Source organism: Rana temporaria, chromosome 2, assembly GCF_905171775.1.
Source record: "Rana temporaria chromosome 2, aRanTem1.1, whole genome shotgun sequence".
NCBI classification, from domain to species: domain Eukaryota; kingdom Metazoa; phylum Chordata; class Amphibia; order Anura; family Ranidae; genus Rana; species Rana temporaria.
The window spans coordinates 303,927,267-303,999,355 of NC_053490.1; the positions used below are offsets into that span (position 1 = coordinate 303,927,267).

General features: G+C 43.5%; 1 protein-coding gene across 1 annotated transcript; it reads right to left on the minus strand.

Moving 5' to 3' along the window:
• Positions 1-20,480: 20,480 nt before the first annotated feature.
• PSMB2 (proteasome 20S subunit beta 2) lies at positions 20,481-51,925 on the minus strand. The gene is made up of 6 exons (XM_040337313.1): positions 51,716-51,925; positions 45,016-45,138; positions 40,450-40,520; positions 29,481-29,643; positions 22,365-22,414; positions 20,481-20,688 (listed from the first exon to the last, which is right to left on the minus strand). The coding sequence occupies exons 1-6, from the start codon at positions 51,804-51,806 to the stop codon at positions 20,587-20,589; spliced, it is 600 nt and encodes a 199-aa protein (XP_040193247.1). The 5' UTR covers positions 51,807-51,925; the 3' UTR covers positions 20,481-20,586.
• Positions 51,926-72,089: the final 20,164 nt, after the last annotated feature.

Here is a 72,089-nt window from a genome sequence, read left to right on the forward strand (position 1 = left end):
TCTGATTGGGAAAATGGTAACTGTCGGTGAGGGGAGTAAGGTAAAACACAGCAGAGAAGCTCTTAAAAAAAAAAAAAAAAAAAAGATTTATCCTTTAAAAAAAAAACATTTAGCTGGAATTGGGCTTTAATTTTTAAAACAAAGTGGTGTTTTATGGTATTTTTTATTTTTTTGGGTCAATTATGGTGTTTTACTAATTTTAAAGATATGTGTTTATTCATTGTAAATTAAACTTGATTTCTGCAGAGAAAAACAAAAAAAACAATGCCATCAAATTGAAACATATCCGCTTAAGGACCGCCGCACGACTAAATACGTCGGCAGAATGGCACGGCTAGGCATATGGACGTACACGTACGTCGCCTTTAAGAAGCCCAGCTGTGGGTCGCGTGCGCACTGTGGGTCTTGTGGGACCTGGTCCTGTGCTCCGTGACCGCTCCCGCGGACCCAATCGCCGCCGGTGTCCTGCGATCGGGTCACAGAGCTTGGCTGAGGTGAGTGTAAACAAACCTCTCCCCGTGCTTCCTAGTGAGCCTGTCACTGATCGTCTGTTCCCTGTCCTAGGGAACGATGATTAGTGACATCACACGCCCAACCACGCCCCCCCTACAGTAAGAAACACACATTAGGGAACATTTAACCCCTTTAGCGCCCCCTACAGGTCAACCCCTTACCTGCCAGTGTCATTTTCACAGTAGTCAGTGCATTTTTATAGCACTATTTGATGTAAAAATGCCAATAGTCCAAAAATAGTGTCAAAAGTGTCTGATGTGTCCGCCCTAATGTCGCAGTCACGATAAAAATAGCTGATCGCCGCCATTACTAGTAAACATTATTAATAAAATGCCATAAAACTAGCCCCTATTTTGTAGACGCTATAACCTTTGCGCAAACCAATCAATAAAAGCTTATTGTGATTTTTGTTTTACCAAAAATAGGTAGAAGAATACGTATCGGCCTTAAACAGAGGAAAAAATTGTTTTTTTTATATATTTTTGGGGGATATTTATTATAGCAAAAAGTAAAAAATATTGTTTTTTGTCAAAATTGTCGCTCTATTTTTGTTTATAGCGCAAAAAATAAAAACCGCAGAGGTGATCAAATACCACCAAAAGAAAGCTCTATTTGTGGGAAAAAGGATGTTTTGTTTGGGAGCCACGTCGCACGACCGCGCAATTGTCAGTTAAAGCGACACAGTGCCGAATCGCAAAAAGTGGTCAGGTCCTTTAACTGCATAATGGTCCGGGGCTTAAGTGGTTAAATTGTAGGTATTTAAGCAATTTAGTTTCGTAGATTTGTTGTTACCACAAGTTTTCTCATACCTATTTCCAAAAAGGGGGGTCAATCCTAAATATTGTAAGCTGGTGCAATTATGGGTTTTAATCTATATATATAAAACTCAAGTGTGTGTATGTATGTATGTATGTATGTTCCAGCATCACGTCCAAACGGCTAAAGATATTAACATGAAACTTGGCACACATGTTACTTATATGTCAGCAACAAACATAGGATAGGTGGTTTAACCCTTACCCACCCCCATTTGCCATGGTCGGGGTTTTCCTTTAAAGTCCCATTCAACTCTATGGGAAATACATGTTACTTCATAACTTCCAAACGGCTGTACATATTTCGATAACACTTGGTCACATGTTACTTATATGTCCACTTAAACTATAGGATAGTTAATTTATCCCTTAACTACCCCCATTTGTGAGGGTCGGGGTTTTTGTTTAAAGTCCCATGCAAATCAATGGGAAATGTATGTTCCCACATAACTTCTGTACGCCTGGAGATATTTCAATAATACCTGGTACACATATTACTTATATGGCAAATAAAAATATATGACAGTTAAATTAACCCTTACCTACACCCTTATATAAAAGATGGGTATATTTATATTACTATGATTTTCCTCCCAAAAAGGTTAAGATAGGAAGACCGGGCAACGCCGGATATTCAGCTAGTGAGAAATAAAAAAAGAATAAAAAAAGAACTAAATAAACTGTTGCAAGTGATGACATAAAAAAATGTGTCTTGTATCTTAGTGCAGACATCTAGGATAAGCTATGAGCCAATCACACTAGCTGGTAATACAATTTCTTGGGAGATCTGTAAACCAACCGTGCTCAAAACAGCCTCTCAACTGCCAACTTTCAACTTTTTTTAAACACGAACAACCCATGTAGGAATTAAAATAATATTAAAAATAAGCAAAATTGTGGGTTTAATTTTTTATTTACACAATATTGCTAGGCGACACACCGGAATTTAGACTGCTGAAAATTACCAGCCGAAAACGCATGATTTTACCACGCTTATGGTGTGTTTTTCATACTGTAGGTCTTTTTCTTAAGTTATTCTTGCGCTTTTTTAAACACGCAAGTGCTTCAAAAACTGCTCAGTGTGAAAGCAGCCTATTGGTTGAAAAGGTGCCGATAATGGCTGACAATTTCATAATATTAAATAAAAAGTCGAATATAATACAATTATATACCAAAAAAAAAAAAATATATATATATATATATATATTTTTTTTTTGTATATAATTGTATTATATATTATAATATATATATATATATATATATATATATATATATATATATATATATATATATATATATATATATATATATATATATATATATATATATATATATTTTTTTTTTTTTTAAATCCATCAATTTCAATTTTGGTCAAGTGCATCCTGATTTTCCTGTTTTGGCACCTGAACTTTCATTTTGGTGCCCCACTAGTGCTAGGTCAGGGACACATAGGGAAGTAACAATAACATTTTGCACATCAGTGTCACCCCTATACAAAAACAGCTGCGAATCTAAGGCTCTGACTCCACTACTGCGAGTTGTTGTGCGACTTGACACATGTGAAGTCGCATGACAAGTCAAAATCCATGTATTTCAATGGTCCTCGTTCTAATTTGTGCGACTCCAAAAAAGTTTTTGCGGTACTTTGTTCTGACTTCGGTGCGACTTGTTCTTAAATGGTTCTCACATTGCATTAAAAAAAAAAAATCGCATTGCAAACTTCAAAGTCACACTGTAAATCGCACAACTTTGGGGTTGCACAAGAGCCTAGCCTAAAAGAAAATGGGAAATCAATTTAAAACACTTGTCCAGCAATCAATAATAATAATAAAAATAAAAATAAAAGATGGGATCCAATTAACAAGGAATCTGAATTAAGATATAGAAAACAAAAATGTGACAATGGCTAGAAGTATTTAAGTCATTAAACAGCGCCAGCCCTGATCCCTAGAACATTTACCTAAAAAATAAAAAAACAAGATAACGTTAAGCTCAACATTGTTCAAAACGCACAAAGAAAAAAAGATGGAGGTTACAAAATAATCGATTGAATATTTATAGATTTTTCTCACTCTGTTAAAGCAATGAGCTTTATGTGGTGCCCACCAGACAGAGTGTGACCCCGGTTCCTCTCAGTCACTGGGGGAAGGGACTTTGAAGAACCTTCCCTGCCCCAGGCATAACATATGTTGCCTTTGCACCCTCACCCCTCCGCCCTTTCTTACTGCCAGGGCGTGAGGATAGGAGGGGTGAGGGAAGTGGGTAATTATTTTATGTTTATTAATCACCTGCTGTGAATGGAAGTCAATGATTCAACCAGATCATCACTACTTAAAAGTGTTTCTTCTCGAAGCTGAGAGCAAACGACTGCTTGTCATATCACAAAAGTTTGATGGGATTGTAGCACAAGTGACCCAGCCTGTAAGGCTACGATCAGGCAGTGACCAAATAAATGGCAAGAACGTCTAAGAATGCATTTGTGTACACAAAATAAAACATAAGGGTCCATTCACGATTCAATGTGTAAAAATGCATGCGGACACATTTTGCCATGCTCGATGCATGCTAAAAAACACAAAAAACTATACAAATGCACATTTTTAAAAACACAATGTGAAAGGATCCATAGACTTTAAGAAGGTAAGTAGAGGGTTGAAATCCTATTACACTGCAAAGCTGAAACTTATTGAACTTAAGGAATGAATAACATTTTTTCAAAAGGTGAGCAGGGATCAGATTTGTGCGTTAATATAGCCCATATGAGGGGCTTCACATCAGAGACCCGATCTAAAACAGCACAAGATGTAAGGACTGGTGGATGTGTGGGCTATTAAAGGCTACACATAATGTTACAAAGAGGCAGACAGTCTTAGCTTTTTTATTAGAAAAAACGCAGGTTATTTAATGGTCATCAAATGTTATCAGCACACACATGTATACATAATAGCATACTACACTTGTACTTAAGAAGCAGACCCTTAAAAGTGCAACAAGTTTTTTTTTTTGCTTTTATTTATATTTTTTTTGCATTTTTTTCTTATATTTTTGCTCTTTTTATATTTTTTGCTCATATTTTTGCTCTTTTTTTTTATATTTTTTGCTTATATTTTTGCTCTTTTTTAATATATTTTTTTTGCATTTTTTGCTCTTTTTTTATATATATTTTGCCGTTTTATTTGGCTTTTATTTATTTTTTTGCATTTTTTGCTTATATGTTTGCTCTTTTTTTTTAATATTTTAACATTATTTGCTCTTTTTTTATATTTGTTTGCTTATATTTTTGCTCTTTTTTTATTTTTATTTTTTAATATTTTTTTGCTTTTTTATTATTATTTATTTTTTTTTGTTTTATTTTTGCCCTTTTTTTTTGCAGTAGTTCTCAGCACAGAGCTTTTGATACAGAAACCCACTTAAAGTGACGCTAAACAATATCCTTATTTTTTTTAAATAATCCACACACAACTACTACTTAATTGACCTATTTTTTGTAAAATTGTTTCTTACTGTGCTTTTCTGCTTCCTTGTAACATCCTCTGTAAAAACCTGAACCTCTTGCCGTGTACACACGACCGTGTGTCATTGAAAAAAAATTAAAAAATTTCCACGTGATTCTTGTCAAGCCTGCCTTGCATACACACAACCGTAACAAAAAAAAATGCTCGAGCAAAGCGCGGTGACGTACAACACGTACGACGGCACTATAAAGGGGAAGTTCCATTCGAATGGCACCACCCTTTGGGCTGATTATGCAAATTTCCCTTCTCATTACTTGCTTCTGAGCATGCACGTTTTTTTCCCCGTCGGTAAAGCCTACACACGACCATTTTTCACAACGAGAAAAACGTCGAGAAAAAAAAGAGCATGTTCAAATTTTTTAATGGCAATTTTCTTGTCGAGAAAAATGCTCTGGAGCCTACATACGATCGTTTTTAACCACTTCAGCCCCGGACTATTTTGCTAATCAATGGCCTGGCCACTTTTTGCGATTTGGGACTGCGTCGCTTTAACTGACTATTGCGCATTCGTGCAACGTCGTTTCCAAACAAAATTGAAGTCCTTTTTTTCCCACAAATAGAGCTTTCTTTTGGTGGTATTTGATCACCTCTGCGGTTTTAATGTTTTGCGCTATAAACAAAAATAGAGCGAATTAATATTTTTTACTGTAATAAATATCCCCCAAAAATATATATAAAAAAAAATTCTCAGTTTAGGCCGATACGTATTCTTCTACATATTTTTCATTAAAAAAGGCGTTTATTGATTGGTTTGCGCAAAAATTATAGCGTCTACAAAATAGGGGATAGTTTTATGGCATTTTGATTAATATATATATTTTTTTACTAGTAATGGCGGCGATCAGCGATTTTTATCAGTACTGCGACATTATGGTGGACACTTCGGACACATTTTTAGGACCATTGGCATTTTTATAGCCATCAGTGCTATAAAAATGCATTGATTACTGTAAAAATGCCACTGGCAGGGAAGGGGTTAGCACTAGGGGGCGAGAAAGGGGTTAACACTAGGGGGCGAGGAAGGGATTAATTATGTTCCCTAGGTGTGTTCTAACTGAGGGGGGGTGGGACTGTCTAATGGAAATGACAGATCGCTGTTCATACATTGTATGACCAGACGAACAGTCATTTCTCCCCCTGACAGGACCGGGAGCTGTGTGTTTACACACACAGCTCCCGGTTCTCGCTCTGTAACGAGCGATCGCGGGTGCCCGGCAGTGATCACGCCCGCTGGGCACGCGTGTCGGCACCAGGGGCGAGCACGCGACCCTAATGGCTGGAATGCAAAATGACGTATAGCTACGTGATTTCACGCAGCCGAGCCGAGCTGCCAGCGGCGACTGGTCGGTTAGTGGTTAATGACCAATTAAAAAAATTGCATTTTTCTCGTCATGAAAAACGGTCGTGTGTACGCAGCATCTGCTTTTCCCCCACTTCTGTTTGTTTGGAATGAGCAGTTGTGGTCATGTGCGATACTCTATGCATGCTACAAGTCCCATAGTCCAGGGTGCTTGCAAGTTAACCCTTTTAAGCTAACTGCTTCCCAGCCCTTTAAGAGTTTAAAGGCTGGGAGGCGTAGGCAGGCATTCGGGTCATGTGCGTGCTGTGATTGGCTATCACAGCAGTCACATGATCAGAAAGCTACCAATCGCAATTTTACATTGGGAGCTTGCCAATCCCTGCTGGCTACCATGCTTGGAGTGTGTAGGGAGTGCGTTCTCAGCACAGTAAGTGGTTTACGCAGGGACGCATATAGACGGCCACTCAACATTAAGGCCCACACGCCGAGAAGAAGCATATACGCATACGGCCGGCATTAAAAGGGTAACTTTATTAACTGCATAGTTATCAGAACACAGTATTTTTTTCATTGTATTACAATCAAATACCCCCATTAGGATCTGTGATCAGCATTTCCAAACTGGAGCTGAATGTTACTTTAAAAGCTTCAACAAAGCTCGCTGAAAGCTCTGCACATGTTTTTCTAAAGTGTGCTGTTCACACTGCTCCTATACAAGACAAAAGTGGTTGTAAACCCTGTTACACCACTTGTACCTACAGGTAAAGCTTACCTGTAGGTACTGTATATATTACCATATATGCTTGCGCCGTCTTCACAGCGCATGCGCCAATGAAACGGCTGTCCGTGCCTTTTCTTCACTAGCAAGTGCCGTCACTGACGGCTCCGTGCACATGCGACATCACGCAACTGGCCAGCCACAGAGCCGGAGTCCGCAGCCCCAGAAGGAAGAGGGGAGAAGATGGATGCAGCCACCCGGGGACAACACAGGCTTCGTTTGCAGGTAAGGGTCACGTAAGGGTCACATAATGGGCTAGTATGTGATGCATTCTAGCCCATTATGCCTTTACTTTGCAGGTGAAAAAAGAGGAAGTAAAACCCATCAGGGTTTACTTCCTCTTGAAGGCAACGTGACACAGGCCTATCAGTGAAATTGTGTGGTTTGTGAAAACTCAAGCACTTAAATACTCCTAGTTGAAAGAAAATGCATCCTGTTAATGGCCAAGACCCCATATACACACATTAAAATGACAATGGTGAGGGTGGTTCGGGGCACAGGTTTGGAGGGCTGGTGCATAATCCCGATATCTGGACCCAAAATGCATTACTAGACTAGAGAACCTGGTAATGCAGCCTTGGAAAATAAATGGCCTTTGCCACTGTATAAATTCTTTCATTCACAGGTTTATCACTGAAAGGACTGTTATCTTGATTGTCGCTGAACTACTAAAATTAATTGAACATCTCCAAAACTCCAATTTAAAATGGTAATAACAAACATATTAGACACAGCACATATCCAAGTCTACATTCCTTCATCTGGTCATCATTGCAAGCTTATTCAGTGAGGCAGCACTATAATGTGCAAAGCGCAGTAACCCATACCAACCAAGCAGTGAATGTGACATTCACTAAAAAGCAGGTGCATCTTTCTGGTGAATGTGCATATGTACAAATGAATGATTCACCACCAGCACATTCTTGGAGGTCACATTTACAGCTATATAAATATGCCCCCGAGCATCAATGCATTGGAGTTGGATTAGTTAGGGCCCATTAAGTCATGTGTAAATGTGCACTATGCTAGGGCAACAAAATATGAACAAGTAGGAGGCCCATTTTAGAGCACATCAACACAGCAGTGCAGGGCATGGGATGCAAGTTCCAATTGTTGAGGAACCAAAATGATCAGTAAGAATTTAACAGAATCTCTGGACCTTAGACCATTCATCCAGGGCCTGGCAGATGGATTTGACAGCAATGACCGAATGCAGGGCAGGGCCTGCTAGGGAGAAAAGGGCTTTTAACCACAGGGTCTTTAAAAAATGGAATGTCCTCAACAGGAAAAAAGTCTTTTGAAAATGGCTGGATGCACAACAGCATCGGACCTCTTCTGAAGAAACTCCTCCTTAATTGAATATTGCTGGGCAAACTGCTTGGGAGGAGCGAACATCCACATTAGGCCAGTTACCATACAAAGTAGGTTTTAGTAGTAGAGTGCACTGGGAAAGTTCTGGTAGGAAGACAACTGAAATGGTATGTTTTTTTTTTAAAGAGTAACTCACTTTTTGTTGAGGGAAAAAAACTTTTTGGGTAATCAAATGTACATTGGAAGGATATTGTTGCAGATTGCTACCAGTTTTGGCTCTGAAGAAAAAGTTTTGTCCTATGAATACTGATTCTGAATGGGAGTGAATAATACATTTTACTCAGCTGATGCACTTCCAGGGTTTTGATGAGGAAAAATAGCATTATCTGCATTCTTTTAGAAGGGATCAATCTTAAGCTCTCATTCACACTGAACACGGCTTTGAAATCGTGCGAGTTCAGATAAACTGAAAGCCATATTTCAGTCCGATTTTGGGGGCGACTTGAAAGACATCTGTGCGGGTTCATGCACAGATGTCTATTGAAATCAGTCCCAGTCGCCAAAAGTAGTGCAGGAACGACTTTGCGCCGCTGCACCGTTTGGGACGCTCCTATTGCCGGTAATAGGCTCAGATTTGACATGCAATTTGACAAATTTGTCAAATTGCATCAATGTGAACTGGGGCTTAGTGAGTATCTCACAAAAAATTACATTTTGTTGCAGTAAATGCCTAAAACCGGACTTGCTTTTTAGTACAGAAGCAGGCAATTATATTTTTCCAGAATACCATACTGCATTCAAGTTTACAGTTTTAAAAAAAAGCAATTTCTTTTCCGTACATCACGGGACACAGAGCGGCATATTCATTACTATGTGGGTTATATGGAGTACCTTCAGGTGATGGACACTGGCAATCTCAAACAGGAAGTCCCCTCCCTATATAACCCCCTCCCATAGGAGGAGTCCCTCAGTTTTTTCGCCAGTGTCTTAGGTGTTGGTCACAAGAAGTTTGCCTCCAGGTCCTTGAGACTAGGCAGACTATACCGGATCTGTCCAAAGTGCCTCAGAGCCAAAGTGGACAGTACCCGGGCCCCAAGTCGTGGGGTTTCGCCTATAATGCCTCTTTTTAAGGGGCTGGATCCTGGGCCCAGAACTTTGAGCTTTCTAAAGTCCAAAAGGTACTGTTGCCAGGATGCTGTATAGGTCCAGGGCAGTGGTGTTCCAGCAGGACCCGGGTCCCTGAAGGTCTAGTACAGAACCCACGGAGATGGGGGAAGATTGGGCCTCTTGCTTTCTGCAATACCCTGCAGCGTGGAGCAGGTAAGAGGGGGGCCTGCGGAACTTGGTTCGTCGGCAGGTCTCTCAGGGGGAAGTCTAGTTGGGTTAGCCTGGGATGCTCTGCATTGGCAAACTTTACCACTATGTCTGCTAGACAGGATGGTCACCTCCCATTACTAGCATACTCCCCCACCCCCACGGACTGTGTTGCTGGTGGCTGTCCCGCATGGTTGTTGGGGGGTAGAGGCTTTTGCCTGGTTCTAGGACAAGTAGGGCAAGCCCACCCCCCGTTATCTCTCGGCTTAAGGCCAGGGACTTACCTGTATTTAGGTGCGTTTTCCCCTACAGCTCTGGTCCCCGGACGCCGCCGGCGTGCTGCTCCTCTCCTTCATGCTTCCCTCTGGGACGCGCGCGCGCGCGTGCGCGCGCATGATGTAGATGCGCGCGGAGGGGGCGGGGAGCGTCGTGATGTCGGCAGGGTGAGAGGGGCGTTCCCCCCTCGCTGTTATCTTGAGCAGCTCTGTCCTCCGGTCAGTGTAGGATTCGTCTGCTGACTGGAGGAGCTCAGAGCGGGACACAGAGCGGAGCAGGGTGACACCTAGTGGCGGTAAAAGAGACCTGTTTAGGTCTGGAGCTAAGCTCCTCACTGACTAAAGGGAGAAGATAGGAGATGTTCCCCTGATTTTCTCTATTAAGCCAAAGGGTTTTTTTTTTGACAGCAGTCTGGCATTCACACAGTACCTTTTAAAGTGCAAAAATTTTAATATTTGAAAAAAAAAAAAAAGCAAAAAAAAAAAAAAAAACAAGGACAAAACGAAAAAAAAAAAAAAAAAGTTTTTCTTTCAGGGAAAGGTCTGCACTACCTTCCCATTGGCTTATAAGGTTTTCTACCTTAAGCTACCTATATTTTTTTGTTCTCCTTGCTACAACAGTCAGTTGTTAGTAGCGGAGTCCCTCGGTATTGTATCATGGGCCCTAAAGGTTCGGGGACTAAAGGTGCTAAAAATGCAAAGAAACAGAAGGGTTCCCCCTCTAGCTCGGAGGATCTTAATCAAGTTCTGTCCTCTCCTAAAAAGCTAGAAGATGCCGCCTTTGAGGAGCCATTAGGTGTGGTGGGTGCTGTGGCTGGCCCCATTCTGCCCGACCCAGTGTTTGTCACGCAGGATATGTTATCTGTCTCCCTGCAAGGGTTAGAACAGAGGCTGACTACTTTTCTTACTAATTCTCTGGCAGCCAAAAAGCGGACTAGATCTCCGTCCCCTAAGTTGGTGTCCTCTGATGCTGAGATTCTCTCCCCAGAGGATTTAGAATCCCAGGAGGACCAAACGGAGCAGGGCCTAGAAGGTTCAGACATTGAGGAGTCCACTATTGAGGAACCCTTTTCGGTCTCTCAAGCTGAGAATCTGTGGGTACAGTCTTTAACAGACATGGTCCGCTCGGCTTTTAAGCTGCCCTCGCCAGGGCCTCAGATTCCTGCCGTGTCTTCTTTGGGCTCCTTAAAGGCACCATTAAGTAACGCAGTATTTCCGGTTCACCCATTGTTGGAAGACCTGATCTTTCAAGATTGGGCCCGGCCCGATAAAATTTTTGTTCCTCCTAAAAGGTTTTCTGTTTTGTACCCTATGGAGGAAAAATTTTCAAAGAAATGGGTGCTTCCCGCTGTGGATGCAGCGGTTTCCTGCGTAAACAAATCTTTAACTTGCCCAGTAGAAAACATACAGATGTTCAAGGATCCGGTTGATAAGCGGTTGGAAACCCTTTTGAAGGCATCCTTTTCTACTGCAGGGGCAGTGGTGCAACCGGCCGTGGCTGCAATTGGCGTTTGTCAGGCGTTAAAAGACCAGACTAAGCAGATGCTAAAAGAGCTCCCGGCTCAGCAGGCACAGGATCTGGCCGACCTTCCCAGGGCTCTATGTTTCGCGGTGGATGCCATAAAGGACTCCATCCAACAAGCTTCCCGTCTGTCGCTATTTTTGGTGCATATGCGAAGGCTCCTGTGGCTAAAGAATTGGTCGGCAGAGACTCCGTGTAAAAAACTGTTGGCGGGTTTTCCCTTCCACGGAGGGAGGCTCTTTGGGGAAGATCTGGATAAGTACATACAGACGATATCTAGTGGCAAGAGTACTCTTTTACCAGTCAAAAGGAGATTTAGGGGTCCAGCATTTAAGCGGCAGCAATCCCCAGCCCCAGGGCCCTCGGCCCCCAGGCAGTATCGACGGCCTCCCGCACGGTCAAACTTTGGTAATAAGTCGCAAGGGCAGGCCGCGGGTGGCAAGCGACCATGGGTCCGCAAGCCAGTTAAACCTGCTCCAAAGTCAGCGTTATGAAGGGGCGCCCCCACTCAATCGGGTGGGGGGCAGGCTTCGATTCTTTGCAAGAGTTTGGGAAGCCAAGATCCCCGACAAATGGGTTCTTTCCCTGGTGGCGACTGGTTACAAAATAGAATTTCGGGAGTTTCCCCCTCCGCATTTTCAGGAATCAAGAATTCCAAGCGATCCGGAAAAGAGGGCTGCCTTGCTAACAGCCTTGGATCGTCTTCTAAACCAAGGGGTAATCGTAGAGGTACCAGTTCAGGAGCACAAGCTAGGCTTTTACTCCAATCTGTTCATTGTGCCAAAGCCCAGCGGCGATGTAAGGCCCATCCTGGATCTAAAGATTCTAAACTCTTACCTGAGGATTCGGTCCTTTCGGATGGAATCCATACGGTCTGCTGCCGCAGCCTTGCAGCGAAACGATTTCTTGGCCTCAATAGACATAAGAGACGCGTATCTTCATGTTCCAATTTTTCAGGGTCATCAAAAATTCCTACGCTTTGCTATCGCAGGGCGCCACTATCAATTTGTGGCTCTTCCTTTCGGGTTGGCTACTGCCCCCCGTGTGTTTACGAAGGTCCTGGCCAATCTAAGGACCCAGGGAATCTTGATCCTGGCCTATTTGGACGACCTCCTGATCATAGATCACTCTGCTCCGGGCCTGTGTCGAGCGGTAGCCCTTTCAGTTCAGTACCTCGAGGTATTCGGTTGGGTTTTAAACCAAGAAAAGTCGGCTTTACAACCCACAAAACGATTGGAATACCTCGGCATGCTGCTAGACACGGAGCAGCAAAGAGTGTTTCTTCCTTTAGAGAAGTTCAAAGGGATCAAAGAATTGATCCAGTTGGTGTTAAGCAAAAGGCAGCCAACTATACGATTGTGCATGAAATTACTGGGAAAAATGGTGGCCACCTTCGAGGCAGTACCATACGCTCAGGCACACACTCGAATCCTGCAGGCAACCATCCTGTCTGCATGGAACAAAGATCCGCAACGCCTGGATCTTCCATTGATCCTTCCATCAAGGGTCCGGCAAAGCCTCTACTGGTGGCTAAAGCCTCAGAACCTCCTAAAGGGGAAGTCATTCAGTCCCATCATCTGGAAACTGGTAACCACAGATGCCAGCCTGAAGGGCTGGGGAGCAGTCCTGGATGGGCAAGTCCAGCAGGGAGTTTGGACAGAGTCGGAAAGAGGGCTGCCAATCAATGTCCTGGAGATCAGGGCGGCCCGTTTAGCCTTAAAGGCCTGGACGTCCAAACTTCTAGGGTTTCCAGTCAGAGTGCAGTCCGACAATGCCACAGCAGTGGCATATATAAATCACCAAGGGGGCACGAAGAGTCGAGCCGCCCAAAGGGAAGTGAGCTTAATTTTCCTATGGGCAGAGTCGCATGTACCATGCATCTCGGCAATCTTTATCCCAGGGGTGGACAATTTACAGGCGGACTTCTTAAGTCGCCAGCAGCTAGTTTCAGGGGAGTGGTCCCTCCATCCCCAAGTCTTTCAGGAGATCTGCCAGAAGTGGGGATCTCCGGATGTGGACATCATGGCATCAAGGTTCAACAGGAAACTGAGCAAGTTCATGTCCCGATCAAGGGACCCTCTGGCCTGTGGAACCGATGCGTTGGTTTGCCCTTGGCATCCGTTCAATCTGCTGTACGCCTTCCCCCCGTTACAGATGCTGCCCCGCCTGCTGCGCAGGATCAGGGTGGAGTACAAACCAGTCATTCTGATAGCCCCCGCATGGCCCCGGAGGTCGTGGTACTCACTGATCGTGAGAATGTCAGTGGGCGAACCATGGACCCTTCCACTTCGGCCAGACCTACTCTCTCAAGGCCCGATACTCCACCCTGCCTTACGGCATCTAAATTTGACGGCCTGGCGGCTGAATCCCTGATCCTCCGGGGTAGGGGCCTATCTAGCCAAGTTATTTCTACTCTGATTAAGGCTAGAAAACCAGTCTCCAGAGTAATTTATTACAGGGTCTGGAGGGCCTACGTAAGCTGGTGTGAGTCCCAGAGATGGCTTCCACGCAAATACACCATTGACAGGGTATTGCGTTTCCTCCAGATAGGAGTAGATAAAGGTTTGGCCTTAAGTACTATTAAAGGACAGATTTCTGCCTTATCTGTATGGTTTCAGAGGCCGTTAGCCACGCACTCTTTGGTTAAAACCTTTTTACAGGGGGTCTTACGCATTAATCCCCCCATCAAGTCTCCGGTTTGTCCGTGGGATTTGAACCTTGTGTTGTCAGCACTGCAAAAACAGCCATTTGAGCCTCTGGCAGAGGTTCCGTTAGTTTTACTGACTCGGAAGTTGGTATTTTTGGTCGCTATGGCTTCCGCTAGAAGAGTTTCAGAGCTGGCAGCCTTGTCTTGTAGAGAACCTTACCTCATTCTACATAAAGATAGGGTGGTTCTCCGTCCACATCCGTCTTTTCTGCCCAAGGTGGTGTCCAGTTTTCACTTGAACCAGGATTTGGTCCTACCATCCTTTTTTCCAAAACCCTCTTCTAGAAAGGAAGGGTTACTGCACACCTTGGATGTTGTCAGAGCCATGAAGGCCTATCTCAAAGCTACAGAAGAGGTTCGAGAAACAGATACATTGTTCATTCTGCCGGAAGGGCCTAAGAGAGGTCAGGCAGCAGCTAAAGCTACCATCTCTAGATGGATTAAGCAAGTAATCGGTCAGGCCTATGGCTTGAAAGGGTTGCCCCCTCCTTTATCAGTTAAGGCCCATTCTACTAGGGCCATGAGCGCCTCCTGGGCAGCACACCACCAGATCTCTATGGCTCAGGTTTGCAAGGCGGCAACCTGGTCGTCGGTCCACACGTTCACAAAATTTTACCAATTGGACGTGAGACGAAGGGCCGATGCAGCCTTTGGACAGGCAGTGCTGCAGGCTGCGATTTGAGATCCTCTAGACTCGGGGCACCCTTGATTGATTAATGAATTAATTAAATTAATCAGAATAATTATTTTTTGTTGGATTTAATTTGGATTTTTTATGATTTAAAGAATACTTTCTGAATTAAATCTCCTGGCTGAGATGTCTCCCTCCCCTCATTGGAAGCATTGCTTTCGGACATCCCACATAGTAATGAATATGCCGCTCTGTGTCCCGTGATGTACGGAAAAGAAAAGGGGATTTTTAATACAGCTTACCTGTAAAATCCTTTTCTTGGAGTACATCACGGGACACAGAGCTCCCACCCCTCTTATGGGGAACATTTTGGGTGGCATACTGCTTGCTACAAAACTGAGGGACTCCTCCTATGGGAGGGGGTTATATAGGGAGGGGACTTCCTGTTTGAGATTGCCAGTGTCCATCACCTGAAGGTACTCCATATAACCCACATAGTAATGAATATGCCGCTCTGTGTCCCGTGATGTACTCCAAGAAAAGGATTTTACAGGTAAGCTGTATTAAAAATCCCCTTTTTTTGGTAATATTAAATTACAATATAGTTTGTGTAGAAATTGTATGAATATATATATTATATGTTATGTTTTTTCCATAACAGTGGAGTTAGACTTTAAGCCTAGGCATGTCAGCAGACTGATGCCTTGTTTCCACTGAACGGAACGGTTCGGGTCAGTAGATTTGGAACGGACCGGTCTATTCTCGTGAGCGTTTCCACTGCAAATGGGACCGTCGGGACCATACAGGATTTAGAAAAAATGCCTAGCACGTCCACCAATCAATGCAATGTATTGCATCTCCGCCCTAATGGACCCGTTCCATTTTCTATGGCCCCACATCTGAAGCAGGACCCAGAATGGTCTGGTACGGTTCGGTTTTATGGCACACTTTCATAATGGAAACACCCAAAATAGCGTACCGAACCGCTCAGTGGAAACGAGGCGCAAGACTCCATAGGCAAAAAGGATAGGTTGTGGCCGTCCTCTTCAGTCAAATCATACAGAGGCAGATGCAACTATAGGCAAATCAGGGATACACTGAAGGAGAATAAGAAACATTTTTGCATCCCTTGTCCAGGTAGTTATTCCCTTGAGCCAGGGCACCGCAAGCTACCCCAGAGCTGTTGGTTGATAGGGAGCTGGGAGAGCCTGTAGAACTGTTCCCTCTGTACCTATAATCCAACATACTGTAAGAGTGTAGATCACACGAGGGATACTCACAATTGGCTTCAGGAGCAGGGGAAGTTATATGACCGTCTGGCCTAGTCACTGCAAGACAGCAGGGGGCCAGAGGCTTGTCTGTGCAGAGGAGTGTGTTAGAGGAGGTGCAGGCCTCATGTGGGGGAAAAAGGTTGTAAAATGCATGCTGAGTAGGAGGCACAGAGCATGCACAGTAAAAGTGACACAAAGAAGGAACCGCACATGCTCTGTAAGGCAGACAAGAGGTGGCAAATTAAAAAATTGGGTAGTGTCCGATTCCCACACACGCCCTTCGACACATGGCGATTTACAGCCAGAGCTCCAGGTATCAACCCCTGCAGTGGTGCAGCTGGGGACAGTAACGCAATAAGCACCCACCAGGCTTCAAAAAGGGCAAGGCCCTGTGACTTACCGCAGTAGCAGTCCAGAAGGTCCCTGTTGCCTCCAGAGCTGGAGAATACCAGAGCAGGACCCAAGGAACATGCCACATCCAGACATTCTTCAACCCATCGAAGATCATACTCACTAAGGAATCTTCATTTACAGGGTTTCACAAAAACATACCGCAGCCCTGGACCTGTAAAGTGCTCTGCAGCTGACTTACGCAGTACACTGGGTGTCTGGACCCTGTGCACCCCAGGCAGAGCCCAAAGATCACATTAAAGGTCAACCCCCCTCTGCATGATGTGGTGCGAGTACAACCTCTAAAGCAATGCCAAGGATTAGTCAGTCTGGAAAACTGCAAGATATTAAAGAGGAGTTCCACCCAAATTTGGAACTTCCTCTTAACCCACTCCTCTCCCCCTTACATGCCACATTTGGCATGTAATTTTTTTTGGGGGGGGGTGGGGGCTTCAGGAAGAGTGGGACTTCCTGTCCCACTTCCTCCTTCCTGTAGGCGACTAAGCTTAATCGCCTACAGGAAGGGGCTGCTGTAGGCGATCGCCTAGGACACGTCACAGGTCCTAGGCGATCTCCTGGCCAATTACACAGCGCAGCGCCGGGCCGCGCGCGCATGCGCAGTGGGTGCCCGGCCGTGAAGCCGAAAGCTGTCATGGCCGGGTGCCCACACTGAGAATGAAGACGCCGGCCGGGGAGGGGGGGGTTAGAGGAGCGGAGCCCCGGCCGGCGGAGCGCTGGAGCAGGTAAGTGTCTGTTTATTAAAAGCCAGCAGCTACACTTTTTGTAGCTGATGACTTTTAATAAAACATACAAATTGGCTGGAACTCCCCTTTAAGCCCACATTCACAGTGAGGCGATTTGGCATGTCAAATTGCATGCCAAATTGGCGGCTATTGCCGGCAATAGCACCATCGGAATTGGAGCGGCACCGATTTCCAAAAGTAGTTCCTGTACCACTTTGGGGGGCGATTTGTGTGGACATCTGGGCATGAACCCGCACAGATGTCTCTGAGATATCGCTCCTGAAGTCGGACTGACATGCGGGTATGAAATCATGCCAGTTCAGCTGAATTGCCATGATTTCTAACCCACAGTCAATGTGAATGTAGGCCAATTTTCTGGCTATGCAGTAAGCTTGTGCTTTCCATGTGGAAATACAAGGAAAGCAGAGGAAAATGCTAATGTTCGAAGACAAAAATACAATTATAGAATGTTAAATATATTGCAACGAAAAGGTAGGTAGTGAGATTTAAAAATACCCCTTCAGTGATCACACAAGAATATGTACAAATTCCTAATTTTAAACAATAAAATATTTAATCACATTGCTTGCATACTGATACCAGCAAAACATTATCCACTACAGACATGTATGGCCGTTTGTCGAAATGAGGAACTAGAGTCAATGTGTTTTTGCAGAAATGACCGCTTCTTCAGGAGCTCTTAAATGCACATGATCACAAAAGTAGATTTTTCTGGAAGATTTCAGGTTATATATTTTTCATGCATCTTGTAACTAGCCCCCAGAGTATACAAAGATGTACTGGTGGAATATACAGTGAGGTATAATCTTGCCAGCCCATGGGAGATGGTTCATTCCCAGAGTAGCACTCTTTATATAGAAAAGGCCCCAGAGTTTCCACATGGTGTGGTATTCTGAGTTGTACGAGTATTGCTCCTTAGGTCCTGAGGAAGCAGTCATTTCTGAAAAACGCGTCGACCCTAGATCCTCATTTCGACAAACAGCCATATATGTTTGTAGTGCATATTGTTTTGCTGGTATCAGAATGCAAGCCATTACAATTTGATACACGTTTTTAAATACTTTATTGCTTAAAATAAAAACGCAATGTAAATATTTTTTCTTACATAAGTGTATTTGCGTGATCACTGCAGGGGTATTTAAAATCCCACTACTTACCTTTTGCTGCAATGTATTTACTATAGAAAACTGCATACAAAGGGAAAATCGTAATAAACCCAGGCAGCGCTTAAATGGTTACATAGAGAAAATATAACACATAGACGCGAATAATAAAATTATATATATATATATATATATAGGATACTGTTCTTAACACCTATAATTAGTCTATTCAGTGAAAGTCCATCATAAGGAGTCCATGCATAACCATATAGTGATGAGAAATGCAGCAACCACAGATCCTTTAAATTCTTAGAGTGAAAAAAGTCCTGCTGATGTCAGAGAATAACACCGTCACACGTGCACCAAAACAGACGGGGGGGTGTGTGGATAGAACCCCCTCTTACCGAACAAACACCTGTATTACAGCATATAGATCAGTAATGGACAGCAATCTCCTCCAATCTTTCCACTCACTGCTTAGATCCAATCACTATAATCACTCTTTGATATTAACAAGGGAAAAGAAAAACAAACATAGTGTACTCCTGTTGACCCTCAGATGATGTCGAATGACGAAACTAGTCAGGGTGGAGCCCAACGACATGTGTAGTGACGCCAGTGAATAGGAACTACGGCAGGAATCCCTGAAGTGCTGGGCTCAGCGAGGGGTAGGAGACGCTGCTGTATCTGGTAACGCTGATGTGTGAATAATGCTGTGATATGTTCTATCTATGTGAGTGCACAATCAGGAAGCGATTTTATACATTACAATTTGTGGAAACAGGAGTACACTATGTTTTTTTTTTCCTTTTCCCTTGTTACTATCACAGAGTGATTATAATGATTGGAAAGATTGGAGGAGATCGCTATGAAGTCACGTGACGTGATGACACGCGTCAGGAACAGCCCACGTGACCGGAAGTGACGCGAGTCTGTCTGGATGCTATACCAGTTTTCCTGTTTTTATTCATTTTACATGTAAGCGCATATTTTACCATTATTAAATAAGACTTACATTGACGTACTTCACTATGGATATTAGTTTTATTTATTCCGGCTTGGTTTGCTGTCATCTCTAATCTGTCGGGGAGCCTCCATTTTCTTGAAGCCCATCACAGTGTACAGCAGATGTCCACACAGTAACCAGGCTGATCCTGAGAGCCAGAATTCAGCCATTTAAAGCAGTTATTTCCTTGTCTCAAGGTAAGCGCTCTGTGAGCCCATCACCAGGAAGATTTATTTGGATATTACATCTGTTTGAATGGCAAGATTCACATAATGGACTGTATATGATGCATCCAATTGAATATACCAGCAATTAGTCACCAGGATTCACTGCAGTCCATTGTTCATTATTGTTCACTATTGTTTATTATTCTCAGGCATCATCGTTTATTATTATTTTTAGGCATTATTAGATATAATTTTAAGCTTTTTTGTCACAGATCACTCACACTATTATCTTGGACCACATTTCAAGGCACATTCGCTTTATATTATCCTATAGATTTTATAGTGCAATTGTTTTTGCGCTCATCTACCTCTTTCTTCACCAATGCACAGTGATTTTTACTCACTTAGATTTGAGCGGTATTTTCATTTATTTACACTCCCACATCATTTTTATCTCGTCATTGTTTCATCTATTTTCACTTTGGCTAGCGCAGAAGATCCTCACATATAATACTATATGGTTATGCATGGACTCCTTATGATGGACTTTCACTGAATAGAATAATTATATGTGTTGTTAAGGACAGTATCATAATAAATATATATATATATATATATATATATATATATATATATATATATATATATATATATATATATATATATATATATATATATATATATATATATATATATATAAAATAATTATATATGTATATAATTCAAGTCTAGGTGTTATATTTTCTCTATAGAACCATTTAAGCGCTGCCTGGGTTTATTACGATTTTCCCTTTGTATGCAGTTTTTTATAAGTTCTCTTGTAGATCTTATGTAGGCAGTAGCTGTGGCCATTTAATTTGGTGTATAGAACAAGATCTGTGTTGATTGCACCTAGAGTGCTTGTAAGAGTATTTTTCAATTCATCCATACATATTTACTATAGAAAGACACCCTCCACTGGCACATTTTTTCTAGTCGATCTCCTCCTATATATACACCCAACACACACAGAAAATCTTTTTGATATAGAATGTTAAATTGGACTGGACACAAAATAGAATAAATGGGTCTTTAGAAAGCACAGAAGTCAGGCATATATTTCACATATTTCAAGCTCCACCATTCTGGGAGAATTTATTGAGCCTAATTTCCAAAAGCAGTAGAAATCAATGTAAAAAATAAAGACTGTCAGGTAGGGGGAAGATTATACACTTGATGCCGGAATGTTTTCCAGATCGTGGATTCCATCCTTATCGATGACCCGCACAGTGAATGAGGGAAGGCTCAAGATAAACCTCTTCTGAAGCTGAAATGAAACAGAGACAGAGACAGAGGTGTGTGAACAATTTTCTCCTTGTAAAAGGTGTCAGCATAAATTAATGCAAGGTAGGGAATAAAGCTTAGGAGGCTAAAAAGCTAGCTGCCTGTTGGTGTTCAATTATGCAGGTAAACATGCAAATATTTAGACTAGATTACAAAGTTGAATTCTTAAGGTGTAATGATGATACTGAAAACAAAGTAAAAAAAAAAAACAGCAACTGAAAGTCCAAAAATAAAATCTTTAAACTTCACACTGCAAACTTTAACAGGCATTTAAAACCACAGCAATTAACTGGTAGAGAAATACAATTTTATGTTCTATTTTGGAAACAGATCATGAAGACCAAGTAATGTGCAATCAAATTAATGCACCCTTCATTTTTTAGATAGCAAGGAATAAAATCTTGACAGATGCTGCAAAAAAAAAAAAAAATCTGGCCACAGGTCTTCTAACCCCTACTCTAAAGTCTGTACGCAGTCAAATCGAAGGCCAAGTTCATCTTTACATCAAAAATAATGCACATCTTTTTGCAGGTAAAGAAATTTGCATTTATTACTTTTTAAAATAGGAGCCTGGAAATAATTGCATCCATGATCAGCAGATTGCGAGTGGCATGCCAGGCTCCTGTACAAATGGCCTAAAGCTCAGTTGCCTGTACCTCTGTACGCATGGTCATTGAAGAGTTCTAGGCAGTGTAAATGAATTACATGTGTGCTGATCAGCGCACCCACATTCAAACTACAAGTACTTCTTCCGTGGTGGAGGACGGTACTTGTAGTTTATTCATTCACAGGAAACTGAATGAATGATGCAGCTGTGTCGGTAAAGCCCTGCACAGCTGCGCTACTTTTAAAAAGTGACAGCAGGTGCATGGAAAGGAACCCCCACCTTCTGTCACAGGGAGGGGAGATTGAGGGAAAAGGTGCATAAGCTGGGACATTGTACATGTTCCTACTTAAATTGTGTTGAATATGTAACATGTTCCAAAGGTGAACCTATCCTTTAACACAAATCATTCCACTGCGTGCATGTGAGCTGCTTTTCAGGAACCAATAAGCATGAAAGAACAGTTTCCTGACATACTGGTCCCTAAAATATCTGATAATTAGACAGAAATGCTTAAAGAGGAAGTAAACCCTTGAAGAAAAAAAAAAAAAAAAACACATCCTGCAAGACAAAGGCATCATCAGCTAGTATGCATAGCATACTAGCTGATTATGTATTACTTACCTCCGATCAAAGCCCCCGCAGCCATCCACGTCTCCCCCTCTGGCTGCCGACATGACCCGGAGTGACTTCCGGGTCTCGGAGCACTGTGATTGGCCGGAGCCGTGATGAAGTTGCTCCCGCGCATGTGTGCGATAACGGCACAGTACAACTGAAGCAACAGCACATAGTGCCATTGTTTCAGTTGGCTTAAGTGTGCATGTGCCGCATGACGTCGGCACATGCAAATACAGGGATATCTCCTAAACCATGCAGGTTTAGGAGATATAATTTTTAGCTACAGGTAAGTCTTAATATAGGCTTACCTGCAACATTAAGTTGTAAACGAGGGTTTACAACCACTTTAAAAGTGGTAAGAATGCTAATGAAATTAGAGAAATGTAAGGCCAGTACATGGATGGCTATCATATGTCAATAGATTTTCATGCTCTTACCTCTGTTACACATCTCTTAAGAAGTTCTACTGCCTCTTCTCGTGTGAGATCTGGAACACAAAATTAAATTCATCATAAAAAAAATGCAGAGGATATTAAAAAAATAAAACATATAGGCCTGGTAATGTAAGAAACTCAATGTCTCTCCTGTTTCACTTAGAGCTGCTAGCCACATTTTAGGCTACCATATACACCATTTAAGCCTTACATTTTCTTGTTGGCACTGCCAGTCTATTAAGAACTGGCAAGAGGCACCTGATTCAAAGAGTCTGGTCTTCTGGGAGATGCACAATTACCACATTGTTTTGGACTAACAGTGGGCTTAGAGAAGAGAACAAGGTTTTAAGATTCCAAAAGCAGTTGCTCCCAACACAGTAGACTGAGGTCAATTCCCTAATAGACAGTTCGAATAAAATTTGAAACGTATGTGGTCAGGCTGAATGTACCAAGTTAAATCGATCAATCAACTTGGGTACAACCAGCCTGCCAGATTCACTTGCAATTCTTGCTAGTGCCTGCTATAACCCCTAACAATCACTGTCTTCTCCTACGGGGATAGCTTCCCCCGCCGAGAGAAGACAATTGCTCGGCAGAAGAGATTCCTCTGTCAGCTCTGTCTGTATTGATGGGGAAAACCATGCAAATTTCTTCCTGCAACCCGTGGTTGCATGAAAGCAATTTGCACCATCTATGGACTGCCTTCGAATTATATACTGCATGAACTTTAAAGTTAAAATAATTCATGCAGTGCTTAACTCATGAACGTGTTCACAATTCATGTGCGCGTTAAATACCGCACAGGTTAAAAAAAAATATTTTGCTGTAGCGTGAAGTGAAACATTTAGCAGGGGTATGCCTACCCCTGCTAAATGTGACAGTTTAGCTCATTGCTCCTGAGCACCTGCCGGCGTCCAAACAACCATGACTCATCCCCGTTAGCAGGGATACCATAATGACAGCAGAATGTAAACAAAAGAGCCAACAGTAAAAAAAATAAAACAGTGTGCAGTTTCCCCACTTTATCCATTTTTCTTTGGGGGGGGGCCTTACAGCTTGAAATTCCCCCTAAAATCCATACCGGACTGGAACGTGCAATACAGCAGGCCAGGACGAGATTGGGGGGATTTAAAGTGTGCCCTGGCAAAGCATCTTATCCTCCATGTTGAGGAGGACAAGGGCCTCTTCCACACAACTATTTCCTGGTGGTTGTGAGGGTGCGAAATCAGAATCTCGGCCGCTCCCCATGTGAATGAGTATGAGGAAAGTTATTACTCTAGTCAATTAAAGCGGTGTTCCACCCGCAAATTTTTTTCTTTAAAAGTCAGCAGCTACAAACACTGTAGCTACTGACTTTTAATAAGGACACTTACCTGTGCAGGGAACACGCAATGTCAGCCCCCCAAGGCCGATCCGTCCATTGGATCAGGTGGTGGCGCTGCCATTCCAACTAAGGGAAACCGGCAGTGGAGCCTTTCGGCTTCACTGTCCGTTTTCTACTGCGCATGTCGCACGGCACTTCATGAATAACCAGCTTGTCTTCTGGGACAGACACAGGCGAGGGAGGAAGTGACTGAGGAGCTCCGCAGAGAAGGAAGTGGCAGATAAGGACGACTGCCTAGCAACAGGCGTTTGTTTTGGGGTGGACCTCCGTTTTAAATGCTTGAACCCCAAGTGCTTGACATGCCTAAATGCGTTTGCAAAAAATGTGTCTTTAGGTGTAGTTTGATGTTGCTTTCCTCCTGCCAGGAAAAGGGCTTTATTTAGATGTGCAGTTGGATCAGCAAAAATGCGTGGTTGAGACAGGTTTTTGCCACCCACCAACTGCCCCCTCCCCCCTTTTAGGCTGGGTTCACACTAGAACACGCAGCAGCTCACAGCAGCAGTCTGGTGCATCTCCAATCACCGTTTCAGGTCCGATTTCAGCCAAAATTTTGGGCTGAATTCTGACCTGAAACGGATCCAAAGATGCACAGGACTGCTGTGCAATTTGTACTGGAGCCGCTGTGGAGAGTCGGTCACGATCTCCTGCTGTGCGAATTGGATGGGGGAAATCACATCCAATTCACAATAGTGTAAACCCAGCCTTAAGCTAAATACTCTAGCAAACGCGAAAGCGGCGCAAATGCCATGCAATACACATGGTTGCAGTGCATTTGTCATAAAAAATGGTTCCTCACCTTGTCAGTAGCCTCTGAAGCGTGTTCCAAACAGATCAGGCTTCAGAGTAAAGGGTATTTAGACGCATGTCTAAATCTAACCAAAGGGGTTAAGTAGACCGTTATCATTAGAAAATCTAAATATCAAGGCTAGCCAGCATTAAGTATTTTTTGTCCTTTCCCCAAATACAGAACGTGAAATATATCCATTTATTCGGTCAAAGGATAAGCTAGGTTTGTAGGCGTCATATTTATAGCAGAGGTTAGCAAATGATTTTCCCAAAGGACCACATGAGAAACTGGGACCGATGTGCAAGGCCAAACTTAATTCTACTCAATAATTTTGGATCTGGGAAGGTCATGTCGAAAAATAGGTATAACTGCTCCTGAAATACGTCTTTTAGTCAGGCGGACTGGGGATGGTAGAAAAAAAAAACAGGCAGCTGAGCCGCAGTTTTACCGCTTCCTCCAACCTCTGTAAGAAATCTGCCTGTATACTGCCATCCTTAATGTTAGTGTGGAAGCCTGGATTTAGATGCTCTGGTGATACTGAACCAGTACTGATTTACAAATGACTTGCAGTCAATTTCAGCAATGAAAGGGTGCAGAAGACAAGCAATGATTGATTGACAGTACTGCTTAGAAAGGGACCTGAGGGACTATAGAAAGGAAGGTGTTGGTGATATCGAAGACCCACCAGGGGGTATTCTGTGATCTGCGCCCCAGCAAGGTGAGGGTGTTATCACACTAACTTATCAGCACTGGTATAACATGTTTGCAGGGCTGCATCTGAAAGCAGGCTCTCTGAACTGACACTATGCCACAGCCTCTCTGCCCCGAGTGATGAACCATTAAATAACTATAACCATTTCTAGGCTACTAATTATTGCTGCTGCTTTTAGGACTTCATTCTCTGCTCTAAAATAAAATGATGGAAACAATATTGTGCAGTGTTTGCAGATTATTCCCCCCCCCCCCCATGTCAAAAATAGACCCCATAATAAAAACTTGCTTATGGGGAAATATCTCACCCCAATTGAAAAAAACTAAACAAAATAAAAATCACATAAACATGTTGAATTAAACCACAAACACTTGTTTAATGCATTGTGCTTTTCCAGCCTCCAGGCCACTGAAACGCGGTAATACTAACTACACTACAGAAAGGGGACGTTTTGCTATTTCGATCCCTCAAAACATGATCAAACAGTGTTGTGTATGTATGGTCACAAAACCAAAACTCTAATAGCAGAGCCTGACCAAGTATGTACATCAGCTGGTAATTGCCAGACTGCTATTCGCAGGAAAGGATACTTTGTGATCCTGCTAGAAATACAGGCCATACCCAACTTCATTTTATGGACTGACAACGCCGACATGGCTGCACTAAAATAGTGTGCAGCATTGTAAACCCAGTGTGATATCCATGGCTGGACTACACAACGTGCCTACTGCTCATCCCTCAATGCCAGTGGTCATGTGACATGTAGTTCTGTGGCTGCTTGCATGTCACAAGAGCACAGGAAGAGTCTGAAAACTGCCAAAGTGCTCCAGGCAGGAGCAATGAACTTTGCACATTGGAATGTTGGAGGAAAGCAGATATGGCATTTGCACTTATATTTGAGATACATAAGAAAATTGTTTAGAATTTAAAAGCAGAGTTCCTACTATATAAAAAATTTTTTTTTTTTTTTGCTAAATAGTTAAAGTACTATTAGATGACTCGCGTATTACAGATCGGACGGACGCTCGATTGCCGATCATAGAATATATTAGATTATTCTCTCCCTGGCATGTTCCATATTGCTTGTGGGCATGTGAAGCCCACAAGCACCATCTTCCAGGTTTCGGTGCAGCTGAGCGAACCAGCATGCACCGCCCGTTCTCGCGCATGCGCAGTATGTACAGTTTGCAGTGCCGCACACTTCCGACCTTGGCATCACAACGGGCGTCGGAAGTGCCCGCTCCTTTGTGATGGCAACCAAGATAATCACTAGCGTCATTGCGTCAATTGCAATTTTGGAATATCGTGATAACGAGTGGCAGCCATTCACACCGACTCCTGGGAATTATGACACATAGCTCCCAGGAGACAGTGCGCCGCCGGATATGACGGGCATATCCGTGGGTGGCAGAGACTGGAAACTCCATTAGAAACTGGAATATCCAAGTAGCCTTTGGGAAAAAAAAAAATTATAAATTTCCATTGCAAAAAGATTATGCTGCAAGAATGCTTATAATGCCAAGTTAGAAAATTGTGTGGAACTCCGTTTTAAGTACAGAAGAATGTTTTAACAGATAAATTTAATCTGATCAAAAACGTATTTGCTGTAGATTATTGGTCTTCTATATAAAATGAAAGTGGCTACAATTTCTGCAACCTAATAACAAAGCTATTGGGTTTCAGGCTACACACAGCTAGATATAAGCCTCCAAATGCCACTTGTGTCACAGTCTTACTCTATATTACATTTATTCAGCATCATTAAGGTGGTGGGAAGAGACGCTGGAATAATATACCGTATATACCCGAGTATAAGCCGACCCGAATATAAGCCGAGGCACCTAATTTTAGCACAAAAAAATGGGAAAACTTATTGACTCGAGTATAAGCCTAGGGTGTCCATCTGCATGCCTCACTGTGCCTCTCTTTGCCTCACTGTGTCCATGCCTAGACTGACATTTAACATGGGAGTCTATGGAAGGGGTGCCCGGCTTTGAAAAAAATAAATAAAAAATAAATAAATAGGTGTTTCCCAGTTGTTGGTCGCCCAGACAACAAACTTTGCACACTTGTAGAGGAGAAATGGGGCTACATGTGTGCCAAGTTCCGGGTCCAGGGCACCTATGACCGGCCGGTACCGGGTCCCCAAATTCACTGGAGAAATTACCGTTTAACATAGGAGTATATGGAAGAGGTGCCCGGCTTTGAAAAATCAGTGCTCCCCGGCCGAAGGTCCCCCGGACAACAAACTACATGTGTGCCAAGTTTGGGGTCCAGGAGACCTACGGCCGGCCAGTACCAGGTCCCCAAAGTCCAGGAGATCAGGTGAAAAAAGGTGACTCAAGTATAAGCCGAGGGGGGCATTTTCAGCACAAAAAAAATGTGCTGAAAAACTTGGCTTATACTCGAGTATACACGGTAAAAATAATGCTACAAGCAGAACTAGATTCCCAAAACCATATAGCAGTTTTGGGTGAAGGCTGCTTTTAAAGTCATTGATGATCTCTGTTGTGCTGACCCACTGGTTTAAACACTTTCTAGCCAATGATCCCAAACATCTAAATTAATTTGTTCCAGGCCTACAGTAACAAAAGCAAAGGATCAGCATGACAGCCGTGCAATGAGCTTTTTTAGAATGAAAAGTGTTCCTGTTTTTCTAATGATAGCCAGTAAAGCTGTTCATCATTGAGATGGGACAAAAAGAATAGTAGCTTAGGGGCATGCCACGATACTCCCAAAAGTGTGGAGCCTTGTCTACCAAAGTGGCCTGGTACTGGGCTACAGCAAGAATGTTTAAGAGGCTGTTGCTGGTAGGCAGCTGTATTTGGCTTCAGAGGTTTTTTTCTACAGTCATTAAAGTCCCCATCAGGTTATCCTATGTGTCCATGCACACATAGGCTGTTATCAGTTTTTGGTTTTAAAAAATAAATAAAACTAGTGGGTTCTGAGAGGAGTTTTTACAGCTGTTTCCAGCTTTAAAAACGCTCCAACATCAAAAAACGCTGATAAAGGCTAAAAAAACGCAGATCATCAGCGCTTAAAAGGGGTTGTAAAGGAACATTTTTTTCCCCTAAACAGCTTCCTTTACCCTAATGCAGTGCACGTTCACTAACCTCATACTTTGATTCCGCTTGTAAATGTCAAATTCTTCATAGAAATCCTCACTTCCTGGTTTTCAGTGTGCAACTACACACTGCTATGCGAGCCGTTCCGCCTGGCGTGTAGTGCTCGCATCTTCCCTAAAACTACAGGAGAGCGTCAGGACGCTCTCTACGTTACACTGAGAGACGGGGGCTGTGGGTTAGTGGGCATGTCTACAGCCCCCTCACTTGGCTTCGTTTCATTCACTAAGCTAATTCACAAAAAAAAGGCTCTGCACATGCCGATAAGCCTAATGGGAACTGTAGTTCCGTTATCGCCGTCACGTCGCTGTAGTGGACGTGCACCGCAAAGCCGGAAATACAGCATACTTTAGACACAGGAAAGCCAGAGGATGAAATAAAAGCGCGATTTAAACAGGTATCTACATTTTTTATAATGAGAATGATTGCTTTTTCCTATATAAGCACCTGACAGATTCATTATAGGGGAAAACATTTTTAACTTTACAACCCCTTTAATGTTTTTGATCCATTAAAAAAACAACGCTAAAATGCTAGCGTAGAAAAACACCATTGCAAAAACGTTAAAAAACATTGAAAATGTTATTGTATATGTGTCTTGAAAATTCAATAAAAATTATTTTACAAAAAAAATAAAAAAAACATTGAAAAACTCACTGCAAAACCACTGGCGTTTTTAGAACGTTATTTTAACGTCCAGTGTGCATTAGGCCTTATAGCTAAAGCAGTTTGTCCTCCTTCACCACAATGAAAAAGGCTCCTAAACCAAAAGTTATTGTAGTGATATTTTGCCACACACACACACACACACACCTTGACCTGTCTAAAAATCCCAGAGAAAGACACATCATGCTAGATACTGTATATACTCACGATAGTACTAATACTTTGTTACAGGGCAAGTCGTGAGTTGACAAACTGTAATTTAACTACATCTTCACATAAATCTTACTTCAGGTGTCTAGCAGAGGAGAAATTATCTTATAGGGGCACTATAAGAATCTACATTAATTTTTTTTAATTTTATTTGTAAAAAAGAAAAAGTTAACAATCTTAATAAATATCTTCTTGTTTTATTGACACAATAAACTGACATACATACGGCAGGTCATACCTGGCTTGTAGTAACGGTCAAGGATGCTGAGAGTGAGGAGGGCCCCATAGCCATGAGCTGCAAATGGTGCTTTTGCCAGAGCTGCCAGGTAATCCATGAAATAGAGGGAAGGACCGTCATTATCATCGTAACCGGCCAGCAGCAAGTTAACATGGTAAGGAGTCTGTAAACATAGAGAGCCATATTTAACCACAGCTATGCAACACCCATCAGCTTACCTGTACAAAAGAATGCTGAAAATTAAAATCCCAAAATACGTATACTTGAAAATGGCAAAACATTTAAATATGATATTCATAGTGTAAATAAACGAACTACAAAAGCATAAGATCCTTAAAGCGGAGGTTCACCCTAAATAACAACACTATGTTATCGTGAGCACCGCACCACATACATATGTCAAAAGTTTATTTTTTAAGCTCATTTAAATACCGTGAAATAGTCTTTTTAAAGTTGGACTTCCAGTCTTTTCTCCCGTGGGAGTAGGCATCTCCACTCTTTTCCCCGGCGCCGCAGTGTTCACTGGGAGCTCTCCGCAATGTCTCCTGGGAGAAGAGCCGCCCGTTGTGATGGCAACCAGGATGTTTGCGGCGCAGGTCACTGTAAACACTGCACATGCGCGGGAAAGAGCGATGAATTCACCGCTTCCAGGAAGTAAAGTGCTTGTGGGCTTCACAATGCCCACAAGCAAAATGGGAAATGCCTACATCGGTTTTTAAAAGTTTATATTTTAAACGAAAACGAACGGGGGATGGTTTTAGACACCCAACAAGTGAGTACTATGTTCTGATCTAAAACCCCATTGAATGCACACAAAAAAAAAAAAAAAACAGACTAAAGCCAGGTTTGGGTTGGCCTACAAGTCCATTTTCTGCGAGAGAGACTTGTGCATTGTACCCCACTATATAAGAGGGCATTGAATTTGTGTGCCCAGATTCGAAAGCTAGCTGTAAAGAATCAAGCAGAGAGGCATGGCTGTGAGTTTTGTGTGAAGATCCCTCACCCTTGCTCCTGTTCCCACCATCCCTCTGTGGACAGAAATTACCTGAGCCATTCAGCTGCAGGGAGAAAGCTCTGGGGATGATGATGAAGCTGCAGTGGAACCTGTGATTTGTAATTTTAAAAGGGGTGCTGCATAGTACAAATTAATGGGGCTTCAACTTCATTACCCAGGTTTCCTGGGCACCCCAGAGGAAAAGAGGAGAACTATTTTCCCAAGCAAAATCTAACCGGAGGTGTCAGTGCAGTGTGGAAAAAGGAAGTAAGAGGACCGTGTTGTGGGGACCTTTCCAGAGAAAGGGAGAGGGAATGAGGAGAGACTGAGCCACAAAAAATAAATTTCTGTGTGGGGAACCAAAGAGTACAGAGCTGTTATGAGTGTAGAAGGACGGAGCCACTGACAGGAAACAGACTTTGCTGTGCTACAGATCGGATTCGCTCCAGGTAACCGAACCAGAGGGATCACTGGGTCTGGTGAGAGTGCCTTGTGGCCATCACTTGTTGCTAGAGACTGAACCCCTTAATTATGAACTACAAAACTACTTTATTACTGCCTGCAGGCCTTTGATTATCTTCGTGCGCACCAACGGTGTAATTGGGCCCCAACATTAGCTGGCTGAAGAGTGAGGACTAAGGATTTCCCTACACTGTTGCTACCCTGAGACTCTTGCCCCTTACCTAGTTTAAGAGGTACCTTCTCAGGGGTTGCTGCACTATATCCTAGCCATTCCAATAGAATGCACTCTAACTTAGTTGTAATATCATTCACCATGCAGTTAAAGTGATAGTAAACGATCACCTTGTAAAACAACTCATTAAAGTTTAAAATATAAACGAAAGGCAAAACATTTGTGTATAGGATATATATAAAAAAAATATATAACATAATATATACACACACACACACACAATCTTTTCCTTTTTTTTTTATAAGTGATCACGTTCCCCCTGTTCTCGGCTGCATAAGAAGAGCTAGGGTGGGGGGAAAGCACACAACACTTAGCTTTCCCAGTGAATGGCTGTGCGGGGGGGGGTTGTCCAGATAAATCTGATCATTGAAGGAGATTACACCGAGTTCCCAGCATAGCTAGAGAACGGACCACGATGTGTTCTCCTGCTTAGGATGGTCAGTTTTTATTAGGAAAGCAGAGGGACTGGCAGGAACACCATGGATTTCACACAAAAGGAAACAATAAAAAGAACAGGATACTTTTTCATGCAAGAACTCGGTACAGCAGGTACATATCAGGAATATAAAAATGGTGGCTTTTTTTATGCACAGTTATATTTGCTGATTTTATGTCAATTTAGTGTCTAAATTAAAAAAAAATAAAAAAAGTTAATTCAGCATAGCTATCACTGTCTAGCAGACTGTCTGAATTTACCTGCCGTGTGTTCATTTATTTTCAACCTATTTATTCTAACCCGTATACATATTTGGGGTTCATCTACCACTAAACGCCCTTGCGTCCAGGTCAAAATGCCTCTATACTCGTGTCCTATGTGCTTGCAGTGACTTTCATTCAACCAGGTGTGCCAGGACTGAGGTTTTTCTTGGAGGCAAGGCGCAGATTACAGAGCCTAAATTTACCATGCGGCTCCTAGGGGGGTAGCACTACAGTACATATGTACTTCAACTGTGTATTTTACCAATTGCCTACACTGACACCTTATTTAAAATTTCATCTGCAGATATTGTCCTCTTACATAAAAGGCTACAAAGTAATTCCTCAAATGCTAGATTGAAAAACATTACTGTTCTAGAAAACCACTGTGTAATCTGCCCATTTTACTGTATATTTACATGTTACTACCAGTTTAGGCATGTGCACTTGATACTTGGAATGACCGTACAGCATAAATAATGAGCCCATTTACAAGAACATGGCAGCGTAGGGTCATGTGCAATGGGCAGAAAAGATGTTGCAGTTTTAGCCACCGTTCCCTAGATACTTTAATTTAATTAGCCGCTCTAACATTTATTTATGCCTACACATCCGAGACGCAGGCACAATTAACAAGAGGAGGATTTGGGGGGGGTTCTCTCAGTGTTTAAAGAGCGGTGCAGGAGATGTCTCGCCAAAGGTTTGTGCGACTCTCGAGATGCCAGCTTTCTGCATGTGTGAGATGTTCAGGCATAAATAAAAGGGTGTGAGGGAGTTTTAATTAAGCCAATACATCTGTGCCAGTTACCATGTCAGACTTCCTCTTGACATGGCTTGGGCACAAGGGATGAGCCGTCTAATTTTCATCCATTCAAGGCCACAAACTGCAGTGCAATCCTACGGACCCCTTATTTTACATCCAAGTTGAGACTGACCCCTTTGTATTACTCAAAAGATCATTATATAGGGGAATTGTATCTGAACACCTGAATATTGCTGGAATGAAGGCAGCATGAAAGAATATCTTAAGTCTAGGATTTTTTGTAAGGAAAGCCAAGCTGAGCTAAATTTTATAGCTGCACTTGTAGACATTCTGAAAATTCTACTCATCAGGCTGTATTATGATCCTATTTCTGGAGGCAAAAGTTAAGCTTCCTTAAGAATGACTATACATGTTGTGCTATCCATTTCCTATGCACAGCTATGCTTTAAAATGACTGGGCGTTGATGTAGTTTTGCTGCTTCTGCTTCCACCTCCATAAAAATAAAAAAATGTTTGTTTATATACAGTGAGGGGAAAAAGTATTTGATACCCTGCTGATTTTGTACCTTTGCCCACTGATAAAGAAATGATCAGTCTATAATTTTAATGGTAGCTTTATTTTAAAAGTGAGAGACAGAACAGAAATATCCAGAAAAAACACATTCCAAAAAAATTATAAATTGGTTTGCATTTTAACCACTTAAGCCCCGGACCAAAATGCAGGTAAAGGACCAGGCCCCTTTTTGCGATTCGGGACTGCGTCGCTTTAACTCAGGGATCGACAAATCCCGGGCGCCAGGTCGCCATGGCGACTAGAAATAGGGTCCTGGCGACTTGGCTTGGAAGGTGGTTCCATCTGGTGGTGGCTGTTGGTATTACAAGTTAAGCATTACAAGTTAAACAGCAATTCTAATGTTATTTTTCACTATTTTCACTGCCATCTTCTTCCCTCTAATTAGAACCCCCAAACATTATAAATATTTTTTATCCTAACACCCTAGAGAATAAAATGGCGATCATTGCAATACTTTCTGTCACGCCGTATTTGCGCAGCGGTCCTACAAGCGCACTTTTTGGGGAAAAAAATTACACTTTTTTTTATTAAAAATAAGACAACAGTAAAGTTATCCCCATTTTTTTTTTATATTATGAAAGATAATGTTACGCCGAGTAAATTCATACCCAACATGTCACGCTTCAAAATTGCGTTTGAACACCGTTTACATATGCGGGAGCTGATCACGTATGTGTTCACTTCTGCGCGCAAGCTCGTCTGGACGGGGTGCGTTTTCTGGCTCCTAACTTTTTAAGCTGGCTCCTAGATTCCAAGCAAATTTGTCAACCCCTGCTTTAACTGACAATTGCGCAGTCGTGCGACGTAGCTCCCAAATAAAATTGGCGCCCTTTTTTCCCCACAAATAGAGGTTTCTTTTGGTGGTATTTGATAACCTCTGCGGTTTTTATTTTTTGTGCTATAAACAGAAATAGAGCGACAATTTTGAAAAAAAATTCAATATTTTTTACTTTTTGCTATAATAAATATCCCCCCAAAAATATTTAAAAACATATTTTTCCTCCTCAGTTTAGGCCGATACGTATTCTTCTACATATTTTTGATAAAAAAAAAAAAAAAAAAAAAAAAAATCGCAATAAGCGTTTATCGGTTGGTTTGCGCAAAATGTATAGCATTTACAAAATAGGGGATAGTTTTATTGCATTTTTATGATTTTTTTTTTTTTTTACTACTAAAGTCTAAGCTGTCCGGGACACTCCTGATTGGTTAAGACAGCAGTGGCGCTACTGGCTCCCATGGTTGTCAAAGTCAGCCAGCCAATCATGGAAGAGAGGGGGCTGGGCCGGGTTGGGGCTCCGTGTCTGAATGGACACATGGAGATGTGACTCAGCTCCAGTGCCCCAATAGGAAGATGCTGACTGTGGGGGAAGTCGATTGGAGGGAGGGGCCAGGAGCAGCAAAAAGGGATCCGAGAAGAGGCAGATACAGGCTGCTCTGTGAAGAACCAAGAGGAGATGAGTATACCATGTTTTTCTTTTTTTTATAAACAAGCCTTTCCAATCACTTTGGCCCCTTTCACACGGGGCGGATCAGTAATGATCCGCCTCCGTATGTCCGTAAGCTCAGCGGGGATCGCTCCGTATATCCCCGCAGAGCCGGCGGACGACAGGGCGGTCTCCGCACACTGCGCAGGGACCACCCTGTCAGATCTCCGCTCTCCCCTATGGGGGGAGCGGATGAACACGGATCGTATGTCCGTGTTCATCCTATCCGCTCTGCAGATGGAAGAAAAAAAATAGGATTTTCTTCCGTCTGCAAAAATCGGATGTTTGCGGAGGCGGACGATTACGGGTGTCAGCAGATGTTCATCCGCTGACACCCGCAATCACATAGGGACCAATGTATGTCCCTTTTTCTTCCACAAACGGATGGATGAAAAAGCGGACATACGGTCCGCACGTCTGAAAGGGGCCTTTAAAGCATCAGCATTGGATTACATTTTTTGCATTCCTGCTGCCCAAAAGGGAGTTCCAAGTGAAATAGGTTGCACTTTCATCTCCTCAGATGAGCTTCTACTAAGGCCCTTTAAACAAGCTCAGTCACGATTGCAATGAGCAACTTGTCTCATGTGTTATATGGGACATACTGTATATGGTTTATAAACTAAATACACAGCTTGGATTTCTCTTTACTTTAGGTAGTATGACATTTTAATGTATACACCAACAATGGGCAATGTTTTACAATGTAATTTCTTAGGATTGTTTGAATACTTTTCTGATTTAGCAGCATGTGAAATTCCACTGAGCTCTCACCTCCAGGGGAGCTGTGTTGACAACAGACACCAAGACCGACCGAACGGTGAGACTGCACACGGGTGGTTACTGGCAGCGGTGAGACATCTGGCGGAAGGTGAAGTAACAGTAACAGAGGTGGGGAGAGAGGAAAAAATCCAGCACAGTATGAATTGCACCCACGGAAAGTGACATGTACATGCAGGGCGCAATGTCAGAACACAATTAGTAACTTGGGTCACTAGCTGACACCTCAATCATGTATCACAGCAATGCGAGAAGATACTATGTTTTGTTATGTATGATCCAATGCTGGAATTTCATGCTCTATGTACAAAAAAAAAAAAAAAAAAAAAATGTATTGTGCTCGCTATAATACTTCCCCTACTCACACATATGGTACACGACAGACCAAATATATATATATATATATATATATATATATATATATATATATATATATACACACACACACACACACACACACACACAGTGGGTACGGAAAGTATTCAGACCCCCTTAAATTTTTCACTCTTTGTTATATTGCAGCCATTTGCTAAAATCATTTAAGTTCATTTTTTTCCCCTCATTAATGTACACACAGCACCCCATATTAAATGGAAGACATTTGGGACGACCAGAACCCTTCCTAGAGCTGGCCGTCCAGCCAAACTGAGCTATCGGGGGAGAAGAGCCTTGATGAGAGAGGTAGAGAAGAACCCAAAGATGACTGTGGCTGAGCTCCAGAGATGCATCGGGAGATGGGAGAAAGTTGTAGAAAGTCAACCATCACTGCAGCCTTCGCATGAGTGGCTGAACAGAATTACAAATCTTTTGACAGGAAAACAAACACTTAACGCTGTATATAGATGTTTATCTTTAATGAAGCTTAAGTACTTGGGTGCCTAAAGCTTACTTAACAAAATACGTTCTGAACCTTGCATTCACTGCAATATTTCCGTAGGATTCCTGAGTTATTGGCGAGTTATTTAAATGTTTCCAAAGTGACTTGAACACCTTTCTTACAATTCAGAGCAAAGAAAAGCTTCTTTTGCTGAGCCGGCGAGTTACCAGCTCTCAGCAGGCATTTGCTGCTTAGCACGTCTACGCTCTCTCTTCAGGAGTGAGATAACAACGCTGTCTCAGTGTCAGATCCCCCAGAGAGACTTGCATAAGGGCTAGGGAATTTACACCTGTGATGCTGTATCTGTATCAGCAGAGTAAAGACAAACACCTACCTTATTACACAAAGGGTAGGAACCAGGCTGTGTGACATGGCAACAGGCTCCTTGTTTAACAAGAGTATAAACCTGTGTACTCAGTCCCAAATCATAATGCTTCTTTATTTAAAAAAAAAGTAACAAATGTTTTTAAGTTCCATACTTCCAACATACTTGTATTGCCTATAAAGTAATAAAGTTGTCATAAAGAGACGTTTTCTTCATCACAGGGTTAGAACCTTACAGATCAAAACATCAATTATGTAAGGGTAATTAACTCCTCCCAAAACGTAACTTCTAATATACTTGGATATATACCGTAATAAATCTATCAAAATGAATCTATTTGTGATTTTTTTTGTCCCTTTAATAAGTGACCTGTAAAAAAGTTAGACAAACTCTCTAACCTTCAGGAAAATGTACAAGAAGCTATGGGTGGTTTTAGTTAAAGTTTCCAATCTGCAGCTTACGCTGGACCTTTTCTTGTCCACCATTCATTTGGTGGCAAAATCCTCCTCTGTGCCTTCTCTCTACCCATATTGTTTTGGAGGTGGCAGTGGTCCCTCGAGGTGGCAGGTTATCCTGCAAATGACAGGTGTTGGAGAAAGTGTCTCTTTAGTCTTGTGCAACCTTCATTCCACGGAGGACAAGTAAGGCCCCTTTTCACACCGACACGTTTTTCAGGCAGTTTAGCGCTAAAAATAGCGCTGCTATACCGCCTGAAAAAATCATGCCCTGCAGTCTTCAGTGTGAAAGCCCGAGAGGGGCCTTCAAGGAGAAGTCCAGCCTGAGCGCATGCGGCTGGGCTTCTCCTAAGGGTCACAGCAGTACAATTCCTTTTGCACTCCTGTGACCCGTTTTCAACAGAGAGCGGTCTGAAGTCCACCCTCCGCTGATGTCACCAAGATCAGGCCAGGTACCGCGTCATCCCGACTCTGGAAGTCTGGATCTGCCAGGTGCCTGGACTGATGGGCGTCTTAGCCTCTCAGTGAGCTGCTGGTACAGTCGCTCCCTGCGCCTCCACAGCTCAAGTGAGCATGGAGGAGCAGAGCAGGAGAGCTTCTGATTGACAGGCAGCAGCTCTCCGCTCGGGGAGGTGAGAGAACTGAGCCATCGGTGGTGTTCTTGGCTCGGTTCTCCGTGAAGAGGCGGAGGGGAACAGATGCAGCATCGGACCGACCAATGCTGCATCCCACCTAGGCAAGTACGATTATGGGATTTAAAAAAAAAAAAAAATCCCATACTTCTCTTTTAAAGGAAGAAGTCTTACAAATCCCCTTAATTTTTAGCCAGTTCCAAGAGCTGAAACGCAGCCTTCAGTTTATATCACAATATTCATAAAATACAAAGCCGCGCCAGAAACTCTTAACTGATAGATTACATTCAAGATATGATATCTGATATAAAGCCAAGTCCAGAGAGTGCAAAATGTCAGCATATAACTCCAAATGGCAATAAAGTTCATGCAGGTGCAGAATCCTGGAAGCATACACCACCCAAAGTGACAGGTATTGCAACACTGGAGTGACACCCTTCACCAAGATGTAAGGCCGCTTACCAGAGGGCAAGCTTGATATGCAGTCGGTTATAACCCAGCCGCAGCCTTTGTGGACTCACAGAAATGCAGGGGGAGACAGGTTCCCGAGGAAAACTCCAGGCACGATCTCAGGCTCATCCGGATACAAGGATGGAAAGAGTATGCACCATAGCGTAATTCCGTATAAAAAATTACATTTAATAAAAACGTAAAAGTACTTACAAACATAGATAAAAAAACAGCGTGTAAACCGAAAGTGCCGGCCGGCAACTATTGGAGCCCTTCCTCCTAAGCGTGGTGACGTCCCTGCTTGTCCTTCCAGGCGCGTTTCGTCATCAATCGGACGTTCTCAATGGGATGTTAATTTCTCTTTAATCCATATTCATGGCTATATACATATTGCCTTGTTATCCGACAGGCTAGGCTACATTCACATAGGCAATGGGGAGAGGAGAATTTGCTGCATTCGGAGGTGGCAACATACTGCCTCTGGACGAAGCAACACTGTGCTATGGCCACCTACAGACTGGCCAATTAGCCGCGGCCAGTGTGTGTGTAGGCAAAACTCTGCAGAAGCATTGACATTAAACGCATAATGGTCATTAAAAGCCTCTATTTGCATGCAACACTCTTACAACTAGTTAAATGTGAACAGTGGTGGCATCGGCCACTGATATATAGAGTACCAATGGGACAGCCGCAGCTGTTCGCACATGGTATATGCAGGCAGCGTTTAGAACTGCCACATAGAGTTGCCACCCCTGGCCGATGCCATCCAGCAGTGTTAATGTAGCCTTAGAAGTCTGAGATTCCGCTGTACCAAACAGATGTCCTGCTACCTGCCTTTGACACCTACTAAAGTACAGTACATTCCAAAAACCTGCATCTGCAACCATACCTGAAAACTCAATTTTACCTACGCCAAGAGAGTGCAAACAAGTTACAAAAGACTGCCATGTCAGGAGGCTACTGCCACATTACTAGAGACTGCAAAAAAATTTTTTTACATATACACACACACACACACACAATAAATTTAATATAATCTCTATCTATATACATATACACACACACACACACACACACACACACACACACACACACACACTCTATATCACTTAAACTGTTACCTCTAAATATCAAAATTAAGTTCAAAATTATACATTAAGTGATGTCGAAAGAGACATTTGAAACTCATATTATCACGTTTCAAAAACTTATTTGGATTCTAGCTGTTAGCAATAGGTCACCAAAAAGAGGGGGCAAATCTGTACCAATTGCTACATTTTAGAGGCTGTACAGTGGTAACAGCAGGGGCTCTGAACACTGTGATCTTTAACAATAGTTTTACACACCCCACTCCCTCTTAGAATCACCATCTGTAGCACAGCGCTACATCTCCGGCATGCAAAACACATCTGCCTCTGCCAGTGTCCCCCCACTGAGTTACCCATCTGGAACAGGTGCAGAGAACCCAGGCACACAGGAGAATGGAAGGGGCGATGCAGGACCTCTAGCAGAGGGAGGAAAAGGGCTGGCACTCACGGAATAAAGGAGTCAGGACTAAGTGTGGCACCATGTCACATCCTGCTAAATGTGTCTGCCAAAAAGCGTGTTCAATTACCCTCGTTAGCGGCATTAACTTTCGGTGTGTATAGCAAATGGATTTCAGCACTTGGGAGACAGGATACTTAAAAATAACAGCTTTACCTGCACCATCTGTTTCAGAGGGTTATGCGAGCACCCGAATATTAAACTGTAGCTAGATGTTAAATGAGGAGAGAGGAGCTCACAAGGTTCCTGCTGCTTCCTTCCTAAGCAGCAGCTTGATATACAGAGGATTTTTGCTGCTGTCAACATTCTCCCATAAACAATACTTTACTGGAAAGAAGAACGATCAAACGGTAAAACGTCAAACAGCTGTATTTACCAACAATGCAATTAAAAGCCCAGAAAATATGACATTTATTAGGATGCAATCACAAAACCTAAAATGAAATTGGACACAACATATGATAAAGATAAATGTTTATTTGATGGTTCCCACCAGGAAAGGCAATACATGAGAACAAAACATGTAGGGTGCCTTCCATGTTTATTTAATGAAACCTGATATGAAAGAAAAAATGGCAGAAACTTGTGGACCGTTTCTGAAAATGCCAGTTGCCTGGCAGACAGTGGGCTTGCCAGCTGTCTCTGTGGGATCATTGATGTCTGTAGGGAACATTAAAATTGTTACATGTCATAATAAACTCACCCTGCTTCTAAGATAGTCAGCCAAGTTTCTGCGTGTAAAGTTTGCAGCTGCACTGGGAGACAGCTCATACCCTAAAAATAAATAAACAAGATCAAAAAATATGTTGTTTTAATGAGGATGTCATTATTAAAAAAAAAAAAAAAAAAAAATCAATTCACTCTGCTCGAGTATATTTTCTTCTAAAAGATAAGCGTGTTATTCACTACCCATCCATTACACACAGTGGGGCAGATCCACATACGCTACGCCGCCGTAACTTATCTTTTTTAATTTGAATCCACAAAGAATCCGCGCCCTAAGTTACGGCGGCGTAGTGTATCTCTTGCGGTGTAAGGGCGCGAAATTCAAATGGATCTAATGGGGGCATGTTTTATGTTAATACGTCGTGACCCGACGTAAACAACATTTTTTTGGAACTGCGCATGCGCTGTCCCTGGGGGTATCCCAGTGTGCATGCTCGTATTAAACCGGAACCAGCCAATGCTGACGTCATTCTACGCAAATTCCTATTCGCGAACGACTTACGCAAACGACGTAAAAAAAATCAATTGTACGCGGGAAGGACGGCCATACTTAACATTGAGTACGCCTCATAATAACAGCTTTAACTATACGCCGGAAAAAGCCAAACGGAAACGATGAAAAAAAAATGCGCCGGCCGGACGTACGTTCGTGGATCGCCGTAAATAGCTAATTTGCATACTCGATGCGGATTTCGACGGAAACGCCACCTAGCGGCCGCCGAAAAATTGCATGTAAGATCCGACGGCGTACGAAGACGTACGCCTGTCGGATCTAGCCGAGATGCCGTCATATCTTGTTTTGAGGATTCAAAACAAAGATACGACGAGGGAATTTTGAAATCACTTAATTTCTTTGTGGATCTGCCCCAGTGCCTTGAAAAAGTATTCATACCGCCTGTAATTTTCCACATTTTGTCATGTTACAACCAAAAACATAAATGTATTTTATTGGGATTTTATGTAATAGACCAACACAAAGTGGCACATAATTGTGAAGTGGAAAATTATAAATGGTTTTCAAAATTTTTTTACAAGTAAAATATGTGAAACGTGTGGCGTACGTTTGTAATCAGTTCCCCTCATCTTGTAGAACCACCTTTTGCTGCAATTACAGCTGAAAGTCTGTTTGGGGATGTCTCTACCAGCTTTGCACATCTAGAGGGACATTTTTCCCCATTCATCTTTGCACAATAGCTCAAGCTCTGTCAGATTGGGTGGAGAGCGTTTGCGAACAGCAATTTTCAAGACTTGCCACAGATTCTCAATTGGATTTAGGTCTGGACTTTGACTGGGCGACTCTAACACATGAATATGCTTTGATCTTATCTAGGGTTGTCCCGATACCACTTTTTTAGGACCGAGTACAAGTACCGATACTTTTTTTCAAGTAGTCGCCGATACCGAATACCGATACTTTTTTTAAATGTGTCCCCAAATGCAGCCATGTCCCCCCACATATGCAGCCATGTCCCCCCACATATGCAGCCATGTCCCCCCACATATGCAGCCATGTCCCTCACATATGCAGCCATGTCCCTCTAGCCATGTCCCTCACATATGCAGCCATGTCCCTCTAGCCATGTCCCTCACATATGCAGCCATGTCCCTCACATATGCAGCAATGTCCCTCTAGCCATGTCCCTCACATATGCAGCAATGTCCCTCTAGCCATGTCCCTCGATGGGGCGGCGCGATGCGGCGGCAGCGGCGGGGGGGGGGGGGGGGGAAGTATTCTATTTAGGTATCGGGGGTATTTGCGCGAGTACGAGTACTCCCGCAAATACTCGGTATCGGTCCCGATACTGATATCGGTATCTGGACAACCCTAATCTTATCCATTCCATTGTAGCTCTGACTGTATGTCTGGAAGGTGAACCTCTGCCCCAGTCTCAAGTCTTTTGCAGACTCAAACAGGTTTTCTTCTAAGATTTCCCTGTATTTGGCTCTATCCATCTTCCCATCGGCTCTATCCATCTTCCCATCAACTCTGACCAGCTTCCCTGTCTTTGCTGAAGAAAAGCATCCCCACAATATGATGCTGCCACCACCATGTATTACGGTGGGGATGATGTGTTTAGGATGATGTGCAGTGTTAGTTTTCCACCGCACATATAATTTTGCTTTTAGGCCAGAAAGTTAAAAATTGGTCTCATCTGACCAGAGCACCTTCTTCCACATGTTTGCAGAGTCCCCTACATGGCTTCTTGCAAAAACTGCAATCAGGACCTTTCTTCTTGTCCCTCTTCCATAAAGGCCAGATTTGTGGAGTGCACAACTAATAGTTATCCTGTGTGCAGATTCTCCCACCTGAGCTGTGGATCTCTGCAGCTCCTCTAGAATTACCATGGGCCTTTTGTCTGGTTCCCCGATTAATGCTCTCCTTGCCTGGCCTGTCAATTTAGGTGGACCGCCATGTCTTGGTGGTTTTACAGTGCCATACTCTTTCCATCTTCAGATGATGGATTGAACAGAGCTCTGCGAGATACTCAAAGCTTAGGATATTTTTTTTTAAGCCAACCCTGCTTTAAAATTCTCCACAACTTTATCCCTGGCCTGTCTAGTCTGTTCACCAAGGTTCTCTAACAAATCTCTGAGGGTTTCACAGAAAAGCTGTATTTATAATGAAATTAAATTACACACAGGTGGACTATTAATTAGGTGACTTCTGAAGGCAATTGGTTTCACTATATTTTAGTTAGGGGTATCAGAGTAAAGGAGGCGGAGTACAAATGCACACCACACTTTTCAGATAGTTGTTTAAAAAATTTTTTAAAACCATTTATCATTTTCCTTCCATTTACATTTTTGGTTGCAACATGAGAAAATGGGGAACATTTCTATTTGGTATGAATACTTTTTCAAGGCACTGCAAGGGCAACTTGCTGTTCTAAGGCATGTTTGCACCAAAGGCACTTCAATGAGCACTTGCACTAAGAGAAGCATGTAGACTCTCTAAACTGTCCTCCTGCAGAAAATTCTACTTATTTGGTGGTCTCTGATTTCAATGCTTTGTGTCACTTACCCCAAACAAGCATAAGGCAGGTGAAATTAGAAAGTCAGACCTTCTAAAGGGGCATATGTACTTTATGTACTTCTACCAAGTCAGTGATAGAAAAAAAAAATCCAAAGCCACTGGTATTAAAGCCAGGATTCTAGTAGCTTCAGTTTTGGTTTCCTTTTAATTGCATAAACTAACCAGAGTTGCATGTGCCTGTGCATTTAAAAGAGAAGTATTGGACTGGGAAAAAATAATCATACTTACCTAGATGGCTGCAGCACTGATCTCAGTTGCAGTTGTCCCTTGCCGCCTCTAAGACCGAGAACTGAGTGATCAAACACAGCTAATTGCCCAGCTCTCTGTTTTAAGCCTGCAGTGAGCTGGCAATTGTCAGTCACTATGTCTCTGCTCTCCCCCTCCACCGCTCACTGGATTGCTGGGCTGTGAAGGGGGCGGGGTTAGCTGGCTCAGGTTGAGACAGCGGCCGGTCCAGGCTTCTGGGTGGACCCTCATCATACAGTCAGGATCTTTTAAGAGCCTGAATCAGGTCTGTGACATCAGCCATTAGTGGGCTTCAGTGTAAATTAACATACCTTAACTATCTGGAAGAAGGCAAAAAAATTAATAAAAAAAAGAAAAAAAACCTACTGGTGCTGTGTTTTTGCAGTCCTCAAGTATCCTCAACAGGTCATGTTTTCAATGTTCCCCTCACTGGATTAGAGAGAATAGGGAATGATTAAACCCGTCAGGGTTTTTGCTTCTGCTGGGAAGAACTCCCCTAATTTCCTTGCTTCATTCTCAAAAAGAGTGAATCTTGCCAGCAGTGACACGGATTGCACAAAAATTCGGGGGTACTAACCCTTCCCTATCCAACATTTAAAAAAAAAAAAAAAAAAAGTTTTAGCCAGAGACACGCTTTAAAGCGGGAGTTCACCCGAAATTTTTTTTTTAACATTAGATGGATGCTCATTTTGTCTAGGGGAATCGGGTGTTTTTTTTAAATCGAAGCAGTACTTACCGTTTTAGAGAGCGATCTTTTCCGCCACTTCCGGGTATGGTCTTCGGGACTGGGCGTTCCTATTTGATCGACAGGCTTCCGACGGTCGCATGCATCGCGTCATGAGTAGCCGAAAGTCGGTGCGGCTCTATACGGCGCCTGCGCATCGACGTTCGGCTACTTTCGGAAAATCGTGACGCGATGTATGCGACCGTCGGAAGCCTGTCAATCAAATAGGAACGCCCAGTCCCCGCAGCCCATACCCGGAAGCGGCGGAGAAGATCTATCTCTAAAATGGTAAGTACTGCTTCGATTTAAAAAAAAACTACCCGATTCCCCTTCACAAAACGAGCCTCAATCTAATGTTAAAAATTAACTTTTTGGGTGAACCTCCACTTTGTGTTTTTTTTTAATTCCTTAACCATGATTGGGAGTAGAGGGCTGTGAAACCTTGTTTGCACCACGTGAGGACCAGCATTGACAGACAACCAAAATAATTATTTTTTTTAACCAAAAAATGACAATATAAAATGATTCCCAAAACTCACCATTTCTCATTTTGTACAACTGCACATTCTTCTGAATGTACTCTGCAAACTGCACGGTATCTCCAGCCTCTCCCACACACAAAAGAAGGATCTTCTCACTCATCTTGAACATTTTGTCCGCATCTGTAGTAAAAAGCACAGTGGCATACGTATAAAATATCCAAGCCGTTTTTGGCACGCGCTTAAAAAATTATTTAAGGACCGAAGAATGCAAAAAATCCCCAAAACATATTTTCTGAAAGCAAAAACCCTAGAGAATAAAACAGTGGTAATTCCATTTTTTTATATCATACAATGTTACCACAAAATTTCAGTAAAAATAAATAAAAAAACACACATTAAAAGTTCATTTTAGGGGGCACAAAAACTACAATTACCATATATACTCGAGTATAAGCCGACCCGAATATAAGCAGAGGCACCTAATTTTACCACAAACGTATTGACTCGAGTATAAGCCTAGGGTGTCCATCTGCATGCCTCACTGTGCCCATGCCTAGACTTACGTTTAACATGGGAGTATATAGAAGGGGTGCCCGGCTTTGAAAAAAAAAAAAAAAAACGGTGCTCCCTGGCTGTAGGTTCCCCAGACAGCAAACTTTGCACACTTGCAGAGGAAGAGTGGGGCATTTTATGTGTTTGGGTGTAACTTAAATTTTTTACAATTACATTAGTATATGTGTGTGTGTGGGGGGGGGGATATTATGTGCTTTGGTGTAACTTAAATTTTTTACAATTAAACATAAAACGAAAGTCCCCTATGCAATGATTTTTTAGGTGACAGGTTCTCTTTACCCTCTACCCTGTGACACCCGCTATGCTGGGCAAGTAGAGCCTGTGATACATAGTGGGGGGGCACACACAGGGTGCATTCGGGTGGCATCCCAGGCATCAGGACGCAATTTCTTGCTGCCACAGCGCCTGCTGTTTGTGGAGCCCTGGATTTGAACATATTGGTAAAGAAATACAAACACTAGGATGAAAGTGAAAATCCCAGTCTAAGATATAAAGGAACATGTTTAATAAGAGTATGAGGTGGTAATAAAAGTTTGGGGATTTTTGCGGAGAAGGGATATGCAGAAAAGCAGGAAGCTGTGAGGAGCTGCAGATTCTTTCACTTTCACTTCCAGCACCTCACACCAACACCATGATGTGACAGATTTCTACAAGGACTCACAGCTCTCCAACATTCTCTTTGTTCACTGCCTCCCATCTTAATACAGCTCCTCAATAAACACATTTTTAAACACCGTGCTTCTTTCCACTCTTCCCTGGGTTTCATTGTCAGGCTCTTACATCTGGCATAGGGGATAATGCAAATGCGTGATTTAAAGTTGAACTCTAGGAATTCTTATTTCTGCAAACTTAGATCCAGCTTGGCTCAATGTAAATATACATATGCGATATCCAGAGGGCCACTGAAAGTCACTGAAACATAGCGCCCAACTGTCCCTGATTTGGAGCAATGTCCCCCATTGCCCCTCATTTTGGTCCAATTCATATAGTTCTATATAAAATGCACTTTCTATCTTTCATAAAGTGTTCCCCAGCGCTAAACCTTTCTTCCAAATTCTAAATTGCTGCATTTGTACATTTTAAAAGCCAATATAAAGAAATAGTAGTGGTTAAAAAAAAAAAAAAAAAAAAAAAAAAAAAAAAAAGGCCTTGTGGATTTAACCGCTTCAATACAGGGCATTTGCAACCCCTTCCTGCCCAGACCAATTTTTAGTTTTCAGCACCGTCGCACTTCGAATGACAATTGCGCGGTCATGCAACACTGTACTCAAATGAAATCTTTATGGGGTTTTTTTCTCCACAAATAGAGCTTTTGTTTGGTGGTATTTGATCACCTCTGCGGTTTTTATTTTTTGCGCTATAAACATAAAAATAGCGACAATTTTGAAAAAAAATAATAATATTTTACACTTTTTGATTTTAAAAATATCACAATTTAAAAAAAAAAAAAAAACTTTTCCCCTGAGCTTAGGCAGATATGTATTCTACATATTTTTGGTAAAAAAAAATAAAAAAAATAAAATAAAATCACAATAAGCGTATATTGATTGGTTTGCTCAAAAGTTATAGCATCTACAAAATAGGGGATAGATTTATGGCATTTTTATTTATTTAAATTTTTTACTAGTACTGGCGGCGATCTGCCTTTTTTATTGTGACCGTGACATTGCGGCAGACATATCGGATACTTTTGACACGTTTTTGGGACCATTCACACTTATAAAGCGATTAGTGCTATAAAACTGCACTGATTACTGTGTAAATGTGACTGGCATGGAAGGGGTTAACACCAGGGGCGATCAAGGGTAAATATGTTCCCTAGGGAGTGATTCTAACACACAGATCAACAGATCCACAGTCCTGCTGTGATCGTGGGTGCCCAGCGGACATCGCAGCGGCCTGGCATGCGCACCGGGTCCCGAGTGATGCGGCGGGCGCGCCCCTAGACGGCCAAGAAACCCAGGACGTCATATAACGTCCACCCGGAGGTAGGGAAGGTTCCTGTTGACGTAATTTTACAATGACTCGGTAAGGAATCGGTTAATTAACCTTTAACACATCAAAAGTCCCAGAAGACTATGGGCCCATTCACAAGGTTCACACATGAGCAGGAGGGAACTGGCTGTGAGGCTGCAAGGTTTCACTGCCTGTTTCCCCTTACTTGCGATGCCGGTGCCTGCACCTGAAGCCGATTAAAGAATCGGCTTGGGTGAGGTCATTGCTGGATCCCTGGACAGGTAAGAGTCCTTATATTAAGACCCCTTTAACACTGAGGCGCTTTCCCACTGGAGCAGTGTGCTGGCAGGACAGTAAAAAAAAGTCCTGCTAGCCGCATCTTTGAGGCACGGTAGGAGCGGTGAATACAGCGTCCTAAAGCTCCTCTGCCCATTGAAATCAACATTTTGTTTTTGATCATACTTTTATTTTAGGACTGGGGTAGATTATTAAAGAACAAAAGAAAACACCAATAATTGGACTATGGAAAAGAGCAGAATATGGGATGCAGAACCCTATAGACATAGAGATTACAGTGACCAACACCAGTGACCTGGAAGCTGGTTGCTGTGGGATACCGCACTCAGTTCTGGCTCCTGAAATCATCCATTATCACACTAGACCAGTGTTTCTCAACTCCAGTCCTCAAGGCGCCCCAACAGGTCATGTTTTCAGGCTTTCCATTATTTTGCACAGGTGATGTGATCAGTTTCACTGCCTTAGTAATTACCACAGCTATTTCATCTGAGGGAAATCCTGAAAACATGACCTGTTGGGGCGCCTTGAGGACTGGAGTTGAAAAACACTGCACTAGACTATACAAGGCTGTATTGCTATCAGGGTAAAATACAGAGACTTTACTTCTGACCCACTGAGGGAGATTTACAAGGTGGCAAAATCTGGTGCTACTGTGCATGGTAGAAGCTTTGACAATAAAACCTGGAAGCTGATTGGTTTCTATGCAAAGCTGCAGCAGATTTTGCACTTCCCAGTTTTAGTAAATCAACCCCGTTTGTACAAAATTGTCTTATGGGGCCCCGGTGCATGGATACTCCACTTTTTGGAAACCTCCTCCCCTCCGGTGTCACATTTGGCACCTTTCAGGGTGGAGGAGGGAGCAGATACCTGTGTAATACAGGTATTTGCTCCCACTTCCGGGTATAGATCACCTCGGTGATCGAGATGACCTACGCCACTTCCTGCGCCTACACTGTTCTTCCCTACAGTCTTTTGGGAAACACACAGGTCCCATAAGATAGCAGGGAGAAGTGAGGACGCGCAGCGTTACTCGCGCAGTAGAGAACCAGGAAGTAAAGCCGCGCGGCAGCCGAGGGAGGGGTCGGCTTCAGATGCCGACATTACGGGTGCCCAGGACAGGTAAGTGTCCATATGTTAAAAGTCAGCAGCTGCAGTATTTGTAGCTGCTGGCTTTTAATAGTTTTTTTTTTTTTAGACGGACCTCCACTTTAATGCATCCTATGCATTAAGGTGAAAAAACTTCTGGCAGTCACCGGCCCCCCAGCCCCCCGTTTTACTTACCTGAGCCCCTTCATCTGCTCCACGGGGAAACACTGTCTCTCACTCCACGGGCTCCCGTCTCTTGACTAGATTGATAGCAGCACAGCCATTGGCTCCCACTGCTGTCAATCAAATCCAATGACACAGGCACCAGGGGGGCGGGGCCAAGTCCGGCATTCGTGTCTATGGACACAAATGCTGGACTCGGAAAGCGCTCCCGCAAGGTAACCCCCTCGGGAGAGCGCTTCTCCTAGGGGGTTATCTGATGCGGGGAGGAGCCACGAGAGCCACCAGGGGACCCCAAAACAGGTGGATCAGGGCCACTCTGTGTACTGTAAAACTAACTGCACAGTGGAGGTAGGTATGATGTGTTTGTCTTTTTTTTTTTTTTTACGATCCTTTACAATCACTTTAAAGAAAAACGAATGGCAAAACATTTTTTTTTGGGGGGATAGAGCGGAGAGAGATAAGAAACACTTGTTCAGTTTGCTCTTATTAATCAAGTCACTGGGATGGACTCAAGTTGATGGCACTTAAAAGCGTAATTTTACCCATAACAAATTATAAAAAAAAAGAAAAAAAAAAAGAGAACGTTCTTTAGCAAGGAACATACGTTCCACAATAATTATTATGCCATCAAAATTAGTGTTTGCTGTAAATTGTCTCCAGCATTGTTTCTGTTTGTTCTTGCTGGAGGCTGCCATTTTGCTGAAGCCCAGAGCCCTTGAACAGCAGTAAATCATAAAGCAGATCCAAAGCCATTGATTTAACAGGTTTGAAAAAACAGTTACATTCCTGGAATGCTGGGATTGCTAACTGTCACATTTTTTTGTGTCCTCAACCAAACTGTCAAACCATCAAATGGCTGGTGTCAAAACTGGTCACATGTGCAGTACCATGGAAACCGCGAGTCAAACAGAAGCAGTTTCCTTGGCTTTAAGGCCCCTTTCACACTGGGGTGTTATTCGAGCGAAGCCTCATCTGCAATCCCAATGTGAAAGCCTGAGTGCTTTCAGAGCCCTTTCACACTGCCAGCGCCTGAAAAACGCTGGTAAAGCACCGCTAAGACCCTAACATTTTAGGGCGTTTTTGTAATGCCTCAGAGTGAAAGGGTAAGGCGTTTTTACAGCGCTTTCAATTAATTTCAATGGAGAGGGGCGTTTTTGGAGCGTTTTTTTCAGCACCCAAAAGCTGCTCCAAAGATGCTGCTTGCAGGACTCAGTGTGAAAGGGTCCATTGAGAGCGTTTTATGAGCGCTATTTTTAACGCTAAAACACTGTAAAACGCTTCAGTGTGAAAGGGGTCTAAAGAATAGGAGGGTTTAATTCTGCTAGAAGACTGCCAGCAGATCGGCCTCTACAAATTCAGCAGTGCCTAAAAATAGAGAGCATCTGAGCATGTGCAGAGCAGGGTGAGACCATGTATTAATGGATTTTAATCAGTATAGACAGTTATTTTTAATGTTTTACATAGCTATACCTGCAAAAGGGGTCAGCCTGAAGTGACCTAGCAGGACTTAAAGAGGAGTTCCACCCACATTTAGTAGATGGGGCCCGGAAGTTCGGTCCCCTCCTCCGCTGCCAGACCAATCAGAAGGCACAGTAGGGAACCAGCTGTGAAGCTGAAAGGCTTACTAGGAATGGCGGCTGCAGTGCCAACATTGCGGGCTTCCTGGACAGGTAAATGTCTTAATATTAAAGCGGAGTTCCACCTTAATTTTTTTTTTTAAGCCAGCAGCTACAAATACTGCAGCTACTGCCTTATAAAATATGGACACTTACCTGTCCAGGGCGCCCACAATGTCCTCACCCGATCTGTCCCTCGGCTCTTGGGTAGAGGCGCCGGCATCTTCAGTAAGGGAATAAGGAAGTGAAGCCTTGCTGCTTCACAGCCAGGTTACCTACTGTGCGCGTCGTCCCTGCTGTCTTCTGGTACTTGTGCATCTCCAAGAAGACGGGAGGGGGGCTGGACATGGCGTAGATCGCCGCAGCTATCTATGCCCGGAAGTGGGCGCAAACACCTGGATTAGACAGGTATCTGCTCCCCCCCTGCATTTGTAGCTGCTGACTTTAAATTTTTTGTTGTGAGTGGGCGGACCTCCGCTTTAATAATATCTGTTCATATCACTGTCTATGCCCCCATTAGCGAGATTTCCCCCCACCCCCCCTCCATTTACCATTATCATTGAAAGTGAAAGTAAGAGAAAATGCCAACTGTTGGGTTGTCCCCAGAAAAGTAATAGAGGGGAAGCCTATTAGGGGCACTAGTTCTGGTGACAAGTAGGAATTCCTATAATTTGGAGGGATTTCCTGTCACTTCCTGTTTGGATATGGGACAGGAAGTGAAGGGAAATCTCCCCAGTGGGACACAGATGGCAAAAATAAACCTTACGTGTGTTATAACCCTTTCTTACTCTACCCTAAATGTAAATAGAGTTTTGCCTATAGCAAATTACTTTAAGAATACAGACTTGAATAGGATTTTAGGTGTCACTTTAATTACAATAGAAGGTGATGTAAATATAAATGTGAACGAGCTTGTATCTTGGAGTGGATGGCACTGTTTCATGTGTATATAAGCCACAAGAGTCATGGACACAAGATGTGGCATGGCGGGTCAGGATGGTGATCATGGCAGTCAGGTGCTGTGTGTGATGGCGGTGTGCTCTCACCTTGCTTCATCTTGATGATACTGTTGGCACACACGGTATCGGCCGCCACCATTACGTAGTCGGACCCCTGGATCCCGATCAGATACTCCATGGCTGTACTGAGTTCTTTCTTTTCTGATAAATCAGCTCCCTGGGCTCAGGACGTTACACAGCAATTCAGTTCAGGCCGGGATCCTGGCGCACTCCTCTGACGTCACGAGCAGCGCCGCTCGCAAGGGATGCTGGGGATTGTAGTGGAGAGCATGAATGACTTGCCTCTTTCCTCCTCAATGATTCTCTGTTTGAGGAATTTAGCTAAAATAACGTCAAAAGTGTATTTATTACTGCATTTGGTTTTTGTGTAAAGCAAAAGAAGGGCTGAAAAGAGCACGCATGGGTTTAATCAGTCATTTTTTATTTATAGTTTTTCCTGACGTGGTTGTGTACTTGGCATACATTGGGGGGCAAATTAGTGACAAATCAGACTTCCTCTTAGGACTCATTCATAGTTCTGTACCTCTCTGAAGAGCAATCTGCGTGCAAATCGCTGTTCAGAGAGCATTCTTAATGCCTACTTTAACCCCTTGAATCCTGAACTAGCGAGCACATGGTTGCAGCAAATGTGCAGAGCGACCCCATTCACTTTAACTGGTCTCAGTCAGCCTTAAGCAACAGGGGGTTTACTTCCTGACTCAAAGAATCATGGTCACAGACTCTGTTCACCCCCACCTGCTGCCTCTGCAGCTAAAAAAGGGGTAGCGGTTGGGGTGAGATAAAAGCAGGGCTCAATCGTGAAGAGGGGGGGCGACTTCATTATCAACGTTTCTGTCATAGGTGCAGGGCTGGTGCTAGACTATTTTGTGCACTAGGCAAGACCAGCTACTTGCACCCCCCCAAAAAAAAAAAAATCGCAATTTTAAAGCGGGAATTCACCCTGTTAAAAAAAAAAAAAAAGTTTTTTTTTATTAGACCATTAAATTCGGCATCGTAGCGCGAGCTACGGTATGCCGGTCTTACATTTTTTATCCCCGTACTCACCGTGCTATCGATGATTGAAGAATCCGGGGAATGGGCGTTCCTATGGTGAGAGAAGGTGATTGACGGCCGGCCCTGGCACGTCACGCTTCTCCGGAAATAGCCGAAATAGGCTTGGCTATTCACGGCGCCTGCGCATAGCCTGTGCGCAGGCGTCGTGAATAGCCGAGACCTACTCTGGCTGTCTTCGGGGAGCGTGACGTGCCAGAGCCGGCCGTCAATCATCCTCCCTCTCCATAGGCACGCCCATTCCCCGCGGGAGTCGGATTCTTCAATCAACGATACCACAGTGAGTACGGGGATTAAAAATTTAAGACCGGCATACCGTAGCTCGCGCTACGATGCCGAATTTAATGGTCTAATGATGGAAAGGAGGGTGAACTACCGCTTTAAAGGGGTTGTAAACCCTCAAGATTTTTCCCTTTAATGCTTTCTATGCATTAAGGGGAAAAACCTCCTGAACCCGATTGTTCCAGCAACAAGGACAAGCACAGCAGCTCCAGCCGCTTTCCCCGTCCTCATTGAATAGACTGAAGGCAGCAGGAGCCATTGGCTCCCGCTGCTGTCAATCAAATCCAGTGACACAGGAGCTGGGGGGCGGGGCCAAGTTCTGCTGTCTGTGTCAATGGATGCAGTAGCAGGACTCGGGACTCGGGAGTGCGCCCGCACGAGTGCCCCAATGGAAATCGTCTCTCCGTGGGGGCACTCGAGAAGAGGAGGAGCCTGGAGTGCCACTGAGGGACCCCAGAAGAGGAGGAATCGGGGCGGCTCTGCGCAAAACCCTTGCACAGAGGAGGTAAGTATAACATGTTTGTTATTTAAAAAAAATGAAACTTTACAACTCCTTGAAGAAAAGCAATACGGCTTCCTCAACTATACCAGACTACATGTCCTCAACATGGGATGGGTGCTTCCGGGCAGTGGGGGCTCCCTCCCAAAGCACCATGTCTCCATGTTGATGGGGACAAGGGCCTCTTCCCAACAACCCTGGCCCCCAGATCCTCCCCCCATGTGAATGAGTACATAGTACCCCTACTTATTCACCAAAAAAGTGTTAAAAAGAGGTAAAACAAAACCACGTTTTTTGACAAGTGCTTTATTAAAAAATAAATAATTTGGCCCCTTGTGTAGATCCAACGTCAATCACGATGAACGTCAGCAATTACCAGTTCATCATCCAGTGGGAGATTATCATCATGGAGGCCTGAGTCCCAGCTGACATCACTGGGTCTAGGGGGAGAGCAGGAGAAGATGAAATCCCAGATTGTTTAGTGGTAAGAGGCTGCTGGCCACAAATTCCTGCCAAACAAAAATAAAGATTTTCTGGACAGCCACACTCCAAAAAATCGTTGCCTTTATTTGTAAAAACAGGTTAAGCACCACAAGCCACGATAACTCCCCCCCCTTTCCCACAAATTCCTGCCCATGGCCCGCTGGTTGTAAAGGTTCATTTTTTCCCCTAAAATAATAAAGATGTTATACTTACCTGCACTGAGCAAGGGTTTTGCACAGAGAATTCCCAGACATCCTTTTCTGGGGACCCCTGCTGGCGCTTTTGGCTCCTCCTCCCATCTGAGTGATCCCCATAGCAAGCCGCTTGCTATGGGCTCACTTAGGCAGGCTTGATCCCTGCTGGGTTTTGAGCATCTATAAACACGCACAGCTTGGCCCCACCCCCTGCCCTCGCCTTACAGGATTTGATTGACAGCAACAGGAGCCAATGACTCCCACTGCCACCTTTGAGTCCCATGGAGGGAGAGAGAACCATTGCTGTAGCTCCCGAGCACAGCTCTAGATCTAGATAGGATATAGGAAAGTATTTGGGGGGGTTGGATTTGCCTTTCGTAAATAACTCCCAATTGTGTCAGAAAGTGTGGCATTGCCGAAAGGGTTGTTGTCACCTGGGGTCAGAGGACCCAAACATCCGCAACTCCTTGGGAGGTAAGTCCTACACTTGCTAATGACAAATCAGGATGCCACCTGCTCTAGACTTGGGCAATGTACAGATCAACATCAGAACTCCCAACTTTTTCTTATTTCGAAGAACTGTTCAAACTAAAGTCCTTTGTCCCTTTTCACCCCTCATAAGTTCCTCTTTTTGGCCTTGAGGATTTTACCTTGTGAAACAAAATGTTATTTAACAACTGAAACTATTATACTAGGCTAAATTATATATCCATTATATGAATTGTTACATTGTTGCATTGAACAGCTGACATGAAGGAAAAAAAGGCCTCATATAGACTCGCAATTTACTTACCACACCTCAACGGTCTCAGTCTAGTGATTTTCAGGTGAGAGTTTAATATTTCTTACACAGGCACAAGCAGGTACAGCAATGAAGGGAAGAGGCCATTAGCACTCCCACATTGTGATACAACACAATATGATCCGAAGTTGGGAAAGAGGTTCTCTGCATACCTCAGAAAATGACAGTGGCAATGCCTGGTGTAAGCCACAGCTGATGTACCTAGTGATCTGAGGTATGTACAGGAAGGTACGCTTAACAGGAGGAGGGGCTGTTATGCTTAGGTTGCTTAAAAGCATACCTTACAGCTGAAACACCATTTTCTTTAAATAGATTTAAAGGGGAGTTCCAGCCATTTGTATGTTTATTAAAAGTCAGCAGCAACAAAAAGTGTAGCTGCTGGCTTTTAATAAACAGACACTTACCTGCTCCAGCGCTCCAGCGACGCGCCGGCCGGGGCTCCGCTCCTCTCCCCCCCTCCCCGGCCGGCGTCTTCATTCTCAGTGTGGGCACCCGGCCGTGACAGCTTTCAGCTTCACGGCCGGGCACCCACTGCGCATGCGCGAGCGGCGCGGCCCGGCGCCGTGTAATTGGCCAGGAGATCGCCTAGGACCTGTGACGTGTCCTAGGCGATCGCCTACAGCAGCCCCTTCCTGAAGGCGATTACGCTTAGTCGCCTACAGGAAGGAGGAAGTGGGACAGGAAGTCCCACTCTAGCTGAAGCCCCCACTCCCCCCCCAAAAAAATTACATGCCAAATGTGGCATGTAAGGGGGAGAGGAATGGGTTAAGAGGAAGTTCCAAATTTGGGTGGAACTCCTCTTTAACAAAGGAGGTTAAGAAATAAGAAACCTATCTGCCTATAACTAACCCCCCCCCCCCCAAGAAATAAACAGTGGGGTTGATTTCTTAAAACTGGAGAGTGCAAAATGTGGTGCGGCTGTGCATGGTAGCCAATCAACTTCTTTTTTTTTTTATTGTTTATTTATTACAGGGAAACGGCCACACGGCTCGACATAATACAGATTAATACATGCAACAAGTCATTGGCACAGTCAATAGTTCTAGCAAACAATATAATAACCAGACAGAACAACAGCCACATATTCTGACATCATGTCCCTGAGGTGCAACGTGTGCCCCAGGTAGTTGTCTGGGCTTTTCTAAGTATATTAGTTGTGTGCTAGGGGCAAAGTAAACACCACTGTCCTACATAAAGATGTATGCGTGTCAGTGTGTTGGTATGTGGTGAGGCTTAATATCCGGGCTAGTGTGTCCGAATCCTTCTTTTTCTATTTTAGCGAAGAGATCCCCTGTTATGGGGGTAAGAGAAAGATGGAATATAGAGAAGAAACAGAGAGAGCGGTCAAGAAATGGGGGGGAGGGACGGGGTGGGGAGCTGCTGGTCTACATGCAGCCAGCTCCAAAGGGGCTCATCTGCAACATGGGTGAGGCCAACTACTCCTATCATTCACAAAGAACCAGGGAGGGAACATATGTAGGAGGATGGGCTTTCACACTACAGCCCCAGGATCTCTCAGGGCCCGACCCTAAGCTGAGAATATGAAAATGTTCCACAATTGCCAAGTGTTAGAGAATGTTTCCTGTCTATTGCATGCCGAGAGGACGAGATCCTCCATGTGTTTTATCTCTTCTACCCTCGTGAGCCAAGAGGCCACGGACGGTGGGTGTGTGTCTTTCCAGTGGAGTGGAATACAGGCCTTGGCTGCATCTAATAGGTGTCTAACTACAGACTTCTTGTACGCCTTTTCCGGGATGTCAGACGCATGTAGAAGAAAGAATGCGGGGTCATCCGGTATTGTGTGGTCCGTAAACCTCTGGGCTACTTCTTTCACTACTCACCAAAAGCTATCCAGGGCGGGGCAGGACCAGAAAATGTGGAGCAGTGTCCCATTCTCTGCGTGGCAGCGTCAGCAGAGATCTGAGACTGACGGGAAGAATTTGTGAAGCAGTGCGGGGGTCCTGTACCATCTCGACATGATTTTGTAATTAGTCTCCTGGGTTTTAGCACAGATAGAGGACTTGTGGGTAAATCTAAGGATGTGTTGTCGTTTGGCCTCGGTGAATTGGCAGTTTAGTTCCAGTTCCCAGCCAATCAACTTCTAGCTTCAGTTTGTTTGACAAAAAACTTGAAAGCTGATTATATGCAGAATAATGAAAAACTTAATGTGGGATGGGGTGCATGCCTACAATTGCTGCATTAGTGACATCAGGTATCATCCCGATATGTATTGTAAAGGAGGAAAAAGAGAGTCTTGGACTTTAAATATACCCCTATTGTCACTTGTTAGTATACTCAAACAGAAAATATATGTTGTGTATAAAGAAAACATGATTTTATGAAATACAAATTTAAAAGCATACAGCATTCATCAATGTGAATACATCACATAAACAAGCAATCTGTACCCTTCAGAAAGGCCTACGCATTTCGGAGATATTCCTGCTTCTTCAGGACCCACAAGGATTTGTGTACTAAGAAAGCTTATTTACAATCATAAAAGCAAGTCTACAAAAAAAAAAAACAACCAAAAAAACAATGATTATAGTAGATTACCCTATTACCCTAATACAGTGATGGCGAACCTTGGCACCCCAGATGTTTTGGAACTACATTTCCCATGATGCTCATGCACTCTGCAGTGTAGGTGAGAATCATGGGAAATGTAGTTCCAAAACATCTGGGGTGCCAAGGTTCGCCATCACTGCCCTAATACATAGATGCAGGTCTGAAATTATTTTACACAGTGGCCGCCCATCCATAACGGGCACAGTGGCGCCGCCCACCTAATCTATGCGCCCGGCCCTTAATCTACATGCAGGGCAATGGACGCATGGATTTCAAAGTTTTTTTTTTAAGCACATGATTAGAGCCTGAGGCTCGAATTGGCTTTAAAAAAAAGGGTGGGCTCGGGGTGCAGTGATCTGCTAATATTCACAATTTTTTTTGGCCAATTAGGAAGCGGCTCCTGGCCAATCGGGTCTCCGGATCCACTTCTTGTTCCGCAGGAAGAGAAGCAATGGCCGGGCTCTCCCTTCCTCCTGCCTCCTAAGGTAAGGACTCTGATTGCCACCTTCCCATCCGTCTACTGCACGGGGGGTGTCAATCGCTACATTCCCGCCCATCTCCCACGGGGTGGGGTCGATCGCTGCATTATCGTCCCATTTTTTCAGTCTTGTCACATAAAAAATATAAAATAAAATATTTACAAAAATGTGAGGGGTGTACTCACTTTTGGCAGATATGTATATGGGCAAAGAAACTATTTAAAGTTTATGTAAACTGAAGAACAAAAATATAATACATTGCAGCTTGCCAGTTCTTAAAGGGGTTGTAAAGGTAAATGTTTTTTCCACCTCCCGAGCCCCTGTTTTACTTACCTCACCCCTCGAAAGTCCCATGCTCGTCCCCGTCATCCTCTTCGGTTCCCAGCCTGGCCGTTGATTGGCTTGGTTGGACGGATTGAGAGCAGCGCAGCCACTGGCGCTGCTGTCAATCACATCCGATGGGGGCGCGGCCGAGTGATACAGTCAGTGGCTATGCCCGCCGCTGTATCACGGGAGTGCGCTCGCAAGAGCTTTCCACCATGCGAGCTCGCTCACATGAAGGTGGAAAGCTCTTGCGGAGGGGGGGCCATGACCGCCGAGGGACCCCAGAGGACGTGGATCGGGACCACTGTGTGCAAAACGAGCCACACAGTGGAGGTAAGTATAACATGTTTGTTATTTTTATTTCTTTATTTTTTTCTTTAGTGTTGCTTTAAATGTGGTGGCAGAAAAAGCCTGAAAAAAAAAAAGTAATTGGGTTTGGGTGATATTTGCTCTTATTTTCCCTTTATGGTCTGCATTATGAGGCATGTGAAAGAGGTGTGGCCTTTGACCTAATATTTTGTGCTACAAGGTGTCCCGTTTTCCCATCTCAGAATGTTGGGGGGTATGTAATAGTGGATGCATCAGGACAGCTTTCCATGGTACACTGTACGTTCAATTCCCTGACTTCCAGAAATGATGCTGCACTTCAGCTGGCATTGCTTCCAGGAGTTGGGCAGTGGAAGTCTCCAACATGGGTTAGGAATCTTGGCTCTTACAGGTATGAGCCTTCCTGACAGATTTCCTTTAATGTGCAGCATTAACAACAACAACCTAAAAAATGATAATAAGAGTCTTGGCTGTCTTCCAGGCTACTTTGTAATTAATTTGGAAGGTAGGTTTATGTAAGCTTTTTCAGTCTGTGGATTTCAACCTGCAAATTAACTTTAGATTATAGTAGAAAATGTTCTTAGAAAGATAATATCACAAATGGACAGTCTATAAGGGAAAGTTAACTGTATGGCATCACTGTTTTGAGACTGGTCAGAGCAAAGGCAGGGGGTATGAGTTGCCAAGATTCTGCCACTCGGGCAGCACTAATAGTGTAGCGGAATGCCTATTTACGATCTTAGAATAGAGGCATAGTTGGGCACTCTTGATGAGAGCCTCTCCTGCAATTCTTAACCCCCCTTCTACGCCGGAAGATTGTGGGGGTACGGTGAGGGAGGGGCGCATTGATGGAAGAGGAATTTACCTAACATAAGAGGCATCAGTACAAGGGACTCTTCTTACTGACTAAAAGCAATATCCCTTGTAATTTTTATTTTTGTCTTTAAATGCTTTTACAAATTAAAAATATATAATAAATAAATAAAACACTACTGTATGTATTTAATCAATGATTGCACCACACGTTATTTTTTGCCACAAATGTTGAACTTTAAGCAATAATCATAGGTGCCCTCATTTACACCCTACCTTATCTTTTATTTTGGGGATTAAATTGTGTTTTCGTGAAATAAAAATTGAAATCTTGGAATTTTAAGCAAAACACTGCAGATTTTAAAATACGTGAGAAAAATGGAAAAATTATCCTACAGAGGTAATGGTTAATAGCATGCAGCTTCTCTGGAAGACCTAACTAGTGTGGGTCTACCAGAGTCCTCTAGCTCAAGCGCGGTGCCTCCATACGTCTTTTGGCCTTGAAACCCTCCAGCTGTTTGCCTATGTAACCAGAGCTACCCTGTTTTTCACTCTAAGTGATGTTGTTTATGAGAATTAGTGCAAGTAGCTATTTGTCTTCTGAACTGTTTTTATGAAGCAGTGATTCTCAATCTGACTGTCTGTTGATATACACTGCTCAAAAAAATGAAAGGAACACTTTTGAATCAGAACTCCTGGGACATTGATCTGGTTAGTTAACCAGTTCCCGACCCCCGCATGTACATATACGTCCACAATATGGCACGTACAGGCACATGGGCGTACAGGTACGTCCCCGCCTTACCCGGGTTCGGGGGTCCGATCGGGACCCCCTCCGGTACATGCGAGGGCCGGGAACGGTGTACGGGAGGTCCGGGAGGAGGGGGCGGCTATTGGTTTCCAGCCGTCCCCTCTCGATCTCCCTCCGCGAATCAGCTTCCACCTGAGCCCTCCCTGCCTGTGTAACTGTAAACACAGGCAGGGAGGAAGTGACGTTTTCTCCCCTCTGGCGGTCTTTTCGTCCGGTTCCAGAGGAGAGAAGACGTCAGTACTGTGAGTTGCACCAACAGCACACTGACACAGCACACATAGGCACATAACCCCCCCCCGATCACCCCCCCAGCACCCCCAGATCACCCCCTGTCACAGTGTCACTGATTGCAGTGATCATTTATTTTCTGATCACTGCTTTTAGTGTCAGTGTGACAGAAAAAAGTGTCAGGGCAGTTAGGTTTAGGCCCCTTTAGGTCCAGGGTAGCCCCCTACCCCCCCCCAATAAAGGTTTAACCCCTGATTGCCCCTAGAGTTAACCCTTTCACCCCTATTGCCAGTGTCACTAAGCGATCGGTTTCTGATCGCTGTATTAGTGTCACTGTTGCCGCTAGGCAGTTAGTTTTTTTTTAGGTTCGCCGCCAGGTTTATATAGCGTTAGGTACCCCCATAAATAAAGGTTTTAACCCCTGATTGCCCCTAGAGTTAACCCTTTCACCCCTATTGCCAGTGTCACTAAGCGATCGGTTTCTGATCGCTGTATTAGTGTCACTGTTGCCGCTAGGCAGTTAGTTTTTTTTGAGGTTCGCCGCCAGGTTTATATAGCGTTAGGTACCCCCATAAATAAAGGTTTTAACCCCTGATTGCCCCTAGAGTTAACCCTTTCACCCCTATTGCCAGTGTCACTAAGCGATCGGTTTCTGATCGCTGTATTAGTGTCACTGTTGCCGCTAGGCAGTTAGTTTTTTTTGAGGTTCGCCGCCAGGTTTATATAGCGTTAGGTACCCCCATAAATAAAGGTTTTAACCCCTGATTGCCCCTAGAGTTAACCCTTTCACCACTGATCACTGTATAAGTGTCACTGGTGACGTGGTTAGCCAGTTAGTTATTTAGTTATTTTAGGTTCGCCACCAGGTTTTTAGAAAGCGTCAGGTACCCCCATATATTACCGAATAAAGGTTTTAACCCCCTGATTGCCCCCTAGTTAACCCTTTCACCAGTGATCACCGTATAAGTGTTACGGTTGACGCTGGTTGGTTAGTTTGCTGTTTATAGCATCAGAGCACCCGCCGTATATAACCCAATAGGTTTAACCCCCTGATCACCCGGCGGGTGATATAAATTTAATTTTAGAGCCAGTCAGGGTCTGCGTCGCCCCAGGCAGCGTTAGGTTAGAGCCAGTACCGCTTACACCCACTCGCTAAGCATACACCCCCCTTAGTGGTATAGGATCTGAACGGATCGATACCTGATCTGATCAGATCTATACTAGCGTACCCAGCAGTTTAGGGTACCCAAAAACGCATTGTTAGCGGAATCAGCCCAGATACCCGCTAGCACCTGCGTTTTCCCCCTCTGCCCAGCCCAACCCACCCAAGTGCAGTATCGATCGATCACTGTCACTTACAAAACACAAGACACATAACTGCAGCGTTCGCAGAGACAGGCCTGATCCCTGCGATCGCTTACAGTTTTTTTTGAAGCGTTTTCTACATTTGCTTTTCTATAGTCAGGTGCTTTTTTTACCTGTGAATCCTTACCATTGTACCACTAAATTTAGAGTCCAAAATGGCAAACCGAAGGTACAATGATAAGCAGGCCTTGGAGTTCATGTGCATGTCAGATAGTGAAGAGGAGGAGGTCACGCATCTGACAGATTCTGGCTCAGAATATGAACCCATTTACGACAGCGGCTCCATGTCAGATAGCTCGCACGACGAAGTTGAGGTCCCTGCTAAGGCCAGGCGTACCCGATCCCATTCTGATGTTGTTGAGCAGCAAGAACCGCAGGACCCTCGTATGGAGCAGAGATCCAGTACTAGCGCCGCTATTCCTTCTAGTGGATTGGCAAGCACCAGCGGCCTAGTACACCCTGGTCGTTTATCCAGCACTGCAGTAACACTTGGTGACGTGGCGAGTCCCATAAGTGCAGTTCAAGCTGGCGATGTGGCAAGCACAAGTAGTGTCCCGCTGCCACCAAGAAGAAGACAGAGACAGGCCCGTCGTGCCCATAGTGCCCTTCCTGTAGAATTTGCCTATCCTGATTGGGTCCCCACCACTTCTACAGCACCTGTACTTCCCCCATTCACTGGCCAACCCGGTATTCAGGTGGATACAGCAAACTTTACGTCACTTGATTTTTATTCGCTGTATTTCACGGAAGATCTCTATAGATCTATTGTGGACCAGACTAATTTATATGCTGGTACCTACATCGCCGCTAACCCCCAGTCTCGCCTTGCCAAAGAATGGAAACCTCTCGAGGTTTCCGAATTTAAGACCTTTCTGGGCCTTACCCTCAACATGGGCATACACAAATTTCCGTCATTGCGGATGTATTGGTCCACACATCCCATCGACCATATGCCCGTTTTCTCTGCTCACATGGCCAGGAAACGATACGAGGCGATCCTGCGGTTCCTGCATTTCAGTGACAATGCACTTTGTCGTCCACGTGGAGACCCTGAATTTGACCGGCTCTACAAAATTCGGCCCCTCGTAAACCATTTCAACGAACGTTTTGCAGCCTTGTTTAATCCCCAGCAGGTTGTATGCGTTGATGAGTCCCTGATTACATTTGCTGGCCGCTTGTCTTTCAAACAGTACCTTCCCAGCAAGCGTGCCAGATACGGGGTCAAGCTCTATAAGCTCTGTGACAGGGCCACAGGCTACACATGGAGCTTTAGGGTTTACGAGGGAAAAGATAGTCAGGTAGAGCCGGAAGGATGCCCAGATTACATGGGGAGCGCTGGCAAGATTGTTTGGGACTTGGTGTCACCCTTATTCGGAAAGGGGTACCATTTGTATGTGGACAATTTTTACAGCAGCGTGCCACTTTTTAGCCACTTATTTGATCAACAGATTGGAGCATGTGGCACCGTGCGACCTAATCGCCGGGGCTTCCCCCAGCGGCTTGTAGATGCCCGTATTAGGCCGGGGGCGAGAGCCTGCTGCAGATGTAAAAATTTGCTCGCTGTGAAGTGGCGGGACAATAGGAATGTTTTCGTTCTTACCACCCTTCACGCAGACACGACAGTCCAAATTCATACGGCGACTGGTGTTGTGGAGAAACCCCTCTGTGTCCACGAATATAACCTTAATATGGGAGGGGTGGACCTCAACGACCAGTTAATGGCGCCGTATCATATTGCCCGTAAGACGAGACGCTGGTACAAAAAAGTGTCTCTACATTTATTTCAATTGGCTCTACTGAATGCTCATGTCGTATACAGAGCTTCAGGACGGAATGAATCCTTCCTTCAATTCCAGAGGGATATCATCACAGAACTCCTGTATCCAGGCGGTACTGTACCTCACCAGCCCCTACCAAATGCAGTAAGCCGACTGCATGAGAGGCATTTTTCTTATGTCCTCGAGAGTACCCCTACCCAACGAGCCCCCCAAAGAAAATGTCGTGTCTGTACCAAGCGCGGATTTAGGCCTGACACCCGTTATTTTTGTCCCAAATGTCCTGCCAATCCTGGTCTTTGTATTGGTGAATGTTTTGAACGCTTCCACACACGAGTTAATTATTAGTGTAGGGTGAAACATTTCACAGGCTAGGCTCACTTACACAGGGTCTCCCAAGATGCCATCGCATTTTGAGAGACCCAAACCTGGAACCGAAAAGTTGAAGTTACAGTTCACAGTTACAAAAAAAAGTGTTAAAAAAAAAAAAAAAAAAAGTAAAAAATAAAAACACACAAAAAAATATAAAATAAAAAAAACCAAAAATAGTTGTCGTTTTATTGTTCTCTCCCTCTCTATTCTCTCTCTATTGTTCTGCTCTTTTTTACTGTATTCTATTCTGCAAAGTTTTATTGTTGTTATGTTTTTTCATGCTTGCTTTTCAGGTATGTAATTTATTTTACTGTTTTCAGGTACGCCATTCAGCTGTTGCACGGACTTATTTATCTTGACAGCAACAGCGTTTGCTCCCACGATATATAAAGCCGCGACTCCAGTGCTGTAGGAGGTGATTTCACCACCACAGTTAAAAAAAAGAGCATATATGCCGAAGCATGGGGGCAGCAGGGGCGGAGGAGCGATTTTGCTCCTAATGCCGCGTACATACGGTTGACATTCCTACGGAGGCTTTCCCGTGGAAAAGTCTGACCATGTGTACACGGCATAGAAAAGTCCGACCGTGTGTACACGGCATAGAAAAGTCCGACCGTACGCGGCATAACTTTTTTGCGGGAGGATGCCCCTATGCTTCGGCATATATATATTTTAGGCACAGGTTGCGTTAAAAAATGTTTTATTTTTTACTATGTTTTTTTATAGGTATTTGCTTTGCAGGTATGGTATGATCTTACTGTTATACTGGAATGTTACTTTGTTTTAATGTTAACCATCATTTGCTTAGCAGGTACGCCATTCAGTTGCAGTGCGGATTTATTTAGCGTGACAGCAACAGCGTTTGCTCCCACGATATATAAAGCCGCGACTCCAATGCTGTAGGAGGTGATTTCACCACTACAGTTCAAAAAAGAGCATATATGCCGGAGCATGGGGGCATTAGGGGCGGAGGAGCGATTTTGCTCCTAATGCCGCGTACATACGGTTGACATTCCTACGGAGGCTTTCCTGTGGAAAAGTCTGACCATGTGTACACGGCATAGAAAAGTCCGACCGTGTGTACGCGGCATAGAAAAGTCCGACCGTACGCGGCATAACTTTTTTGCGGGAGGATGCCCCCATGCTTCGGCATATATAAATGGTGCATGTATGCCCATCATTAGAAGTGGGTGGATGAAGGGAGGTATTCTAATGGTGGGCATACCCACCGATCAATCTTTTTTTTGTTCAGCCAACAGGCTGCATGAAAAAAAAAAAAGATTACAATACATGTCCAACAAGAACCATCAACGTACTGGTATGTTGCTGGACTTTGAATGGTTATACCAGAATGATGCCTGCGGGTTTAGGCATCATCTTGGTATCATTCTTTTCAGCCAGCGGTCGGCTTTCATGTAAAAGCAGTCCTAGCGGCTAATTAGCCTCTAGACTGCTTTTACATTCAGTGGGAGGGAATGTCCCCCCCCCCCAGATATAAACGGCGCCATTGAGAATATGGGAAAGCATTTTATCACACCGATCTTGGTGTGGTCAGATGCTTTGAGGGCAGAGGAAAGATCTAGGGTCTAATAGACCCCATTTAAAAAAAAAAGAGTACCTGTCACTAACTATTGCTATCATAAGGGATATTTACATTCCCTGAGATAACAATAAAAATGGTAAAAAAATAAATAAATGGAAGGAACAGTTAACAAATAAAATAAAAAAAGCGAAATAAATATATAAAAAAATAAAAAAATAAAAAAAAGCATCCCTGTCCCCCCCTGCTCTTGCGCAAAGGCGAACGCAAGCGTCGGTCTGGAGTCATATGTAAACAGCAATTGCACCATGCATGTGAGGTATCACCGCGAAGGGCAGATCGAGGGCAGTCATTTTAGCAGTAGACCTACTCTGTAAATCTAATGTGGTAACCTGTAAAGGCTTTTAAAGGCTTTTAAAAATGTATGTAGTTTGTCGCCATTGCGCGTTTGTGCGCAATTTTAAAGTATGTCGTGTTTGGTATCCATGTACTCGGCCTAAGATCATAATTTTTATTTCATCAATAATTTGGGCAATATAGTGTGTTTTAGTGCTTTAAAATAAAAAAAGTGTATTTTTTCCCCAAAAAATGCGTTTGAAAAAACGCTGCGCAAATACTGTGTGGAAAAAAAATTTGCAACACCCACCATTTTAATCTGTAGGGCCTTTGCTTTAAAAAAATATATAATGTTTGGGGGTTCAACTTAACTTTCTTGCAAAAAAACAATATGTTTTTATGTAAACAAACAGTGTCAGAAAGGGCTTTTTCTTCAAGTGGTTAGAAGAGTGGGTGATGTGTGACATAAGCTTCTAATTGTTGTGCATAAAATGCCAGGACAATTGAAAACCCCCCCAAATGACCCCATTTTGGAAAGTAGACACCCCAAGCTATTTGCTGAGAGGCATCTGGAATATGGAATATTTTAGATTTTGACCCAAGTTGCGGGAAATATAAATATATATATATATATATATATATATATTTTTGCGCAAAGTTGTCACTAAATGATATATTGCTCAAACATGCCATGGGCATATGTGGAATTACACCCCAAAATACATTCTGCTGCTTCTCCTGAGTACGGGGATACCACATGTGTGAGACTTTTTGGGAGCCTAGCCGCGTACGGGACCCCAAAAACCAATCACCGCCTTCAGGCTTTCTAAGGGTGTAAATTTTTGATTTCACTCCTCACTACCTATCACAGTTTCGAAGGCCATAAAATGCCAAAATAGCACAAAAAAAAACCCAAATGACCCCATTTTGGAAAGAAGACACCCCAAGGAAACTGCTGAGAGGCATGTTGAGTCCATTGATTTTTTTTTTTTTTGTCCAAAGTGATTGAATAATGAGAAAAAAAAAAAAAAAAAAATTGTCACTAAATGATATATTGCTCACACATGCCATGGTTATATGTGGAGTTGCACCCTAAAATACATTCTGCTGCTTCTCCTGAGTACGGGGATACCACATGTTTGGGACTTTTTGGGAGCCTAGCCGCGTACGGGACCCCGAAAACCAAGCACCGCCTTTAGCATTTCTAAGGGCGCAAATTTTTGATTTCACTCCTCACTACCTATCACAGTTTCGAAGGCCATAAAATGCCAAAATAGCACAAAACCCCCCCAAATGACCCCATTTTGGAAAGTAGACACCCCAAGCTATTTGCTGAGAGGCATGTTGAGTCCATGGAATATTTAATTTTTCTGCCCCAAGTGATTGAATCATGACCAAAAAAAATTAAAAAAAAAAATGTACAAAACATTGTCACTAAATGATATATTTCTCACACATGCCATGGTTATATGTGGAATTGCACCCCAAAATACATTCTGCTGCTTCTCCTGAGTACGGGGATACCACATGTGTGTGACTTTTTGGGAGCCTAGCCGCGTATGAGACCCCGAAAACCAAGCACCGCCTTCAAGATTTCTAAGGACATAAATTTTTGATTTCACTCACACAAATCTTGAAGGCAGTGCTTGGTTTTCGGGGCCCCGTACGCGGCTAGGCTCCCAAAAAGTCCCACACATGTGGTATCCCCGTACTCAGGAGAAGCAGCAGAATGTATTTTGGGGTGCAATTCCACATATAACTGTGGCATGTGTGAGAAATATATCATTTAGTGACAACGTTTTGTAATTTTTTTTTTTTGGTCATTATTCAGTGACTTGTGGCAAAAAAATTAAATATTCCATGGACTCAACATCCCTCTCAGCAAATAGCTTGGGGTGTCTACTTTCCAAAATGGGGTCATTTGGGGGGGTTTTGTGCTGTTTTGGCATTTTATTGCCTTCGAAACTGTGATAGGTAGTGAGGAGTGAAATCAAAAATTTATGCCCTTAGAAATCCTGAAGGCGGTGATTGGTTTTCGGGGTCCCGTACGCGGCTAGGCTCCCAAAAAGTCCCACACATGTGGTATCCCCGTACTCAGGAGAAGCAGCAGAATGTATTTTGGGGTGCAATTCCACATATGCCCATGGCATATGTGAGAAATATATCATTTAGTGACAACGTTTTGTAAAATTCTTTTTTTTTTTTTTTTTTGGTCATTATTCAATCACTTGGGGCCATAAAATTAAATATTGCATGGACTCAACATGCCTCTCAGCAAATAGCTTGGGGTGTCTTCTTTCCAAAATGGGGTCATTTGGGGGGGTTGTGCGACATCTTGGCATTTTATGGCCTTCAAAACTGTGATAGGTAGTGATAGGTAGTGAGGAGTGAAATCAAAAATGTATGCCCTTAGAAATCTTGAAGGTGGTGATTGGTTTTCGGGGTCCCGTACGCGGCTAGGCTCACAAAAAGTCCCACATATGTGGTATCTCCGTACTCGGGAGAAGCAGCAGAATGTATTTTGGGGTGCAATTCCACATATAACTATGGCATGTGTGAGCAATATATCATTTAGTGACAACTTTGTGCAAAAAAAAATCAGTTTGTCATATTCCCGCAACTTGTGTCAAAATATAAAATATTCCATGGACTCGACATGCCTCTCAGCAAATAGCTTAGGGTGTCTACTTTCCAAAATGGGGTCATTTGGTTTTTTTTTTTTGCTATTTTGGCATTTTATGGCCTTCGAAACCTTGATAGGTAGTGAGGAGTGAAATCAAAAATTTGTGCCCTTAGAAATGCTGAAGGCGGTGCTTGGGTTTTGGGGCCCCGTATGCGGCTAGGCTCCCAAAAAGTCCCACACATGTGGTATCCCCGTACTCAGGAGAAGCAGCAGAATGTATTTTGGGGTGCAATTCCACATATAACCATGGCATGTGTGAGAAATATATCATTTAGTGACAACTTTTTGTAAACATTTTTTTTTTTTTTTTTTTTCGTCATTATTCAATCACTTGGGACAAAAAAATTAAATATTCAATGGACTCAAAATGCCTCTCAGCAGTTTCCTTGGGGTGTCTACTTTCCAAAATGGGGTCATTTGGGGGGGTTTTGTACTGCCCTGCCATTTTAGCACCTCAAGAAATGAGATAGGCAGTCATAAAATAAAAGCTGTGTAAATTCCAGAAAATGTACCCTAGTTTGTAGACGCTATAACTTTTGCGAAAACCAATAAATATACGCTTATTGCGATTTTTTTTACTAAAGACATGTGGCTGAATACATTTTGGCCTAAATGTTTGACTAAAATTTAGTTTATTCGATATTTTTTACTTTTTGTTATAAGAAAAATCATTTTTTTTCAAAATTTACGGTCTTTTTGCGTTTATATCGCAAAAAATAAAAATCGCAGAGGCGATCAAATACCATCAAAATAAAGCTCTATTTGTGGGAAGAAAAGGACGCAAGTTTCGTTTCGGTACAACATTGCATGACCGCGCAATTACCAGTTAAAGCAGCGCATTGCCAAATTGTAAAAACACCTTGGGTCTTTAGACAGCGTATTGGTCCGGGGCTTAAGTGGTTAAGTAGCAGAGGGGGAGGGGTGTATACAGAGGGGGTTGTTAATCAGTTTCAGCTGCTTTGCTGTTAATTGAAATTAACAACAGGTGCACTAGATGGGCAACAATGAGACAACCTCCAAAACAGGAATGTTTTTTCAGGTGGAGGTGTCTGACATTTTTTTTCCTACTCATCTTTTCTGACTGTTTTTCACTAGTTTTGCATATGGCTAGGGTCACTACTGATAGCACAAGGCAATACTTGGACCCTATAAAGGTTGCACAGGCAGTACAATTCCTCCAGGATGGCACATCAATACGTGTCATTGCCAGAAGGTTTGCCGTGTCTCCCAGCACAGTCTTAAGAGCATGGAGGAGATTCCAGGAGACAGGCAGTTACCCTAGAAGAGCTGGACAGAGCCGTAGAAGGTCCTTAACCCATCAGCAGGACCAGTATCTGCTCCTTTGTGCAAGGAGGAACAGGATGAGCACTGCCAGAGCCCTACAAAATGACCTCCAGCAGGCCACTGGTGTGAATGTCTCTGACCAAAAAATCAGAAACAGACTTCATGGGGGTGGCCTGAGGGCCCGACATCCTCTAGTGTGCTCTGTGCTCACTGCCGGACACTGTGGAGCTCGATTGGCATTTTCCATTGAACGCCAGAATTGTCAGGTACGCCTCTGGTGCCCCATGCTTTTCACAGATAAAAGCAGGTTCACCCTGAGCATATGTGACATACGTGAAAGGGTCTGGAGAAGCCGCGGAGAACTTAATGCTGCCTGTAACATCGTTCAGCATGACCGGTTTGGTGGTGGGTCAGCGATGGTCTGGGGAGGCATATCCATGGAGGGACGCACAAACCTCTACAGGCTACACAATGGCACCCTGACTGCCATTAGGTATCGGGATGAAATCCTTGGACCCATTGTCAGACCCTACACTGGTGCAGTGGGTCCTGGGTTCCTCCTGGTGCATGACAATGCCCGGCCTCATGTGGCGAGAGCATGCAGCCAGTTTCTGCAGGATGAAGACATTTATACCATTGAATGGCCGCCACGCTCACCTGACCTAAATCTAAAAGAACACCTCTGGGACATTATATTTCGGTCCATCCGGTGCCGCCAGGTTGCACCTCAGTCTGTTCAGGAGCTCAGTGATGTTCTGTTCCAGATCTGGGAGGAAATACCCCAGGACACCATCCGTCATCTCAGTAGGAGCATGCCCTGATATTGTCAGGCATGCACACAAGCACTTGGGGGCCAAACAAACTGCCGAGGACCATTTTAAGTTGTTGCAATAAAATTTCAGCAAAATGGACTAGCTTGCTGCATAATTTTTTCACTTTGATTTTCGGGGTGTCTTTGAATTCAGCCCTCTGTAGGTGGATAATTTTCATTTCTATTAATTGATGTGCCATCCTTTTGTTCCTAACACATTACCCAGTCCATATCAGTATAGATATCCAGCATGAGATTTTTGCCCGTTGAAATCTGATATGTTTTCAACGTGTTCCTTTATTTTTTTGAGCAGTGTACCGTATTTTCCAGGGAGTATAAGACGACCTTTTGGATGCAAAAAAATGCATCCAAAGTCGGGGGTCGTCTTATACGCCGATGACAGTCTCCGTGACTCTGTCAGGCTGCGGGCATCCATGATTTAAAAGCCGCGCCTCCTCCTGAGACTGTTCCGTGATAGGCGGAACACAAATTTTCCCAGCAGGGCCTCTGTTCAGTGATGCCTTCTCATCCTCGGACGAGAGGACGCCTGGAAGCCTGGAAGCCAGAATTTGCAAAAAAAAAGGTAGGGAGATCGTCTTGGCCGGCACAGTGGGGGCAAGTGATGGCACAGTGGAGGCAAGTGATGGCACAGTGGGGGCAAGTGATGGCACAGTGGAGGCATGTAATGTAATGTAATGGCACAGTGGAGGCATGTAATGGCACAGTGAGATTTGAAAAAAGCCTGTTTCTGTCAGCGGTTGTTCCTGTCAGTGGTTGTTCCGGCTACCCCTCAGCTTCCAGAAAGACTAGTAGGAAGGGGGTAGTCTTATATGGCGAGTATATCCCAAAACCAATTTTTTTCCTGGAAAAATAGGGGGTCGTCTTATACGGCCAGTTGACTTATACGCCGGCAAATACGGTATATATATGTGCTATTAGTAGGGAGATATCAAAGAGTCTTTTTTTTAAGGGTTGAAGAATTACGAACGTGACAGGGTGGGGATGGTTGGTAGTCGATATTGACAATGTGCTATGACTGGCAAATCAGCTGTAAAGGTGTATTGTGATGGTTATCATAGATAGTCTTTTCACCTATTCTCTGGGCAAACTTTAAAAGACGATTGGTCCCACATATGAAACCTGTGAAAATCTAGATGCTTTTTGAAGATTTTCAGCACATGCACTTAACAGTCATCAAGTAAAATGCACACTTGCTGTTGAAGTACAAGGTTTATGCACTAATCTATAATATTTTCTTTGGAATAATACTACTCAATGGGGCAACTGGAATGCAAGATGACTGGTGTTAACAGATCAATAAGACAATATAATAGATATCCTGAGGTGAAAATGGTATTATGGGCTAAGAGGTGCT

What these genes read in the sequence shown, in the direction of transcription:
- PSMB2 (XM_040337313.1), bottom strand. Translation starts at nt 51,806, where the DNA reads ATGGAGTATCTGATCGGGATCCAGGGGTCCGACTACGTAATGGTGGCG. An exon ending in TATCATCAAGATGAAGCAAG is followed by an intron (nt 45,139 to 51,715) that starts GTGAGAGCACAC and finishes TTTTTACTACAG; the next exon opens with ATGCGGACAAAATGTTCAAG. An exon ending in TTAAGAGATGTGTAACAGAG is followed by an intron (nt 20,689 to 22,364) that starts GTAAGAGCATGA and finishes GTTTCATTTCAG; the next exon opens with CTTCAGAAGAGGTTTATCTT.